General features: G+C 33.6%; 1 protein-coding gene across 1 annotated transcript; it reads left to right on the plus strand.

The window, feature by feature from the left end:
• The first annotated feature begins 7,359 nt into the window (after window positions 1–7,359).
• On the plus strand, window positions 7,360–8,760 carry LOC149572656 (purine permease 3-like). Its single transcript, XM_089813758.1, has one exon. It carries the CDS (start codon window positions 7,519–7,521, stop codon window positions 8,611–8,613), a length of 1,095 nt encoding a protein of 364 aa, XP_089669884.1. The 5' UTR covers window positions 7,360–7,518; the 3' UTR covers window positions 8,614–8,760.
• The last annotated feature ends 63,329 nt before the right edge of the window (window positions 8,761–72,089 follow it).

The raw sequence follows: 72,089 nt of genomic DNA on the forward strand, positions 1-72,089 counted from the left end.
GGGAAGCATATGGAGATCCATGTGGTCCTCCATCTCCAGTGGACTTTCTACATCTAGTCACTCTAGCTATGGTTTCTTCAACCTCAAATGAGATCACATCTCTAGCTCCTGTTGCTCCTACTAATCCTATTTCAGCCACAGATGCTTCAAAATTAGTGCAATAGGATACTTTATGTCTTCCTACTCTACCTTCATGTGAAGACTTCCTTTTAGACATTGCACAGTTGTTTGTGGAGTCTCACATTGAAGATGTGGGAGATATTCTTGATGACATTCATCTTCTTTTTGAGGTGGATACTTCATCCTTTTCCGTAGTGACAGATTCAAGTACTTCAGCACTACAGGGTACTCATGGTCTTCCAAGTGATGATTTCTTGCTAGACATTTCAGTTCTATTCTTGGAGTCACACATAGTAGATATGGAAGACTTTTATGATGATTTCTCGCTTCTCTTTGCTGAGGCATCTTCTACAGTTGTTGTGAGGGCCCACTCTGACCCTCAACTCCATGCTCTCCATGATCAATCCTTCTAGGTTGGCATGATTGTGGATTCTTATGTACAACATCTGCAAGAGGTCTCTTCATCAGTTGAGAAGGCTGTTGGTTTCCTGAGATAGGTTCTACCTCCTTCCTTGTTCGATCTACTCTTCTCTTTAGCAATTTTGGATGAAGCCATCATCAGTATCGACACAGGGACTTTTGAACAAGTTTCAAAGATACCAGTCATCATAGAGATTCCTTCTCCATCCAGGGGACACATCTCACAGGTACCCTTGACTTTGATTCTTCCAAAGGGGAGGAACATCATACAGAGGTCATGGATTAGCTTCTACATCAGAGCATTTCTCACTGATCGACATACGACTTTTAAGGGGGGGGGGGGGGGGGGGGGTCTACCTTGTCTCCTTCTTCTCTTTTTTGGGGGGGACTATTTCCTCATAGGAGGTTTTGTCCTTCTCCATTCTTTCTTATATATACATGGATGTATGTCATAATGGGGGGGTCTTGATTACTCCATCCATCCATCCATCCATATTTATCTCTCTTTTTGGGGGAGGGTTTTTCCCATGAGGTTTTCCTTCTTTCCCCGCTTTATGAGAGATTGCATCTTCATTATGTACATGGGTACCTAACATGGCCTAGTAGCTGAGACCCATTATGCATCCTATTTCGTAAGCTTAAGGGCATTCCCCTAAGTTGCACTTAAGGGGGGGTGTTGGTGTAAATAAGTATTCACTTATTAAACTTACTTAAGTTTACTTAGGTTAATGCATTATTTATTTATTTTGCATTATTTTATTTGTGAGACACTTAGGAGTTTGCACACCTTTTGAGTTGTCATGTTGACAACATAGGAGTACACAACTCTATTTAAGCACATGGTGTCTACAACACTATTTTGTGTGTCCCACTCTTGTAGGCTTATCCTCTCATCATCGCACTTACTTCCGTGCTTAATGGAGGATAACCCAAATCTGGTGGACATGTGCTTGGTTGTATGACACATCATGGTGCTAACTTCTATGCATTCTAGAAGCTCTCCTGAGGCCTTTATATATAGCCACTCCTAGTGTGTTGATCATCACATTCTGAACAGAGCAATGTATTCGGACATACTCTGATTAATTGATCATATCCATCTTTGGTCTATTGTGTGCTTGTGTTTGAGTTCTTAGTTCTTGGGTGAATTTTTCCCTTAGGCAAATTCTTACAGAGATTATTACTAGAATGAATCCTAAATGAACAACTAAATTGAGAAACCTAAACCTTGATGAAAATGAAAAGGTTTGGTCCTTGCACGCTTCTAAGAAAATTTGATAGTGAAAATGCCTTTGAAGTTGAACTACCATAAAACATGGATATTTTGCCTATATTCAACATTGCAAATATCTTTGAGTATTTTGAATGAGGTGATAAGATGAAAGGTAATTTAGATTAGCCTAAGAAGAAAACTCATAGCATTGAGAAGATCTTGAGTAGGCAAATAAGTAAACGCACCAAGGGAAAAGACTACATGGAATACCTATTTCAGGTGAAAGAAAAATAATTGAAGATAGTTCATGAATTACACAAGCTAAGTTGGATCTCTATGATATAGGTGAGAATATTAGTCATGCTTGATATAGACATCAGGTTTTTATCAACCCTAGCTGTCTGATGCAAGCGAATCTTGGGTCTTTGAGCAATCTTGAATCAACAAAAAATATTTCTTGTTTTGACCAGTTTTTTGTTCGTGAAGTAGTCATTGCTAAATTTTCTTTCATGTTATGCATAGTTTTTATCATGTCAAGGACATTTCATAGATCCTTTTCCTAAGGACACAAATTCTTATGTTCTATATTTCTCGAGATTTGTGTCATTCGTTGTGGTCATGTTTCCTTAATGTTTCCACCTTGTGAAATGTGTTGTTCAGATTGGTGCAATTTTGGTTGATTGCATGGCATCTTGTGCACTTAGGAGATGACTCCTAGCATAGGTGTAAACCTACCTTCAAGTGCACATCACTTCATATGATTGTGGGTGATCCCACAATAATGGGTTCCACTTTTTGACCAATTTTGACACTGAAATCAATATTTTTGAAACAAACCTCACGTTTGAGTGACTATATCTTTAAAACTATGAATAATTTCAAGATGACATAAAGTAGCGATTTGTAGTACCCTATTCCTACTTTGTAACCATATTTTTTAATTTAAAAAAATAAATATTTATGTCAATTTTTTCTTCTCCTCCGAAAAGTGGTACATGTTAAAATTTAATATTTTTAAAGAGTGACAGTCTATTTGACACACAACCTTTTTTCTAGAAAAGATAATGAGGTAATTCTTTTGGCATTGGATTTTTAACATAAATGTCTAGAGGATGCATTTGGTTTGATTCAATTTGGTTGAATATTGTATAGTTTATGAATTTTTGAAGTGACCAATTGTAATTTAGACATACGCTCATTTTGACACAGATAACTTGAACTCAATTTATCATAAATCTAAAAAAAAAATTAATAGAAAGTTATCTCAATAACCTATTTCCTAGATATTTTTCAAAAAAAAATTGACCTAATTTACTAATTTTCCTAAAGTCTTGAAGTCAGTTGATGTTCAATTGCTAGCAAACCTATAATGAGTTAAACTCATATTTGAAAGTCTTAATGACTATAATATGTATAATAATTATAGTTGTTGGAAAGCTTGCTCTAAGCAGCACAAATTGGCATTTTTTATTTTACAATAGGAGATCATTCAATCACAATTTTAGGGGTCAAAAGAGCCAATTTCATTTTTTTCTAGAAAACAACACTAAAAATTTGTAATTTGACATGTTTGCACGAACATTATGTTCACACGAACATATTAGACATGTTTGCACGAATATATGAGGAAAATAATCTGGTAGTTGGAAATTTAAGTTAGCATGTTCACATGAACATGTAAAATAATTCATGTTCGCATGAACATACAAAAAAACCAAATTTATTAAGATCTCAAATGGAAAAATGGAATTTTAATCGCAAAATTGCTGTTAAAAATATGTTTTGCAAACATGTTACTAAGGCATGTTCGTGTGAACATACCTTATTTAAACTCAATATGTTTGTGTGAACATATAATTATTTTATGTTCGCGTGAACATAGTCAGCGTGTTCATGCGAAAATATGTAAAATTTAATATGTGAATTTTTCATCATTTCGCGATTTCCTTCATCCCCCAAAAGTGGTACCTAGTATTGTGGGTTCACCCTTGTTTGTGTGGGTTTTGGTTTACTCTTCCAAGTATGGACCTATATTGTAAATAAGTGCTTGACTAGATTACTTGTGGCTTAGCTAGCTTTAAAAGAAGCTTAGTAGATGTAGGGAATGATCATTCTTAGAGGGAAGAAGATAAAAGATGTGACCTAAGACTCTGAGATTGCATATTTCTTATTTTGTATAAGGTTGAAACCCAAAAGGCCTCATAGTCAGACATGTTGTGGTTTCTCTATATGTGAAGTGAAATAATTATGCCTAAAAATATGATGCATTTGTCCTTGTGTGCTCTGTTGTTCTCTTTAATCAATGTAAATATTTTGTGTGTAACTTTGAGTAGGAAGTGTTGAATGTTTAAGTTGAGTTTATTCCACATGTTGTTATAGAGTTACATGTTTCTCCCTAGATCACATCCTCACCTCTAAAATCTACTTTCATGATTAATCCTAGATTAATTATCACATTCTTATGATTTGTACAATAATTAATAGTACCCTAATGTTTCTCACATGTGTGAGAAACCTTTACCAAGGTAGACAACCAACTTCCTTAAATGACCAACCCCATTCTTGACATGGTTGTCGCATCTTCCTTCTTTCAAATTTTCTCATACATGTGTGAGAAACTCATGCCCTTTCCATAGCCAACCACCCATGCTTATGTATCTCTTATGTGGCTCCCACACAAGATCCAACCCATTTATCCAAATGTTTTCTTACTCTCTATTAAGTTTTGAATCTTATCCATCCATTACCTCCATTGTCTATAAATAGGAGCCTTTTCTTATGCATTTCATCCACTCTTCATATGCAATGATTTCATATCAGCTTAGCTCTTAAATTTATAATATTTCTATGTCATCTTGGTAATTAAATTCTCATTTGCATACCTATTTTTTCCTTATCATCTTAGAGTTCATTTTAGTCCACCTTAGCATATCATCTCACATCAACTATCAATACTATCTTGTTAGTTTCATCTATTTTTACACTATTTTTTTAAATCTAATCTCCATTATAGTTTTCATATTAGCTCCATTTAAATCATCTAATCTTGCCTTGCATATGTTGGGGAACTTAATAAATAATTTTTACAAAGCATATCTACATTCTTCACCAAAGTGAAAATCAAATGGAATGAGGGTGCTTCTATTTAAGCTCATAAAAGGTGTGTGTTTAATCATTGTGTATATTTTGTTTTAAACTAGAAATAATTAAATAAATATTAGGTTGTGGTGACTGATTGAGGAAGTACTATACATACTCCATAACTTCTTGGTGGGGTTTGGGGCTAGGTTGAGCCCTAAGTGTGTTTTTGGGGGCGATAGCCCCCAATACAGCTATGGCCGATTTTTGGGCTGACATGTTGTAACTAATTTTAACCCTAAAGTGGAAAAAGTACTTGTATAAATGGATTAGGGTTAGGGATTTCATAAGATGTGATATGATAATTGCTACTTGTAGTGGTATTGAGTTGTAAGGGATTACATATTGTAATCAAGTTGTAATCACTAGGTAATAATAATATTGGACTCAATGTTTGGTGGACATAGCCCAGGGATTAGGTGAATGACGTGAAATCTTTGTGTCTTGCGTTTGCTTATTTGTGATTTAGTATTTTCTGATATTGGTTATATTGGCATGTAATTGATATTTCTGTCTATGATTAATCCTAACAATAAATACAAGTACCATTTAGACAATGTTAAAGTTGTAGAGACTAAAAGTGCAAATGAGAATAAAGAGGAGTATGTTGTGGAAAAATACTTCAAAAGGAGGAAAATAATAATTTTCCCTTTTTTCAAGATAAAATATAATAAGAATTGTGGTGGATATATATTTAGAGGTAAAACCTGTGAAGTTTAAGAAAGCAGAGGATTTGAAACAATGGATTTCAAGCAAGATAAGAATACAATTGCACAAATTTTGGACAATAAGATAGCTTTCACTTTACAAAAATAATGCTATATATATATATATATATATATATATATATATATATATATATATATATATATATATATATATATATATATATATATATATAGATAGTACAATGGAAATAATTAGATCTAGGAAAGATGCATGCATTTAAAAACATTAAGTTGCAAAAGACACATTTTTTTCAACCAAAGGAAAATGTTAGAAGATTTTTTTGTGTCTTTTTCAAGATTTGTTTTCAACTTGGACTAAGATTTTAAAAATTTAATTTAAATATTCTCAAAATAAATTAGCAAGTTTGAGATTTTAGTGTTTTTTTTAAAGATCTTGATGATTTATTTAGCTTGTCTCATAAGAGATTAGAAATTTTTATTGAGTTATTACTAATTTATTAGGACAATCTCAAGTTGCATGTTATTCATTTACAAGGTTGATAATTAGAAAATAGAAAGGTTGTATTAAGGTAGGCTTTTGAGGAAGTTGTAGAGGAGATTTATTTCTTCATTGTAACCAGGTGTGATGAAGAATAATGAAAGAAAAACAATAATCCCATTTCTTGAATTTTTTGTATTTGTTGTTTTTTTTAAAAAATCATTTTAAAAATGTTGATAGTAGTAGATTTGGTTGCATCAAGAGTACTTTCTATTAACAAAATGTATTAATTCTTATAATTATATGTCATTAAAGATCAAGAAAAGTATAATTTATAAAAATGGAGCCTTGATCTACTGATAATCACTTGAATGGTTCTTAGTGAGTCCATCAAGGAGTATGTCTTTCTTGGTACAAAGTCGTGTAATCATAAGGGACAAGGTCAGAATCATATCCCAAATGAATTTGGTGAAATGAATGTGCCTTAGCCAAGACTCTAGCTCATGTATTAAATAGCTAAAAATTCTTTATGGATAATTATGTATAATTAAAGATAAATTAAAAATATAATTTGTGAATGGGACTTTGATCAAGTGATGAATTTGAATGCTTCTAAATGAGCTCATCAAAGATCAAGCTTGGCAAAACCCTTAAATCCTAAGAGATGGACATGAAAACCCTTAATCAAGATTCATGCTTCATGTTGGACAACTAAAACTTCTTTAGAGATGAACATGAAGAAAATATCAAGACTCGTGCTGCTATATTAGATAGCTAACTTTTCTTAATGAATATTGAATGTCATTATATATCTAAAAAGTTATAATTTGTCTTGATCTATCTTTGATCTAGTGATAAAATTAAACAATAGAATCCTCTCAATCGAAAGTAGTGATCCCAAATCAAATAGCTCAAATTTTATTATAAATAAAAATAATAATGATAAAAAATATCAATAGTCATGGTGAACACATCTCATAGATAATGAATTATCCATGCAAAACATTAAAGTTATGCTTGACAAGACAATTTATTAAATTTAATAACCACCTTAAAATTAAAATAAAAACTGTTCTTTCATTTTAGTATAGTTGTTAACTTGAAAACAATGTCGTATCTGATACCCCATTTTGATACCTGCCCAGGCATTGCCACCGCAAATCGAGCTAAGATGCATAAACAACACTTGTTTACCGAAAGGTCAAACAAAAACGATAAAAACGACAAGCTATACTTGTCCCTTTCCGCTTGTCCCAATTGAATTCTACCTTACGGTCGCCGTGTATTTCTTTCCGAGCTCTACCCACGCATTTGACCAAGAATTCAATAGTTGTCGAAGCAAACATGAGTGATTGAGATGAGATTCTCCATTCTCCATAAATAAATATGGGAGGATGAGCTGAGATGAAATGCTGTGGGTAAACCAAAAGGCTTATCAGATCTAGAAAGAGAGTTGTTGAATGGAATCAAACAAGAAAAGCGGAAGGCAATGGCTCCTCCTGATACTAAACTGTGGAGCTCTTTGCGTTGGCACAGCAGCAGGTCCGTTGGTACTTCGTTTCTATTTCCTCCACGGGGGCAGCCGCATATGGTTCTCCGCCTGGCTAGAAACGGGAGGATGGCCTCTTCTCATTATACCCATTTGGCTCTCTTCCCGAAACAAACACTCCTCTGAAGGAACCCATGTAACTCCCATGCTTTGCCTTGCATCCGTTGGACTCGGTGTCCTTACTGGCCTGGACGACTTCTTTTATGCTTGGGGGGTTTCCTATCTCCCCGTCTCAACTTCTTCTCTCTTGATTGCCTCTCAGCTTGGCTTCAATGCCGTCTTTGCATACTTCCTTGTCAAGCAGAAGTTCACTGCCTATTCAATCAATGCTGTAGTCTTACTCACTCTTGGTTCAGGCATGCTGGCCCTTCACACCAATAGTGACCGCCCAGATGGGGTCAGCCAGGGTCAATACTGGCTAGGGTTTATTGTCACCATTGTTGCGGCAGCTCTCTATGGATTCATTCTTCCGTTGATTGAACTTTGCTACAAGAAGACCACGCGGAGGATAACGTATACTCTGGTTATGGAGATGCAGCTTATTATGTCCTTTACTGCCACTGCTTTCTGTACCGTGGGCATGGTTGTGAACAAGGATTTCCCTGCCATTGCGAGGGAGGCGCGGGCATCTGATGTGGGGGAGTTCAAGTATTACATGATGCTGGTGTGGAATGCGGTCTGCTGGCAGCTCTTCTTCATTGGTGTGTTTGGGGTGATCTTTATGAGTACCTCTCTCTTGAGTGGGGTCATTATTGCTGTTTTCATCCCCGTCACGGAGGTGCTTGCGGTGATCTTTTACAAGGAGAGCTTCAGTGGAGAGAAGGGCATGGCTCTTGGTTTGTCTATGTGGGGATTTGCTTCTTATTTGTATGGGGAATACAAGGAGTTCAAATCACAGACAAGGAATATGCCAGAGGAGCACCAACATGGCCCTGAGACTCGCCGGGGAGAAGAAGAAATGACTGGGCTTGTTGTTGAAGAAGCCAAGTCTAGCAAAACCCCATGATCCACAACTTCTTTGTCCTTCTAGACATATGTAAAGTGTTATATTTACAGACTGCTTTCTTGTTTTTGTTTTACAATGCATTTGTATACATGGGTTTTGTTAAAATTGGACAAAAAATGCTATGAACAATAGTAGATTTTCTATTAAGATTTCTCCATATTCACTTACGTGCTCAGAGGAGATTTCATGTGCACTCAATCAGATTTTAGTTATCGAGAGAGGGCATAAATAACCCTAATCAATTTATTTTTGTGGGTTCAGAGTCTTGTTTGCAGGGTAAGAGTTGTATTTGTATTGAAAATCTAATACACTTCATAATTAGTCTGAATCTACATGAACTGTGGAAAGTTCATGTAAATCGTGATTATCAATTAAGAATATTACTTTCTAACAATGTTAATCAAGAATATTACTTTCTAGGTGCAATCTGTTTTTCAAGAACCCGGCATATTCGCTTACATGCTCGAAGATATTCATCAAAGAACATATTTTGTGGACAGTGGTTAAGAGAGGGGATAGAATCAAAGATTAATCATGTTTGTAGGGTAAAAGTATTGTATTTGGATAGAAATCTTAACACAGTTCAATTCAGAACAGTCCTGTCCGATTCATCCAAGGCATCTTATCCAATTGTGAAAAGCATTTCTGTCAATCAAGAATATTACCTTTTTTAAAGCAATCTTCTTCAATTCACGTGCAAAAAGAAAGAGCCCAAGCTTGTATTGTTGATACACATGATAACACTGTGAATTACCAATTTAGTAGAATGATGCCCATGATAACAGTGTGATTGGGATTCAAATAACTATAAGGAGAAAACCCAAATGTTTTGATGAAAGTACTAATAATTTACTACAGTATAACAGATGATGAACGGGATATTTTTATTGTTGCAATATTATGAATCAAGAAGATTCTCTTCTTTTCATTCATCTTCCATGGGGACCGGTGGTGTGAGGTAGGTAAGGAAATTCAGGAAAAACTTTTCATCTTGGGTCAAGCAAACTATGGAGTCTTATTTAACAGTAATTGTCTCCATCGACAAAGTAGGTAATACTTCGCGCGTCACGCTCTCCCTGGAGACGTGTACCGTGACTGAGGTGGACTTTGGACTACAAGGGAACATAACAATTTTCAGCCTAATTATCTTAGTCATTACGTGCACAATTAGTTAACAATTATTTAAGATGACAATATCCACAATTGATAAAATCAACATTATGTGGATTTGACTCTCAACACATTTGAGTTCACTCATCGCAGTATTGATAGACTCTACCACAACTCTATTCTTTTTATTTTTTCATGTAACTATTTCTTCTTATTCGAGATCTATAAATTAAACCCTTCACTAACATTTTGATTAGTTTTTTTAGGTCGCAAATGCTCTAGATTAAACTATACTATTGGTTAGTATTGTTGTGCTTCTAACTTTTGGGTTATAAATTGAAGATGATTAATTTCGGTTAACCATCTTAAGATCTTGGGAAGTAAACAAATTTGTGCACCTTGACTATACTTGGGAGAAGACAAAATAAGTTGAAAATAATTGATCTTATCTAGTGCAACATCGATATTGATTCATTGTAATAGTTGAACAATTTAATTTCTTAAGGGTGATGAACATGATTTTTGTTTGTGTAAACATCTACCTATATTTATGCTCTCCTCTTATGTTATGAGTGAGCTTAAGGATCCAAAATGCCTTTAATCTCCCTTATCTATTATTTTTACCCAAGGAGTACTAGCTTACATGTGTTGTCCTCTTGCACTGTTTGCAAGATTAGGGAATAGAAATGCTAGTCACTTTATTTATTATTTTGATGAAAGGCTTTCTTAGGGATTGCATCATCACAAGGTTGACCTCAAATGCATTTTTTTAAAGCATATTGTTGCCCAATTTTTAGTTCCATTCCCTTTTGCTCTAAGTTCCAGTCAAGTCAATCTCATGTCCTGAGTCAGAGTCTAGGTTACCTCTACCATATATATATATATATATATATATATATATATATATATATATATATTGTGTGTGTGTGTGTGTGTGTGTGTGAGAGAGAGAGAGAGAGAGAGAGAGTAAAAAATTGTGGTGAGTATGATGGAATAAATATAGGGACATAAATCAATCCAAAATGATAAACATAGGGAAGTGTTGCACACAAAAGGAGAGGGTAGAAATCAGGAAGTTACTCATTGAATATTGAGATGTATTTTCTTGGATCTATGAAGATCTAAAAAAATTTCATGGATAGGAAATTCAAGCATGAAATTCCCCTTAAGCTTGGTGTAACACCATTCAGATAGAAACAAAGGAACTATAACCCTATAGTTGAAGGAGCAATATTTAAGGAGATTAATAAAATGCTAAAGGCTAGGATCATATATCCTATCCATCACTCTACTTGGGTAGCTAACATTGTGCTAGTGAGGAAGAAAAATGGAGAGATAAGGATTTGTGTGGATTTTAGAAATCTAAATCAAGCTTCTCTCAAAGATAATTTTGCACTTCCGAACATGGATCATCTCTTGAAAACTTATTCAAGGTCGAAGATGATGTCTATCTTAGATGGCTTCTTAGGGTATAACTAGATCCAAGTAGATGAGGGAGATCGGTTCAAGACAACATTCACCACACTGTGGGGTACTTTTGCATATAATAGGATGCCTTTTGGTTTGATTAATGCAAGTGCAAAATTTCAACGTGTAATGAATTTGTCTTTTGGTGATTTGAAGGATCTAAAATCATTGTTGTGTACCTAGATGATTTGATAGTCTTCTCCAAGAAAAGGGAAGATCACATCAAGGGTTTAGAAAGAGTATTACAAAGGTGTAGAGATCATGGTGTCTCATTGAATCCCAAGAAATCAATATTTTGTGTAATAGAAGGTAAACTAATTGGTCACATTATCTCTCAAGAAGGCATGAAGATTGATCTAGATAGAGTTAAAGTCATTCAAAAATTAAGGCTTCCATTGAGTGAAATTGGAGTAAAGTCTTTCTTTGGCTAGGTAAATTTCTAAAGAATATTCATGCCTAATTTCTCTGAGATAGTTAGATGTATAGTAGATGTGATGAAGGGTAATAAAGCTTTCAAATGAAGTGATATTGGAAAAAGAGCTTTTGAAGACTTCAAAGGTGTTATTGCCAAAGCCCCTGTTCTTGTTCATCCAACCTATACTAAGGAGTTCATCATATATTGTTATGCATCAAAGCATAGCATGCCAACCATATTGATGCAGGAAAGAAAATAAGAAATACAAGCCCCAATTACTTTCATGAGTATATCATTGAAGAATAAAGAAATGAGATACTCACAAATGGAGAAACATGCATATGTAGTGGTGAGAGCTCTCAAGAATTTTAGGTTTTATATTTTGTATTCTCATTCAATGATACATGTGCTAGATCCTATAGTGAAAAGCATTTTGACACAACAAGATGTTGGTTGCAATAATATAGGAGCTTGGATGGAAAAGGTCAAAGAGTATGACTATTGGAAATATTCAAGATATGATATGTTATTGAGAGGGGAGGGGTGAATTAGTAACATTAAAACTTTTAAACAATTCAACACTTTAACCATATATACTATTCTTATTCGTTCATCTAATCTAATTCATATATGAGAGAACAAACATTTATAACACATGTACACAGTGATTTGGTGACCCAGAAACTTTCCAAACAGAAAGAAAAATTGGGGTGGGGATGATACACACAAAACTTCATTACTGCAGTATGAAGTTGGCATGTTAAGGCTTACATTGACCACTTCTGGTGATCTGCCCTGTTAGGAGCAAAAAAGGACTGCTAGGTCCACCTTGTTAGAGAATTTACAAACATACACTAAAGTATGCACTCTGTTAGGAGATTTATAGAAAGATTGTTAAGTCTACCCTGTTAAAGGATTTACAAAACTGATTCACCTATTAGGATGAAATAGTGGAGCTACTTACAAACTTGATTTGCTGATTAGATCCTTGAAGTATAGATCACCTCTTGTGATAGATGAATCTTTACTACTTGTAGACCTTACTGAATATTTTTCTCTTCTGCTAATTCGCATTTACACTTCTCAAAACATTACGTGTCTCTCTTGATACTCTCTTCCATATACCATACATATTGCAAATGATATAATTCATTACATATATACCATTCCAATAATTACAATTGCAAGGTCAGCCATAACACAAGTGAACAAAACATTACTGAGTTGGCCCAATAGTAAATAACTCAAGTTCACTGAACTGACTCAATGACCTTCTGATACTCGACATCCACTGCATTACTTGGCATCATCATGCACTCGGTAGAAGTGAAGTCTTGGTCCATACTAATCACTCGACATAGTTCTGAACTCAGTAACCATAGGTGACTCGATAGATGTAGTGTCACTCAGTAAAAATTGGATGCTTCGTTTACCTTGATTTCACTCGGTAAACACCACACTTCCATTACTCAATAAACATTGCACTTCCATCACTCGGTAAACATCACACTTCCATCACTCAGTAAACATCACACTTCCATTACTCGATAAATGTTACACTTCCATCACTCAGTAAATATTACACTTCCATTACTCGGTAAATGTTACACTTCCATCACTCGATAAATGTTACACTTCCATCACTTGGTAAACATTACACTTCCATTACTCGACAAACATTGCACTTCCATCACAATTAGACTGCTCGGTAGATATTGAGATGCTCAGTGTAAACTATGAAGCTCGGATACTATTGGGCTGCACACCCACTTGGTAGCTTAATGAATGCTCGGTATGAACTACTTAAGTGATGAACCTACAAGGTAAGCACTGAATGCTCAGTATATGTTGTAGACTGAGTGATGCACTCACTGATCATTCAAAATAGAGTAAGTGTTGTCACTAATGGAAATAATAACTTAATGCCAACAATCTCCCCCTTTGGCATTAGTGACAAAACACTTATGAGCCAAAATATATGTACATAACCTAACTTTACTGAATTTTGGTTTTTCAAAATTGATCTTTGTAGAACTACTGCATATACATTTCTATATACCTTCTTAATGACTAATAATGTATATACAAAGATACTTATGTACACATGCTAACTCTAATGAGTGCTAACTCCCCCTATCACTTATAGTGATAACTCTCCTCATTTATTATGCTGAATCTCTGAATCTCTCCCCCTTTTTGACAATAATGCCGAAGGACTGCATATATAAAATTTATATGGCTACACCAAAGTGAGATAGAAATTCTTGATGTACCTTAAGGATGGTTGCAAAAGTACTATCCTAAGTCTACTACAAAATTTGACAGGTGGAGAGAACAATTTGAACTTCTACTGATAATTGGATCAAGTGATCAACCACTAAGAAGTTTTGATCTTGGACCAATGTTTTTCAATGAACAAGATGTTTTTGTATTGTGTCCATGATAGGAAGGATCATGTTCTAGATGTCTATGAGTGTAGACCAGATCCTAGCTTCCTCTCTCAATAGTTATGCCTGTGCATCTGCCAAATATATGATCTTGGTGCGATGGGAGGTTGTGGAGGAGGAGTCCACCTTCAACTTGGATGCACTTGATTGCATATCAATGTCAATCTTATTTAACTTATCCTTTATTTCTTTGGTAAAACCAAAAACACCACAAAGTTTAGCAAAAAGTGATGCTGCATTATTAAAAGAATTTTCAAAATTTCTAAAAAATGTTGACAATTCAACTTTCTTTATTGCTATCTTTTGAGCAACATGCTCTAGAACCTTATTATCAAATTTCTTTTCAGCTTTCTCAATAAGTTTCTCTTGTCCATAAGAATCCTCATTAAATTTTTGTACAACCTCTTCTAACTAAATCAAAATGTGTTGAGTAGAATCTACTTCAACACCTATAGCATCTGTAATTATATTCTTGGCATTTTCAATTATTCTATATTCTGTATCCCTTTCTAATCTTAACTTTTTTTGCATAGCTTTCATCTGTATTAGTTGACTGGCTAACCTCATCTCTTCAATGGTAGCATTGTCACAGTCAATCTTTCGAATCACTATTTCTGTGTCTAAGTCAATATCTTCTCCAATTTCCTTTCCAATGATCAGAAGTTTTAATGGATGCTTTTTTTTGACTTTTGTGATGGCTGGTTTGACTTTAGGAATAGACATAATAGTGGAGATAGAAGGGCTAGCAGTGAAAACTAGGATAAGACTTTAGGATTGATTGCTAATAGAAGTATTAACCGGATCAAAAATTGAAACACTTCCCAAAAATGGTATTATACTTGGTAAAGTACCCATAGTAGTATGTGAACTGGTTGGAATCGAGGTGGATGCAGATGATGCTAATGGAAACAAAATTGTAGAACTTACTGGAATTGATGGAGACAAAATTGTGGAACTTACTTTTACACTCACTGATGATGAAGGAGCGGAGGAGGTTGACTTGGTGGTTGAAGAAGTGACAGACAACTTAGTAGATGAAGTGCTTGGCACCTCTGTTTTAGATACCTAGAGCTGGGAGGAGGTTGGTGAAGATTGAGCAATTGATGTAACTATTGTGCTCACAATTTCACTTACAGAAGTTGTCTCCATAGTGGATGTAACAGTTTTTGGTGGAGAGTGAGGAAGGGATGCAATCACTTCTGTTGCAATTTTAACTGGATCCTCTTCATCTTTACCTTCCTCATTTTCTTCTTCCTCCTTGTCTTCTTCCTCTTTTTCTTTCATTAGTGCATGTTACTCTCCTAGAGTAACTGTGATGGATGGAGTGCTATCAAAATCATCACTGTCACTGCTGTCATTATCCTTGATTTCAACTGGATCTTCACTGGGCTTTTGCAGATGATAGATGTTCTTCCACATGTTTGTTGCATCATTTACAACATGCTCAATGTCCTTAATTAAAATCAAACATTTGTGAAATCTTATCATCATTTTACCTTCTTGTTTCTTCATAGTTGCCTTAATGTTTGGTCCAATGAGACTCAGTATAAGATTCCTCAAGGATTGCTCATATGTGTCTTTGGCCATTTGGGTGGCTGACTCCCATCTTGGTTGCAATCTCTCCAACAGCTCTTTGGATATTTGAGAGGCGAGCTGGTTCGGGGAGTGTTTCCATTTACCCATCTTATTGAGTACCAGTTCCTCAAATTTCATTTTCTTAGCATCAGTTCTTGTTCCAAATTTCAATGCCTTAAAATTTGTGATGCCAACTCCCTCTTCCAATTTTTTAAGCCTTTCCTCAAATGTGAGTGGAGGCCTGACTAGTATAGGTTCCTGCTTGCCTTTTTTGGTTCTTCTAGAGAATACTGCAGTAGGCTTCTTCTTAGATTTGATAATAATTTCCTTACCTTTCTTATTTGGTAGTTGCTCTTTAGATTCATGTTCTTCTTCTTCTTTACATCCTTCTTCTTCTTCATCAAATTCTTCATCCTCACCTTTTCCTTCTGTAAGCATAAGAGGGTCAATAACAGTTTTCAATTTAGCTATCTTCCTCTTGCCTTTGCTTATGGCCTAGGGTAGCTTGATTTCAAGCTCAATTCTGGCCTTTGCCTCATCATATGTTCCAAAAATTGGTTTCTTTGGGTCTACTGGCTCATTTACCAATGCTTCAATAATGTCCCTCACCTCATCAATATCAACCTCATAAGGAAGAGGTTTCACCCATGCAACTCAGGGTCTGACTGGTTGAATGTATACCTTATCACAATCAACCATAAAGCATACATCATCTTTGTAGTCTTGAACCAATTTTGGTGGAATTCGGAACCTATTATTCATTCTTTCCTTGAAATCCTCAAAATAATTATCCATGATGCTATCAAAAATTTCACCCATTTCTACTACAAACTCATTTATCTGATAAAGAATGGGAATATATTTTCTCTATACTATAGTTCCTTTTGATGGAAAGAATTTTTTAACATAGAAGAATAAATAAGTCAACAGAGAACCAAATTTACAGGGATTTTTCTTTGAAGTCCTTATACTATCCATGTTCTTGTTTAATTGTTTCAATAGTAATTTTGACAGGTCAAATTCAAGGTTCTTCTTTACAATTTTGAAGGCCAAATCCACAAGCTCACAGGGTACACTATTCAGTCAACTAGAGCTATAGATTTTGTGGGCAATGACATGACTGCCAAATCTTAGTTTGACATCAGATACAGTGCTAACCTTCAAACCTCTACCATCCCACTCGGCTATGGTTATCTTTTGCAACTCATCCCGTCCTAGGGTTTCGGTAACCTTCACTTTCTTGAGCATAGGGAGACCCATGATTTCAAGGAAAGAACAATTTTGATGTTGGGCGCTTTCCATTCTATACCCTTTACCAGCATCTCTAAACCTTGTTTTGCCTTGGTGGTGCTACTACTCACAGATGCCATAGATGCTCGGTAAAAGATAGAATTTTTTCAAACAAATATTTTGCTAGAAAATTGCTTGGAATCTCTCAGAATTGCTTGAATTTCACTTGAAAATTTCTTAGCTCTGAAATTGCGATGAAGAATGAAATCAAATTCTACCTTTTTGATGAAATTCTTTTCATTAATGCTTGGTATGAAGGTAGCTGAGATGACATAGTGCTTGACAAGCTGTCATTGACTTGCTCAATAGAAGCTTGCAACTCGGTGATCAAACAAAACTTTTGTTACTCTCGACCTAGCTCGGTAAGGTCTTCAACCAACTATCCTTGGTAGATGCAACTCGACAAAAGATATGCTTTCTTTGATCTTTGTGTATCTGGAATGTTGATTTGATCATTTTGCTTTCTTTTATTTTGGAACTTCTTGACATATTACTAGAAGATGCAGTTCCATATCCTTCTTTATGAATCTAATTTGAAATGGTGGAGTCACTCACTTCTTGAGTGACATTGCCATCATTTGAACTATCTTGCTCAATAGATTTTGGAATCCACTGTTGCCTCATTTGCTTTTAAATGTTTTCAGCTTTATCTTTATTTTCATCTTCAACTCTTCCTATATTCATGTAGTTTTTAGCTATATGATTGAGTTTTGTACATGTATAACATCTTACAGTTGTATCTCTTTTTCTCAAGTGATGCCTTGAGCAGTCTTTGCCAATGTGTCCATATTCTCCATAATAATGACATCTACACCAGGTATTGTAGTCCCATCCAAAGATTGCCTTAACAAGTTGTTCAGTTGGATTAAATGATTTGGATCTACATTGAAATGCCTTGTGACCCTGCTTCTTGCATTTGTGACAATTGCCTTCAAATTTTGGTTTCTCCTTGCATTAATTAGCTTTATGACCATGCTGCCTCCAATTGTAGCATTTACCATTGAATTTACCTTTTCCATTACTCCAAAATTTGTTTGATGTATGACCTAACTTACCGTAGTGATTGCAAGTAGGTCTTTGATTCCTTTGGGCACCTTCTTTGGAGGTTTCACCTTCTTCCTTATAACCAAGTCCAGCTTTACGTTTTTGTCTATGACGATTCTGCTCACTTTGTTGATTTAATTGAGTCATGTCTATTTGAGATTTCATCATTCTCTCATTAATTTTCTTTTCAGTGATCAAGTCATTTTCCAAACTTTCATTGATTTGTCTTTCAGATCTCAAGTCACTTTTTAATCTTTCATTGATTTGTCTTTCAATGATTAAATCTTTCCTCAGGCTTTCATTCTCAGATCTCAGATTCATAATTTCTTCAGTTACATTAGATAGTTGATCTACAAGATCTTCATGCTGAAGGGATTGATTATTTCTTGCCTCTAAGTCTTCATTTGCCTTGTCTCTTTGTTCCAAAACATGACATAGCCTGATTGATTGGATTTCTTATTCTTTTTTAAGCTTTCTTACTTCTTCTTGCTAAGAACCATTCTTTGCTAGGAGTTCCTTGAACTGCTTGATGGTAAAAGATCTTCTATCTTTTCTTCAACATACTGATGATCATTCATTTGTCTTGCAAGTTTCTTCCTTCTCTTTAGGGATTGAGAAAGACACTCCTTTGCTTCTTTGAGTTGAGCCATGGCCATTTCCAGATCTAACTTTTCATTTTCAATAGCTTTGTCAAGTCTGAATATCTCCATTGTTCTTGATCTTTGCTCAAGCTGTCAAACTTTATCCTAAGAACCACAAAGCTCTAATACCAATTGTTGGAAATATTCAAGATATGATATGTTACTAAGAGGGGAGGGGTGAATCAGTAATATCAAAACTTTTAAAACAATTCAACACTTTAACCATATATACTATTCTCAATTTATTCATCTAATCTAATGCATATATGAGAGAAAAAACATTTATAACACATGTACACATTGACTTGGTGACCTAGAAACCTTCCAAATAGAAAGTAAAACTGGGGTGGGGATGATACCCACAAAACTTCGTTACTACAGTATGAAGTTGGCCTATTAAGGCTTACATTGACCACTTCTGGCGATCTTCCCTGTTAGGAGCAAAAAAGGACTACTAGGTCCACCTTGTTAGAGGATTTACAAACATACACTGAAGTATGCACTCTGTTAGGAGATTTATACAAAGACTGTTAAGTCTATCCTATTAAAGGATTTACAAAACTGATTCACTTATTAGGATGAAATAGTGGATCTACTTACAAACTTGATTTGCTGATTAGATCCTTGAAGTATAGATCACCTCTTGTGACTGATGAATCTTTATTGTTCCTTGTAGACCTTGTTGAATATTCTACTCTTCTGCTGATTCACATTTACACTTCTCAAAAGATTACATGTCTCTCTTGATACTCTCTTCCATATACCATACATCTTGCAAATGATATAATACATTACATATATACCATTCCAATAATTACAATTGCAAGGTCGACCATAACACAAGTGAACAAAACATTACTGAGTCGGCCCAATAGTAAATAACTCGGGTTCACTGAACTAGCTTGGTGACCTTCTGATACTCAGCATGCACTACATTACTCGACATCGTCATGCACTTGGTAGAAGTGAAGGCTCGATCCATACTAATCACTTGACGTAGTTTTGAACTTGGTAACCACAGGTGACTCGGTAGATGTAGTGTCACTCGGTAAACACTAGATCCTTCGTTTACCTTGATTTCACTTGGTAAACACTACACTTCCATTACTCGGTAAATGTTGGACTTCCATCACTCGATAAACATTACACTTCCATCACTTGATAAAAATTACACTTCCATTACGCAGTAAATGTTACACTTCCATCACTCAGTAAACATTACACTTCCATTACTCGGTAAACGTTACACTTCCATCACTTGGTAAACATTACACTTCCATCACTCAGTAAAAATTACACTTCCATCACTCGATAAATGTTACACTTCCATCACTTGATAAATGTTGCACTTCCATCATAGCCAGACTGCTCGGTAGATACTGAGATGCTCGATGTAAACTGTGAAGCTTGGTAGATACTGCTGGGCTACACACCCACTCGATAGCTTCATGAATGCTCAGTGTGAACTACTTAAGTGTTGAACCTACAAGGTAACCACTGAATGCTCGATATATGTTGTAGACTGAGTGATGCACTCGATAATCATTCATAATAGAATATGTGTTGTCACTAATGGAAATAATAACTTAATGCCAACATATGACATAGAGATCAAGCCAACCAAACTTGTGAGAGGAAAGGCACTTTGTGAAGCCTCGGCAAAAGATCAAAAAGTTGAAGAGGAAGATACTCCAAGAGTACTTATGTTAAGGCTTCAAGATCCTTGGTTTTCAACTATTGCATACTTTCTGACCTATGGTGAGCATCGTAATGAATTGAGTGCTAAGAAAAGGAGAGATCTAAAAAAAAAGGCCTTAATGTATGTGATTCATGATGATTATTTGTATAAGAGATATTGATGGTACATTTCTAAGATGTGTTGATAAGGAGGAAAAAGAGAGGCTCTTAAGGTCTATTCATAATGAAGCATGTGGATGACACTTCTGTTCTACTATCACTACATTCAAAATCGTAAGGCTATGCTACTATTGGCCTGGTATGTTTAAGAATGCATATAAGTGGGTTGCTAATTGTGAGAAATGTAGGATGTTTACTAGTAAACTTCATCTAGATGGCTTGCCTCTTAGGCCAATGGTAATTGAAGCTCCTCTTCATCAATGGTGTTTGGATTCCTTGATTAATGTGTCATCGTATTTCTAGATGACATATTGATCTATTCAAAGACTGTTGAGGAGCATGAAGTCCATTTACATCAGGTGTTGTAGTAGGGACCATCAGTTTTATGGAAACTTGAGTAAATGTGGGTTCTTCTAGTCAGAGGTGAAGTATTTGGGACACATCATCACTAGTGGTGGAATTGCAATTTATCTGGAGAAGATTTGTGCTACCATGGAATGGTCGATACTCACTAATGTCTTAAAATTTTATAGTTTCACGGGATTGGTGATTTACTACCATCACTTTGTGAAGGATTTATCATGAGTAGCTCATATCATCACTTCTCTTTAGTGGAAAGAGAAGAAGTATGTTAGGTCAAACTAGTGTGAGGCATCATTTAATGCTCTAAAGGAGTGTTTGATCAGTGCACCAGTCCTTGGAGTGCCTTATCCTATAGGTGATTTCATGGTTTGCACAAATGCTTCATTGAAAGGCATGGGTGTAGTGTTGATGGAGGATGGTCATGTAATAACATATGAGTGTAGGAAACTCAAGGACCATTAGCTCAACTACCCCACTCATGATTTGGAACTCATAGCTGTAGTGCATGCCCTTCTCTATTGGAGACATTTTCTTTTGGGATACAAGTTTGAGTTGCATAGTGATCATAGGAGCTTGCAGTATATCTTTACTCAGCTAAACTTGAGTGTAGGACCGTGTCATTGGATGGAGCTCTTATGTAAGTATGAATTTGATGTTCATTACATTAAAGGGAAGGAGAATGTTTTCACAAATACCTTGAGTAGGAAGTGACATGAGGTATCAGTGATGTCATTGGGAGTGGATTTGTGAGGCCATATATTAGGGGCTTTGCCTAGTGACACTTGGTATTAGGAGGTGAGGGCAGAGAATGAGTCTGGACATACCCTTGATGGGATATTTTTAGGTTACTTTCTTGAGTCCAATGGGCCATTGCAACACTTGGGGTGTATATATGTACCCATGTTGGGTGATCTTCATACCTTGGTTTTGTCAAAAGTGCATCGTGCACCATATTTTGCACATCTTGGTGTTAAGAAGGTGCAAGTTGATCTCAAGCAATTGTACTTTTGGATAGGTTATGAGACATGATGTTGCTGATTTTGTTTCTAGATGTCTTGGGTGTCAAAGAGTGAAGGCAGAGCAACAACATTAGGTGGGTCTTTTGTAGCCACATACCATTTTGGAGTGGAACTGGGATACAATATGCATTGATTTTATCACAAGGTTTCCTATGTCATCATCGAAGCATGATTGTATCATGGTGATAGTGAATAATTTGTCAAAGCTAGAAGATTTTTTATCCATGAGAGCATCCTATATAGCTTCTTCTGTAGTGCATATTTTCTTGGAGGATATTGTTCATTTCCATGGGATCTCTTGTCGAATTATTTTGGATAGAGATCCAGTGTTTACTTCTACACTGTGGACATCTCTACAACATGCCTTGGATGTGCAACTTAATTTTAATTTGGCTTATCACCGAGAGACTAATGGTCAGACTGAGAGAGTGGATCAAATTTTTGAGGATATACTCCACATGTATGTTATGAATAGGTAGGTGAAGTGGGAGGACTATTTGTACCTTGGTGAGTTTGCATACAATAATAAGTATCATAGTTCTCTTGGCATGTTACCTTTTCATGCCTTGTACAAGAGACCATGTTGTACCCCTTTGAGTTGGGGTCATTTAGAGGACTAAGTTCTTTTGGATTCAGAGATGCTTTAGGACATGGAGCAATAGGTTATTTGCATTAGGGAGTATTTGGTTACTACTTAAGACAAGAAAAAGAAGTATGCAAATGCCCATAGGTTGGATCATCAATTTTCTTTTGGTGATAGGGTGTTTTTGTGAGTCCATTTGAGGAAGAGCCCCATCCATTATGTGAAAGGCTCTAAGTTGGTGTCATTTTTTTCAGACCATTTGAGATCCTTAAGAGGATTGGTCTTGATACTTATTCACTAGCATTTCCACCTAGCCTATTACACATCCATGATGTTTTTTATGTTTCTATTTTGAGGCAGTATATTTTGAATATGGCCCATGTTCTTGATTGGGATGCTTTGTAGGTAGCGGATGGGAAACTTACTTTGGAGCTCATTCGTATCCTATAGCACTAGAGGATGACCTTGTGAGGTCAAGACATTGAGCAGGTAAAGGTCCAAGGGGACACAAGTGATGAGACCTATGTGACATGGGAAGATGCTACATGACTAAGGGGATTTTACCCTTGCTAGCTTCTAGGAGTAAGCCTATACTAATGGTGGAGGATGTAGTGCCTCTCATGTTTGTAGTCTATACCTTATCTATTTGATTTGAGAGATACTTAATACTCTTATTATATGTAGTTTGAGATGACCTAAGGGTCAAATGTTATACTTTGATTTTAGTACCATAGATGCTCTACTACTATGCTATTTACTTTATCATATTGCATTTTGATGCTATTTTGAGATGATAGTAGGTCTATGATGATATCTAATTATCTGGTATTTGGACATATTTTTAGATTATGTTTTGTGATGGATTTTATGCTATGGTTATTTACTTCATTCTTGTCTATTTACGCTTTATGTGAACATGAGTGATGTAAATGGATTTTTAGGTATAATGGAATAAATGATTAAATTAGTTATTTAAAGAATTTATTTCTTTGGCTATGTTATTATATGAAATTGCACTTGATCATGTGTTTTAGTGTGCAGGAATTGTATCCCTAGTAGTGGCCTACAGAGTTAGTGATTCAACTATTCATATTTTATCAATGTCATCCTTGTATGGTTGACGTATCCTTATTTAATTGTTTAAATTAAACTTTTTCATGATTATTAAATCCAAACTTATTTGCATTATGTGATTTCACTAGTGAGAATGTCTATGCATTTAGAGGTTCACATTGTCGCAAAAATTTTTAAGGGATTTTTTGTGATTTTGGGTTGTAGGCTTTAAGTCTTATTGAATTTTATTTCTAGCAAATTTTCCTTGGGTGAATTCCCATTATGAGGAATAACTTGTTTTTGTTTAGGTTGATTTGGAGTCTAGCTATTTCAACTAGCTATTTTCTCTAATTGACTATTCACTCAAAAAGTGAATAAGTATTGAACAAGGAATTTGTTTTCTCACTTTTCAATTTTACAATCTAGAAATTGGAGAGCTTTTCTAAAGCCCTCTTCTTGAAGGATTTTTTTTTTTCTCATTCTAAGAGTTGTAATTGTTAGATCTTTATGAGGTCAGTCTTGTTAGATCTAGCTCATGGAGACCTTACTTTGTCGTCACTTTTGGCAGTATCAGGGAGCTATTTATTTTATTAGGTTGATTTTAATTTTTGCACCTTTTGCTATTAGGTAGGGATTTCTATTTTTCTAGTTTTTTCTTCATTTTAGCTTCTATTTCTAATGGCAATTTGTTAGGAGGCTAAGAACTAGTGCTCTCCTCTGTTTCTTTTTGTTGGTTATGCTCAATTAGTCAGTTATGAACATTTTCCCTATTTTTGGGATGGGGCTTTGGGATTTTGCACCATTGTGTTGGGCATTTTTGTATATGGTTTCTAAACCTAAATATTATTAGATTTTTAGGTTTTTGTACCCAAAGACCAAATGGGTTTTAATTTTGAAGTTTTCTAGGTTTTGGGGATTTTATCTCATTTGGTGTGCCACTCTATTTTCTTGGATTTATTGGCATGAGTTTCATCATAGACCTAGATGATCCATTTGGATGTCAGTCAGACCATTGTTTTACTTTTATGTTCCATTTTTTATCGAGTAAATTTCTTCATTGTGTTCTCATCCAATCCTTGTGTTATGATATTCGTGATGGTGGTGCACCACATGAGTATGTGCATGTATATTTGTCAGGTGACTTGCAAGGTTTGATTTTCCTTGGTACTTCTAAATGTTATGATCATTAGAGTTGGGTTGGGAGTTTGCATGCCTACAGACACTCATCGTATGATGAGCATGGGTAGGATAGGGTAGCATATGGAGGGGGATTATTTTCTACAATCCAAAATCTATTTCCTAAGGGTTGGCATGCATAAGTTTTAATCAAGTGATAACTAAAGAAAGTATTGAGTGGTAATGAAACTTAAGATAATAAAATGTATGTGTGAGAGCATTATGTTGAAGGAGTTGAATATGCATGATCTAATATTGGGCTTGTTGACACCAAGTGACTCTACATGATGTTAGCCACTCCTTAGTAGCCTATTGAGTGTTTGACTAGGACTTGTAGCTTATGCATTGTCTATGTTCTTGGTTTTAGTCATCATACTATCTAGCTTGAGAGCTAGGGACATTTTCTTTATGTGTGTTTGTCATTGGATAATTATCTCCATTAGCATGATAGGAGTGGACCTATGAGTTCCACGTGGTTGGGAGGTGTAGCTACCTATAACACTATTGGGAACCAATGTATAGAGATAGTCTACTATCCCAATGTGACCATTGCTAGATGTTTTCACTTAGTACTTCAGTTTTTGGAGTATACTTTCTTGTGATTTATTCTTTCATTGGAATGCTTGTATATTATTTTTAGACGATGTTAGTATTGACACATTTTTTTATTATGATTTTTAGCATATGTAGATGATGAGTTGATCTGTAGGATTAGTTTATGTTGTATTTCTAGCATGGTAGATTTCCTTATGCTTATGTTGTCACACATTTTAGTAGTGATGTCCTCATAAGTTAGCATCAATGATCTAGTTAGTAGTTTGGGATGTTACGTGTAGGAGGTGGCTAGGGACCACGATGGTCTTATGCTGCTACTATGGTTGGGAGGAACTATATACTTAGTTGATTGTTGAGTTTATTGCGATGGTGTTTCAGTTTATTATGATGTTTTTTTAGTACACTATGATATTTCCTTTTATACTTTCCCCTTCATTAATTGCTAGATGGTTAGATGTAGTTTCTATTTTTTAGTATTGTGTTCGAGTATTTATGCCTCAAATTGTGGATTGAGTACTCCCTAGTGTGTATGTTCTGAACTATGTTTTACTCTTTAGTTTATCCTTAGGAGTTCTTTCTTGTATTTTGGGGTGACCATGTGTTAGCATGAGGCAATACTATAAAGTGTCACATGCCCAATAGAGATCTATCATGTAATCCATGATTGTATTAGATATTTATTAGAGAAATGTTGTGCAATAATTTCTAGTATTGCACCCCCTTTGAAGAAGTGTCACATGATACTTGTAAAGTATCACACACCCTTTAGAAGAGTGTCACCCTCCTTCTTGAGAAAGGTTGTATGATACTAGAAAGTATCACATAGGGTTGTTTTAAAGTATCACCTAGTATTTGCAAAAACTTGTCCAGGCAGACAATGGGAACATTTTGGTTTGAGCCAAACTTTTTGGAAAGTGTTTTGGCTACCCTCTTAGGTGCTCTTCAATCATTTGGCATTGAATTTTGAATTTAGGATGTTTTGATTCAAATTTTCATCTTCCATCATTAGCCATTTTGGTCAGTAGTGCATTTGGAGTTCCATTGGTGTCAAGATGTTTGGCTAGTCTTCTATTGTGATCTTTTTGATCCTCATATGTGGTATGTCATGTGCATCCATACTTTTTTGAAACAAAAAAAAATCTTTGCTTATATTTATCCTTGTTTCCAAGGATCTCTAGGTGGGGCATTACATATGGTCAAAGGTAGTAAGAATGTGCATGGAAATTAGATCAATGATGCAGAATACATCCAAATCTCCATGTCACCCGAAGAAAAAGAAAGAACATTATTGGTTGATTGAAAAGTCAGATGCACCATCCAAAATTTGGGCCTGCATAAATGTGATCATTGATCTAGAATTAGATTAATAGTCCATCTTCATTTCAGAGAGTTTTCCTACAAGTACAAGTCCATCCATGAAAATCTCCCAAAAAGATGCCATATTTTGTCACATGTCAGAAGTGAAGGTTGGTCTGAGATGCTGCTTAAACAAAAGATGATAACACATTTTCACAAATGGACCCATGAAGGAAGTCATAAAGGGAAAAGTAAGGAGGATTGCTAGGGTTTAATTATGATTATTGATTCAAGATCGACAAATAGAATTCAAACTTTTTGTGACCGTTGAGATACAAATTACATGGATTTGGTGCCAAAAACATAATATGAAGGGAATAAATATTTTTCCAAGGTTTTTGAAGATTTCTGAAGATCAATGATCACCAGGTGTTCTCAAAAGTGCCACAAGATTGAGATCTTCACAAGGAAAGATACCAAAGGTTAATATCATGTTGCAAATTAGATCTTTTCACATTTTAACCATATTTTCTTTCCATTATATGATTTTTGAGTTACCAAGTGATGAATGGGTTTAACAACCTAGACTATAAATGCAATTTCTTTTGATAATGTTGAGGTCAAAAAACTTGATGGTGAATTGGTCTATTAGTTCCATCTGCCTACATTTTTTGTTAAGGTTTTCCACTTAATTTCAAAGTAGTTTCTACATGAAGGATTGAAAGACAATTTTGTTTGGCTCTATTATCTCCTTTTGAATTCCATTTCATCATGGTGTCAGTAGTATAAGTAATTCTATAATTTACTATCCCTATATGATTCTATTTCTTCTGTCCCTCTTATTGTTTTGCTTTGTTAGGGTTCACAATGATGATTGTAGAAGTAGATATAGATTGTAGTTAGAAGCTAGATAGAAGTGTTGCAAGATAATTCATGACAAGAATTCCATTGGGGGTTGTGAGTTATCCAAATCCATTTTTCTTGAGTTGTTTGTGTCCACAAGAAATTTGGTTAGACTTTACTTCTCTCATGTTAAGAGCTTATTTTTTCATAAAATTTTGATCTAAGAAAAGTATAGTCATTGCACATCATTTGAAGTCCTAAGAGAGATGTACCCTACAATTTAGAGGGTATTGATAGAACACATACACTAACCCATTTTTTGGTGAGATCTTTTTGTTTCTCCAAATATTAGGAGAGTCAGGTTATAAACCACAACAGGAGAACAAATTATTAACCAACACACACACACATAAGGATAAGTAAAAGGTTATGTCAAACTTCATTGAAAAAAAGACCAACAATAGTCTATCAATTTAACTAGATTCATTAGAAAGTGATAAATTTTATAAATTTTCAAATGATGTAAACTAATCAAATGTATGCTATTTATATTTGTTATGTTTCTTGTTTCTCACAATATGTGTCTGTGTGTGTACGCACATGCAAAAATGTGTTTGTGTGTGTGGGTGGGGGGGGGGGGGGGGGGTGGGTGGGTGTGTGTATTTTAATAATATACACAACATAGACACATACACATACACACATATAAATATCTATCTATCTATACATACATACATAAATACATAGAAGTCCAAGTATTTCTTCATGATAACATACCTAATATTAAATTGAATAATACTAGAACTCCATTTCCAATATAGTTCCTTTGAAGAATAATCTCATCAACTAACTCCATCTCTTCTTTACTTTGATCAAAATTGCATCCTCTAACCAAAATATAAATACAACTACTCCCTTATATATAAGGAAAGAATCTTTCCTCTATGATGTAGATCAATCAAAGCTTTTTGGGCTTCTAGACCAAAACTTGTCAAATGCATCCAATCTTGTGTTTTTTTCACGATGTCTGCTTAGACATCCAATGGTTCAAATGGAGAAAAGTGAAAACCCAATGTTTCCAATGAACCTCAAAGGTTCTAATAGGCTTTACTTGTTCAATCCAAATTAGAATGATTAGTTTTCAAAGTTTCAAGTTCCCAATTCATAGGAAAATTCAAATTGGTGTCTTGCTAGGCCTAACATCCTGTTAGGTCTCCAAGGACTAATTCCAATATTTTTCTTCAAAAAATTATAAATCACTCTTTAAAAAAACTGTACATTACAGTACCCATTTAGGAGTACTTAGATATACCCAAGATCCAACATAGTTTGTTTTGGTCCAACCTTGTTTCATTGCTAACTATCACTATTTTTAGGGTCAAATTAGCCCATTTTTACAAAGGAACCCCAAGATAGTGTTAACATATAAATTTTGAACTCTCTATAGAATAGTATTTTCACTCCAATTAAAGATTTATGAAACCAATTTGATTGTATTGGCTCTCCACATATAATATCCCAAAATCTATATTTAAAACTCTCATAAAACTAGGGCTTAGTCAATGAAAACTTACCAAACCTAATTTTAACCAAAAAAGGTGATTTTCTATTAAATGACATATTCTAATGGATTATAACATAAAAATATACCCTCCTTTAATAAGATAAAATGGGATAGTCTTATAAAGTATAAGTAATTTCATCATCATTCCATGAGAATCAAGTTGCCACATTCATGGAGTGATCATTAGATCATTATATGAGGACATAACTATTATTAGAAAATAAATCCCCTGAACTCCGTCACCAACAACTAAAGGAATATTATGTTAATGTTACTAGATTAGATCATTCACAGGGTTTGTAAAGTGTCTAATTCTTATATTTGAACAAGCTAAATACTAAACTAAAGTAATATGATTACTCTACCATGAAAATACAAAAAGGAAATTGTCAAAAGTATTGTTTATTTGATCTCAAGTCATACAAATGATGTCTCAACTATACCACTACTACTTCTTGGGGAAATTTTCCAATCTTTATAGGATGGAGTGCAACTGACACAACTAGTCTCAAATGGTTTTCAATGATTACAAATCCATTTAGACCCCTAAAAAAGTTTTCCATCCTTAATGGCACTAGTTATTGTAATTTAAAAATCTGAATTTTAAACTCTTATTTAATTAATTTCCTATGCACCCTAACCTATGAAAATTTTAGATTTTAAATGACCTTAGCTCTATTTATCACATTGATGGCTATATTAACCTAATTTGACCCCTTTGTGCCTGTTGGCCCTTATTGCAATAATTTAGTTCCTAAGGTCCTTATCAAGACTTTAGGACTTTTAACCATTACATTGGACTTATCATTACAAAAATCTATTATTGGCTTCAAAATGACTTAACTCACCTCCTTAGATGTGTTAAAGCCTTCCTTGGTACTATGTAGGGGAAATTTGAAGAAAGAAAATAAACCTAGATTTATCACATAACCTAACACCTCAAAGGGGAATAAAGGAAATCAATCCTTTCAATCTCAATTCCAAGGTAACTAGATCTATAAAGATTAGTTCCAACCAACTCATAAAGGAGAACTAAGACATGCCAAAACCTAACTATCATAGACTTGGAGAAAGAAATAAAAGACCATTAAATAGTTTTTTAGAAAGAACTATTGAAGTCAATATATTTAGAAAGGAAATATGATGAAATAATGAAAATAGTTAAAGGAATCACCTTGAAAATGAAGAGAAATAACAGATCTAATGATTTGATGAGTGCAAAACTCTAATCAATGAAAAATGCAAGCCCTAAACCTAAAACGACAAGATCTCCAAAACCTAGAAATAATTCATCTATCTAGTAGAGTCAACTTTATTTTGTAGGGTCAACTTTCAATAGTAGGGCCAACTTTATATGGCCATGATACATCATTTGTCAATAGTTCTTGATTGTGAAATAATTTCTTAATTTTTAAAGTTTGATGAAAAGGGTATCTGAATCTACAAACCATTATTCCTTCTAAGATCCATAACCTACAATAAAAATGGTTTTTTTGGTTGATGAAGGGTTTCCCTTGGTCAAACCCCAGCTTAGGAATTAACCATAAAATTCAAAGAATTAAAATGATGGAAATATAAAGTAAATGCATGAATTCATCTTACAATAGTAGGATCTTTCAAATAAAATATAATGAGCTCACTTTACCAACTAAATGAAATAAAGAGGAATGTGAATATGGAAGAAGGATGAATGCAAGTAGAAACCCTACTTTCATGGCAAGCTCAATTGTCATCAAAGAAGGATGTTAGATCTTGAAAGGTTGTAGCATGAACATGGAAAAGAGATTAAGTCCATAAATAAAATCCTTGAAGATCCTCAAAAGCAACTTAAATGCAATAGATATCCTCTCAAATGACTTGCAAAAGGATCTCCTTGAAAATACTTGAAGATAGATTGAATGATTAAACACTTGAGTACTTCGAGATTTGAAACCTTGAGTGTTAGTGTGTATGAGAAGATATTTTTTATATGTGATATGATGAAAAATGAGGCAAATGGATGGGCTTATGTGGAGGGCTTAGAATAAACATTCTCCCACAAAAAGACTATATTTTGAATTTAACACCTTAGATCAACATGGACCTAAGACACAAGAATTAGACCCAAAATAGGTCCCATGCAGGGATGTACTACATCCCTAATTGGAAGAACATAGATGCACTGATATATTATCAAAAGATATTTGATGCCCTTGGAAAATAGTTCTTGTATCCTAGATTTTTGAAAGGTCTTGAATCTATTATCATCTTACATATCCTATCTTGACTTAGACAATGATTTCTAAAGATAGATAGCTTTAGTCTTCTTGGTTGCTACATAACTAATCCCTTTCTCACCATGACAAAGTCACATTTTGATGCAAGAGCATCCTAGGTGTCAAAGGAATCTTGCATCAACTAAATATATTTAATTTAAGTTATTTGAATAAGGGTTGTCTTAATGGAGTCTTACTACCTATGGATGCTTTCTACTTAGTAAGTCAATCATGTATGAGCTCGAAATATCACAATTTCAGAGGTGGATGTTCATCTTGGATATATCACCCTAAAATTTGAGGCTCAATGTCATATTATGAGTATTCATAGATTTATTATGAACTATTGGTGTGCAATTTTAATATAAAAACTTCAGGCTCACCATTTAATTCCTAAATGTTCCTAGATGAGGTCCAAGAACTTGATAGATGGGTGCTTGTGTGGATCCAAGCATGTAGATCAAAAGCTTAGGATTTCAAAAAGTGGTTATAATAACCAATAAGAGAAATGGTTTGAAAGTTATGGCCTTCTAAAGTCGATTTGAACAAAACTTGAAAAATAAATGTCAAAAATGTATTTAGCCAACTCTATATGTATTGTTAGGGTCTTTCGACACTACATATTATGTTTGAGTGTCTAGAACGTTCCTTGATGGCATAAAATTAACCATTTAGAAAGTGTTTGTACATTGTTTAGGATAACTCTAGGTGATCATTTGTAGCTTTGTAATGAAAATGAGTATAATGAAGGCACCCATTTGGGTTAGCATATTGTAATCTTGTAATTTTGCATTTGTAGAGATAATAAAAAGCCCATATTTTTTCTTGTAAATTGTTGTTATTTCTTGTTTTGATTATGTTTTTTGTGGTATTAAGGGGAGTGCCCTCCATTAAGTGGTATAAGAGCTAGAGTTCCTAACTTTGTGGATATATCGTGGACTATGAGGTAGTAAGCACTAGGACTATGGTTTGGGCTAAGCATGTAAATAGGTCACCAATTGTGAGGCATATTGTAGTAGGGTTTCTATAAAATTGGAAAAATGTCTCCATGAAGAGAGCATGGTGGAAGAGTCATAGGTGGACACCTAAGGGTTTTAGATCCCTCCAGAGGCAAATGCAAGCATTGCAAGAATAAATATGCGAAGAAAATAATTTAGTTGTAGGAGATGATGAAAGTGAGGATGAAAGAATAGAAGAAGGAAACACTAATCAAGCCATACCATGCCATTTATTTCATGTAATGATCTCATTCTAGGAGTGGAGCATATTTCATGAGCTCCTTACCATATAACTACTCAAACATTGGGTGAACTTAGATTGCAGTTCCAGAGGAATTGTTGGCCAAGGGTTATATTCATCCAATTGTATCCCCATGGGATGCACCAAAAGTCATCTTTATGAGGAAGAAAGATGGATTATTGTGTTTATGCATTGACTATTGGTAATTAAATAAGGTGATAGTGAAGAACTCATATCCTTTTGTGATGATTGATGGCTTTTTTGATTAGATAAATGGAGTAGTAGTGTTCTCAAAGATTGATCTTAAGTCAAGATACCATCAACTTCAAATTTAGGAGGTTGACATTCCTTAGACATTTTTTCGTACACATTTTGGGAATTATGAGTTTATAGTTATACCCTTTGGGTTAACTAATGCACCATTGGTGTTTATGAGTTTGATGAATGGAGTATTTATCATTTACCTCGATCAGTGCATCCTTGTTTTCTTGGATGACATATTGATCTATTCAAAGAATATTGAGGAGCACAAGGTCCATTTATGCTAGGTGTTGCAGTGCTTATGAGATCATCAGTTGTATGGAAACCTAGGTAAATATGGATTGTTCTAGTTTGAGATGAAGTATTTGGGGCACATCATCACAAGTGATGGTCTTGTAGTGGATCCAAAGAAAATGTAGGCTATCATGGATTTTCCTACACCCATTAGTATTCTTGAGGTTCATAGTTTCAAGGGATTGACATGTTACTACCATCTATTCATGATGGATTTATCATGAGTAGATCATCCCATCATTTCTCTTTAATCTAAAGGGAAGAAGTATGTTTTGTTAGATTTGTGTAAGTTAACATTTGAGGCTCTTGAGGAGAGATTGACTAGTGAGCCCAACCATCTGAGGGTGCTTGCCCCATCGTCACCTTGCATTAGTGGCACCCCCTAACTAGTCCTTGTAGTGCCTAATTTTATAGGTTATTTTATATTTTGCATAGATGTGTCATTGGAGGGTGTGGGTGTACTGTTGATGCAAAATGGTCATGTGATTACATATGAGTCTAGAAAACTCAAATGCCATGAGCTTAACTACCCCACTCATGATTTGGAGCTTGTGGTAGTTGTGCATGCACTTGTGCATTGTAGACATTTCCTTTTGGGACATAGGTTTGAGTTACATAGTGATCATCATAGCTTGCAATATTATCTTTACTCAACCAAATCTAAATGTAGCTTTGCTAGATAGAGTTTTTGTGTGAATATAATTTTTATGTTCATTGCATCAAAGGGAAAGAGAATGTCATCATAGATGCCTTGACTAGGATATGGTATGGGAATAGATTTTTGAGACTATATCTTATAGGTCTTCCCTAGTGACATAGGGTATAAGGAGGTGAGAATGAATATTGAGTCTGGACATAACCTTGAGTGGAAGATTTTAGGCTTTTCACTAGAGACCGATGAATTGTTGTGACACTCGAGGTGCATTTATGTCCTATAGTCTAGTGTTATTTATACTATGGTATTTCGGAAACACATTGTGCACTGTATTCTATGCATCTTGGCCTCAAGAAGATGCATGATGACCTTAGAAAGTTTTACTTTGTGGAAAGTATGAGGTGTTACATTTTTTTTGTTTTCTTTTCTCTCGATATCTTGAGTTCAAGAGAGTGAAGGAAAATCATCAACATTTGACGAGTCTTTTGAAACCACATACCATTCCAAATTGGAAGTGGGATATTATATCTATTGATTTTGTCATAGGGTTACCTATGTCATCATGAAGACATGATTGTATCATGGTGATAGTGGACAAGTTGTCTAAGGTAGCACATTTTTGAAAAGTTGCATGGAATCCCTTGTTGGATTATTTCTAATAGAGATCTAGTGTTTACTTTAGTGCTTTGGATATCTCTCTAGTATTCTTTGGGCACATAACTCAATTTTTGTTTGACATATCACCTAGAGATCAATGGTCAGACAAAGAGAGTAAACCGGGTTTTAGAAGAGATGCTTCACATGTATGTGATGTTGGAGTATTTTAGAATAATTGAGGGCTGGGGGGGGGGGAGGGGGGTGATTCAATTTCCCAAGATCCAAATATATAGATAAAATTTGTTAGTACTCATCAAATACATGTGCATGCATTGAGTAGATCATCCAATATCACAAACCTTAGTATACTATTGTGCTAGGTCAAATGAACTTTGTATAAATGTAAACATGAAATACCACAAATTCAATCACACAAATTGATACAAGGATTTAATGTGGAAGCCCAATTTGAGAAAAACCACTAGTGACATGCTACAAATTTTTACTCTTCTAAAGTGAGACCTATGATGAGCCAACCTTGTTAAAGGTTACAATACACACTGTTAAATATGACCTTGATTAAAGGATTTTAATCACCCTATTAAAAGTGAGCCTTGTTAGAGGAATTTAGAAAATTCTATTAGAATGTCACTAGATTAAAGGATTTAATTATGACTATTAGGTTAACCTTAATCCAAAGGATTTATCTAAATTGATATAATTGATAAAAAGTAATAGTAGGACTTGATCTAATAATGAAAAAATTCAATTGCAGATTACTAATCTCTCATTCAACTCTCCATTATATTAGCATTCATTCCCTTCATCTCTAATTTATTGTTCATTGTTCAAGCCTTCACCTCCTTAATTCATCATGCTTAGTATGCTAACTGCAAGTTCATTCCTTTAGCCACCATATGAAGAAACACCTCCAGATTCCTTTTCCTCTTCACTCACATACATCACACTTTTCTTCTGGCCTTGTATCTCCTTATATAGAGAATTTTGATCTTTTGTCACTTAATCTCAATCATCCATCTTAGGGTTAGGTCAAATTCATCGATTCCTCCCTCTTTTCCATTATGTTCCCTCTAAACTTCTCTTATAATCCTCTTGAAATTCATCTTCAAATGGTTTATCTTGAATTCTGTGCCACTGATTAATCATACTTATCTTCAACATGCTTCACATAATTCAAGAAATCAACTTTGTCAACTTTGATTTGTCAAATCTTTGTCAAAATATTTATACTATCACTTGACAATAACATGTTCTTTTTGCAACAATAACTATCTTTTGATGCTTAGTCAACAAGAGGTGCTCAACATATTCTAAGTCTTTACTCAGTCATTACTATCATTCTCTAATGTTTGACACATATTAAGTTTTATTGGTGCTCGACACATGCTAAACTTCCTTTTCTTAGCACATATTAAATTTTCTCAGTCATAACTAACTTTTTTCTTGGACTGAACTAAATTGCTCGGCTTTTAGTATTTGCTCAGTTAGGTTTGGTAGGCGCTTTTTTTTTTGCTTAGTTTTCTTCTTGTCTTTGCTCAAGTATCCTTTCATTATAGCCTTAAGTAGATAAACAATACTCTATATCATCAAAATCTTACTTGGTCTTAGTTCTCCTTTTATAAACTATATAACTTAACCTTTCTCTAGGTACTCTTGTTATCCTTTCTCTACAAATCCTCTTCATCAATCAATCAAATGATAGCATTTTGATCAAAATTAGCAATTGCCTTATCAACAAGTAGCAGGATTGAAATCTGTGATAAAATAATGATTGTTCTCATGATATTTTTGAATAATCTTCCTCATTTATATGCTTCAAAAATCTCCCTCTTTGGTATTTTTTAGGACTCAAAATCACCTTCCCAATTTGAGTACCATTCCAAGCTTTTGAGCACTTTAAAACACATTGAATGCATATGTACTTGACTATCCTTTTGAGGACTAAGAGGTATTTAATATTTTCAAAACATTTTATTAAAAATATCCATGCATCCCATGAAGATAAATTTCCATTCTGAGTCATTTAGTGAAATTCCATTTTCAGCAATGTTCAAATTTGCATTTTTGCCTCAGTGTCAAACAATGAAACGAGGCCTAGTTTGCATTTGAATATCTCAAATCCAATAATGTTTCATGAATCACCAATTTTGGAGTGTTTAGTATGCATATCACACAACCTGTATTTTAGATTTCAAGTCATTTAGACATGTTTTGACTAGGTTTTGAATCCCCCAAAGTCAGTTGTTTATTGTTATCATGTTGATGTAAATTATTCAGAATTTTAGGAGACCCTATTTTTACTAGTTATAACTTTGATCTAGTTGAACAAAATGAGATCATTCTTTTTGAATTGAATTCTAGAGGTTAGAGACTTGTTATATTTCTGATTTCATCTTATGATGAGTCCATTTGATCAATTTTCAAATGTGATTCCATTTGCAAATTGTAAAGTTTTGTTGGTGTCATAAAGTGCAGATATATCAATACCCTTGTTTGGGATATCATAACTCAGAATCTATGATAGACAAGATCAAATGGATTGTACCATTGCATTCTACTTTGAAAATTCTTTAGGCATGCTAGTTTGTTTGTCTTGATGAATTCATCTGCACACTTTCCTAGGTCCATTTCATTTGAGAAAATTACTTTTTTTGCCAATATTCCCAGTATCTCACTTTGACCACTCTCCAAATTTTCCTAGTTATTCTTCATGATCCTAAATCATAGATTTATACTCTCCTCATGGCAGTGAACAATTTCTCCAGTTTTCATTCCCCCAAGTGTTAGTTGGACCTATTTTCATAGCCAAATCCAAATGTGCTTTATGGTTTTCTAACATGTTTTCCTACATGTAGTTCTGAGAAGGAAACTTTGATGGTTAATATCTTTTGGATTGAATGATCTTCATGACACAAGATTTAGTAGAGTTCAAGAATGTGGAACAACGACTTAATATATCAATTTTTAGAGCCCAATTAAGTGTTTTGGTCAGTTTTTAAAGCCAGTCAAACGATCTCTTGGCATGAAACTTGTAGTTTGTAGGAAAGGTTTATGGTCAGTTTTAAATTATGCAATAGGGATTGAATTTTGATCAAATCAATATCAGATGATTAATGGATCAATTTGATATTTTAGTTGTTTGAAAATTAATTTTTTTTAGCCAGACCAACTTTGGGGCCTGACTAATTACATTAAATTGATAAAATGCCTTGGAAATTTAATTGTTTTGTCTTAAATATACCTTGAAGATTTGAAATATAAAGAAAAGCTATTTCTTTCTCTTATCAAGGCATGCATATTATTGGTTGTTCAAATCAGATAAAAGAAAGGCTTTGCATAGACATATATTGAAAGAAGCAAAGTGGATTGCCCATTTTCCAGATGTCATGAGGTTATAAGAGGCATAGGTTAATTAAATGATGAGTATGGATTCTCTTGAAAATTAGCTCAATATATTTTATGTATGTGGAGACTTGAGGACTAAGTTTTAGGAAGGCATCATATTTATTCTCGCATGAGCTCAGTTCATAAGGGATACTTAAGATTATTTTCTCTTTCAAACTTGTGCACAAGAACCCATGGATACTTTCAAACTTGGAGGGTTAAAGGAAAGGTGAGTATTCTATTGTTTGTGAAAAAATATCTCTACCTACATGATATTTGAGGTTGCAATAATGAAAATGAGGCAAATGCAAATGCTTGTGAGATCTATAGAATTGAGGCATCTGATGACTATTTTTAGTTAGCACAGAGGATGGTGTATTGTTTATATATTAGAATGGGTTCTAATGTGTTCCCATAGCCTATGAAATGGAGGTAGAGTGTTACAAAATACTTATGGCTCAAAGTGGAAGTTTCAAGATAGATGATGTTAGGGAAGGAGCCGATATTTCTCTCATGTTCAAGGAGAATGTTTGAATTGGTTTTATGTGTTTCCTTTGAGCAAGAAATGTCGAGTGGTCAAGGAGTCAAATAGGTGATCAAAATGATAAGTGGAAATGATAAGGTTAAAAAAAAACTTTATTAGGTGAGTTCCAAAGTCAAAAAAGTCAAGACAAGGAAACCTATTTTCTGGGGGAATAAAGATCAAGCTTGTGTAAGTCTTGCATTCAGGAGTTGCAATAGATTAAATGAGAAAACATTTGTGAGAATGCACAAAGGATTAGGTTGACATCTCTTTGGATATGGGAAATACTATGATCCACCAAGTAGTTCCTTCTATAGCTTTGAATCCTTCTTAGGCTTCCCAATGTCATTGTAGGCATTGTAACCATAGATGAGATAAGGTATTATTGGGAATGTATACTTCTAGTTATACATAAAAACACCCTTCATCCAGTGTCTTATCATGATTATTAAGTAGAGGAGAAAATCCTTTTGTCAAAACAATAGAACATGGAGGAGATGTTGTCAGTATTAAAAATCTCAATTTCCTACTTTATTGAAACATTATATGATTGAACAACAATAGATCTAGAGTTTATCTTCAGGCATCATGGAGACATCTTAGCTTGATTTTCCCCTATAGGCTTTGAATTTTTATAAGGCATATTTCAAATATGAACCAAGATTGCAATATCCCACATTGATTAGATAAGGGAGTATTAGAAATAGGGATTACTAGGGGGGTTAGTGAATCAGTACTCTACAAACTTTAGTTGCCAATTGGATATTATTCCTTACTTTAAACCATATATAACAAAGTAAAAAATTAATGCTAAATAGTAACAATGACCATGCACAAAGGTAACTCATAACACCATATTTTGTTAACTAGGGAAACCATGGCCAAGGAAAAACCATAGTGAGGATGATACCCTCTAGATAATATACTAATATATAATTTCCTTGTTAGAAGAAGGTCCTTGTTAGGAGTCAATGAGAAAATTTAGTATAAGGAGTCCCTATTAGGAGAGTTTGAATCCTTGTTAGAAGATTTCAACCTTGTTAGTGGTTGTAGTATAGTAAATGCAAGATGAGCCCACTGCCCAAACATGCACTTCTAATTACAAGAAGAGCTCACTACCCAAACAAGTAATCAAACTAACTTCTTCCTCGATTGATCTCTAATCTTCATCTTGATCTTGGATCACAAAATAGATTATACAAAACTTGACATATATTGCTTTCACAAAAGTTTGCATACAATTGCTCAACATAACGCTTCCTCAAGATAGCATGATTCTACACTTGAATCTACATGATGTTCTTTGCATAAATACCATGCCTTTACAAAAATTGTTGCTAGGTTGGCTAAGACCAAAATACACTTTTCCATCTTAGAGTGAACATCTAGGATGTTGACCCTAATTGGACAAGTAATAATTTTGTAAACAAAATAATCCTTTCTTTCAATTCCACTATCTTGTTTCATCAAAACATGAATATCTCTATTCAATATAGTCAGTACTAACTTCTAAGATTATACATGTCATCACCAATATGTATACTATCTCCATCAAACTTCAATAGTCATAACATGACATAAAAAATAAGTTATAAATCAAAAAATACACTACTGCATATTGAATTCCATACTTAGATAGTTTTCTGATTACCAAAAGCTAAGCATCTTTATTTCCATGGTTTCTTGTAAACATGTACATCATATGTTTCCATAAATGACAACAATTAGGTGTCTTCATTAGCCAATTGTCAATAATCTCTCCCTCTGTCATTAATTTGTTTATTTTTACTTACATATGCTCCCACTTAAAATATACTTTACTTAACTGTGCTTCTCCCCCTTTGACATAAATGACAAAGGTCAAAATGTCAAGGACTATCCAAAAATTGTCAAAAGTATTGTCCTTCCTTAAGTTGATAGGACTTCATGCAATCATCAAAAATTTCCTTAAGATTATCCATATCCTTAGTCCATTTCTCCTTGGTGGATTTACCTGAGGTGAGAATTGTACATAAAGCATATGATACAATCTCAACTGCATTAAGATCTAAATACAAAAAGTTAGAATAAGTGTCCTTGGCCTTCACACATTCCTCCAATTGTTTCTCAACAAAAGATACTTTCAAAGAAATGGACTCTCTAAAATTTGATATCCTCTTCAAAATTTGTTCCTTCCAAAGTTCCAATTTTCTAATATCATTGTGAATACTATCCACTTATCCTTCAAAATCATCAACATTACAAGATGAATATTTGATTTGGCTAGATAGAGCCTCTAGCTCACTCATCTTCCCTTCTATCTGATTGTTCAAGTACACTTAATGTACAATATCTTCTTGTCCTATTGACACTTCCAAAATTCCTTGATACAAGTATCAAGACTTATCAAATCATTCTTAATATTCTAGAAAATAGTGCTAAACAAGTTAGCATCATGTGAGATATGTGCCTTTTTTTTTGTAACATTCAACAAGTTAGTAAATTCTTCATCAAATGATTTCAGCACTGCTTGTGCCCTCTGTTTAGGACCTAATTATATGTGTTGTACTACTAGGGTACTATGTAGTCTATCAGTAACCTCCATCAAGGTTTTCTGGAGGCTTTTTAGTGTTCTATTCTTCTGAATAAGCTTTGATAAGGATGAGATCAAGTTCATTTGATCATCATCATTAGTTGCTAGGCTAAAAAGTGAAAGAAAATTAGATGAACTAGAAGGTTTAGTGTAATCTTCACTTTGCTTCTTGGTTGCCTCTTTTATTCTTCTCTCTTCTTCTTCTACCAATCTCTTCTTGTCATCCTCTATTTTCTTCCTCATTTCTTCTTCTACTATTCTTTTATTTTTCTCCTATTCCTTTCTTTTCTTCTCATCCTCAAGCAATTTCTACTTGGCCTCTTCTACTTTCTTCTTTTCTTCTTTAGGTAACCTCTTTTCTTCTTCAATTTGTCTTAGTTTATGTTCAATATCCTTGGTATTAGGTTCACTAAGTTTGAAACATTCAAATGGATTAGTATCATCAATGTTAATGGTAACATTGGTTTGATCTATGTTGGTGTAAATAGGTATTTACTATTTACACTTTACTTAAGTTTACTTAGGTTAGTGCATTATTTTATTATTTGACATTATTTTGTTATTTCTCTTTATGAGACACTTAGGAGTTTTTGCATCCTCTATAGTTGTCATGTGGACAACATAGAAGTATGCAACTCTCATTATGCACATGGTGTCTACACCACAAGAGTTTGCATCATTCATTGAGTTGTCATGTAGATAGCACAATTTTTTGCACTCCTAATTTTGCACATGTTGTCTACAACACTGATGTGCATGTTTCACATTTGTAGGCTTATCCTCACATCATCGCACTTACTTTTGTGCATAATGGAGGATAACCCATATCTGGTGGACATATGCCTAGTTTTTGGACTTATCATGATGCTAATTCTGAGGTATTCTAGATGCATCTCAAAGGCCTTTATATTGAGGCACTCCTAGTGTATTTGTACATAGAATTGAATACTATACAGTTATTCTGATCATATTCTGGTCTAATTTGTGCTTGTGTTTTGAGTTCCTTGGTCTTGGGTAAATTCTTCCCTAAGGCATATTCTTACATGGTATCAAAGCTGAGGAGATACTCATAACATAACCATTGGAGACCTCGTTGCTTCATCTCTTTAAGGGACCTAATTTAGATCTAGAGCATCAATGCAATTGGGAGCGTCTAGAGCCGAAGCGAACCTCACCATTGCATCTGAAATGATGATTTGGTGAAGATTGACTATAAATTTGCCTATTTTAGGCTATAGTCAACTGGTAGACAAATTTTTTTTTGCAAATCAGCACCTAAAGGCCTGATTTGCAAATTTGGTATGGTCATATTTTGATTTGATTAATTCATTTTTTGGATCAATTAATTCTACAATTTATTTCTCTGTATTTTTCGAAAATATTTTTTTTGGAATTATTTTCTACCCAATTGGGCATGTAGAGAATTTTTTTAAAGTGTACAGGTATCGGGCTGTCAGCTCCCAGCCTTGCACGCAATATATTTTGCAAGGAATATTTTAATTTTTGGGGGCAGCTTAATTCTTTTTGGCATCGCATTTCACAAATTTCAGACATGGCCGACCAAACCCTACAACCATCTCTCATTACAACTCCAGCGGCCAATTCATTTTGATGGTTATTGCGCTTTGTTTTTAAAAAAGTTCCTTCCCCACAACATAGTCAATGTGGGACTAATATTAACTCAGTGACAAACATAAAAAGTAGAACTGGCACGAAAAAATATTTCACGCAGGCGAGCAATCTCCGGCTATAGTTCCTTTACCAGTCGATGACACAACACTCGATGGCATACTCTGAATTCGGTAGAGGAACTGAGTTTATTTTATATTCATAGCACTTTGTTTTAAAACAAGCTATGTTACCCCCACACAACCCATGTGGGACTAAACCCATGAAGTCCCGGCACCAAAAGCAAATTTTGGCTGCTGCTGCATTGAGAACCCGACGGACCCTTCTGCACACTATGACACGCGTCACCAACATAAACTGACACATCAACCACTAATAGAGACCCCTATGCTGCATGCCATGTTAGCATCAAAGGTACAAACATGTCATCATTGAGCTAGCAGAATATGTAGATTTTTTTGTACTTTCTATACAGACCATGTCATCATTTGTACCGACTGACATCATCAAAAGTCTGAACAGATGCTGATGTTAACACTCTTGCACCTGAAATTGACAACTATTTGATCATCATACTAGGCCATTTTTGAATTGCTTCAACGGCCAGTTGGATGTTAAATTTAACATAGTATTTTCCTCTATAGACCCCTCTTCATTTGTAGTTTTGATTTTGGAGCTCAAATTTGAATGGCCATAACTTGGTCATACATACTCCAAATTAGGTGCATTTTTTTTTTTTTTTGGGTAAAATATCCTACATTTTTTAGTGATATAGTTTGTTTCTAGTTTTGGTGCTCGTATTGGTCATAAGTCACAGTTTTTCATGACTATACCTATCTAATATTGAGATTTGCAAATTCAAAGGCATCGTACAGGCTCATCTGGACTCCTTTTTAGGTTCTATTTTTTTTGAAAGTGTATATATTTTTGTCTAGCTTTCAGATCTGTAGTCAAATTGTAGTCTTATTTGGACAAAAGTATCACTTTCAGAGATAGGTATTGTTTTGCATTGTAATGCTACATAATTGATGTAATTTTGAGCTACATTGTAATAGTCCAGATTTGTACTCTATATAGAGGTTGTAATCAAAAAAATTAGAAAGTCCACTTTGTCCTTTTTGGCTAGTGGCCCATTGTAAATGCACTATATATAAAGTGCCAAAATCAAATTTTTTGATTGAGTGAAAAGGGGGGGTGTGTACTATGTACTGTGTCTCCTTTATCTTGTGTTCTTGCATTATGGGTTCTTTTTCAAATTTAACTCCACAAAATTATTCTACTTGGAAAGAAAACATTAAAGAGCAATTAGTAGAAAACTTTTATGGTTTTATGTCACTTGTGCAGCCAAGAAACCTCCTGCTGATGCTGATGAAGCTCGTAAAGAAGATTAGGAATCCAAACAAGAGATGGCCTTAGGAGCCTTTTTGAAAAATATATCTGATCCTATCAAATTTCACATTAGGAAGCTTACAGATCCAATAGATGTTTAGAACAAACTAGAAGCTTTGTATGGGATAGTAGATGAAGACATGGTTTACACAATAGAGGATAAACTTCTCAAGTTGGATCCTAGAAATTTTGACACAATTAAAGACTATCTTACCCAAGTAGAAATGTATAGGACACAGTTGAATAATTGTGGTGAACCCATTAAAGATGGAAAGATGATCAAACATATCATGACTCGTCTTCCATCTAAATATGCTCCTTTTGTTTCTAGCTTTAATACACACAAATTAATAATGGGTAGTACCTATGTTAAGCCTTCATTCGAGAAATTCTCAAAAATGTTGATCCTTGAACATGACAATCTAGTGGGTATGGGAATTCTCAAGTCTTCCAAAACCAAAGCCTTAGTAGCAAATGAAGGTAATTCAAGTGGTAAAAACTCAAACAAGAAGCAGAAGCAATGGAAGGCCAAACCATAAGATGACACAAAACAGACCTCCTCAAAACAACAATCTTCCACAAGTCAATCTTCTTCCACTCAACATTATTCTTCACAACAAGGAAAGTCTTCTTCAAAGAACAATCAAAAGGGGAACAATTCCATCAAGAAGGAGAAGAAAACATGTTCCTATTGTAAGAGGAATGGACATGAAGAACATGAGTGCAAAGATAAGCAGATTGATGAATTGGTAAACATTATGAGGAAACACAAAATTGAAGTTTCAAATACATACAAAGACAAGGGTTCTTCAACCACTTGAAAGGACAAGGGCCAAGCTTTAGTTGCAAGTACAAACAATTCGGAGGAATGGGTTCTAGATTCTGGAGCATCTCATCACATGGGTGCTTCAAGGAAGAATTTTTCCTCTTTAAAAACATCAAATGTACCTTACATCTATGTGGGCAATGATACTCAAATCAAAGTAGAAGGTAAAGGGAATGTTGAGATAGAGAATGGCATCTTCAAGGATGTACTTCATTTTCCTAGCCTTAGCACCAACCTTCTCTCCATCTATCAAATCACTCACTATGGATGTGGCAACAAAGTAGAGTTCCTCCTCGACACAGTAGTGGTAAAGAATCTCAAAGATGATTCAATGGTGGTGATTGGAAAGGAAAACCATGAGACATGACTTTATTCTTTCTCACATTTTGTGCCTAAGTCCACGTCTCTTGCCTTGTTGACTCATTCAAACACTCAAATCAAACTATGACATGAAAGATTTGGACACCTTAATTATCACTACCTTCAGCAATTAAGCAGCAAGGAAATGGTCATTGGTCTACCTCAAGTCTAGTTTTCAGAGGGAGTATTTCTAGGTTGTGAAGTAGGTAAACATCCTGAAGAGCAATATGACAAGGAGAAGTCCTGGAAGGAAACTAGTATTCTAGAATTGGTACATAGTGATGTAGCTGACCCCTTTCCAATACCTTCTTTTGGTAAGGCCTGCTATGTTCTCACATTTATTGATGACTTTTCAAGGTACACTTGGGTCTTTTTCCTTGGTCATAAGAGTGAAGTCTTTAACAACTTTATCACATTCAAAGCTCAAGTTGAGAAGAAATCTGGGAAAGCCATCAAGATACTAAGGATAGATAATGGTAGAGAATATGTCAACTCCAAACTTATAGAATATTGCTCACATGAGGGGATAGATCTTCAACATTTAATTGCATACATGCCATAGTAGAATAGTGTAGCTGAAAGAAAGAATAGAACCCTTAAGGAAATGACTACTTGCATGCTTCAACACAAGTCTCTTGATCAAGTGTTTTGGGCTGAAGCCATGTGCTATGCCAACTACATTCAAAATAGAAGTTCGCATAAGGCCTTAGATGGAATAATGCCTTTTGAGGCATGGTGTGGAAGGAAACCAAGTGTTAAGCACTTCAAAAATTTTGGTTCTCTAGCATGGGCAAGGATACCTCCACAAAAGTGTAAGGCATTAGAACCACAAAGCAAACCATGCATATTTGTTGGATATCTTGATCATCTCAAGGCATATAAATTAACGGATCCAAAGACTCAAAAAATATTTTATGAGAGGAGTGTTCATTTTGAAGAAACATGTCCAAGTTTGGCTTCTTCAACTCCTCCTTCTTCCTCCTATTTGGATAGTGATCATAGTGATGAAAGTGACTCGGAAGATGAAATTCCTCTAACCTCGACTCGTAGGACACCACCTTTGTAGCGTCAACAAACAGTTGAGGACATCCCTTCATCTTCTTCCACTAAACCTCATTGGGCACAACAAACTCTTGATGTAGCAGGTTCATTGGTGGGAAATCCTTTAGACACTTGGAGTACAAGGTCACAACACAAGTCATTTCCACATGCATACATAGCCATTGCTTAAGATCCATCATCTTTTAGGGAAGCATCAGGAATTCTAGAATGGGATACAACTATGGAGGAAGAATACAATTCATTGATGAAAAATAACACATGGGACTTAGTTCCCCTTCCTAAGGGAAGAAAAGTTGTTCGATGCAAGTGGATCTATCGAACCAAATTTGCAGTAGATGGAAGTATTGATAAACATAAGGCTAGACTAGTTGCCAAAGGTTTCTCACAAGTTCCAGGTATTGACTATACAGAGACTTTTGCACCAGTTGCCAAAATGAACTCCATTCACCTGACACTAGCAATTGTTGCAGCTCAAGGATGGGTTGTACACCAAATGGATGTTAAAAGTGCATTTTTGAATGGTGGCTTTCATGAGGAAATTTATATGGAGCAGCCACAGCGGTTCATATAGGATTCTACTATGCTATGCAGATTAAAGAAATCTATTTATGGTTTAAAGCAAGCTCCTTGGGCTTGGTATGCTAAAATGGATTCATTTCTCCTCTTAGTAGGTTTCACAAGATGTTATTCTGACTCAAATGTTTACATTCTTCAAAAGGATGACTCTCACTTGATCTTAGTGCTTTTTGTCGATTACTTGATCATTATAGGGAGCACGGTATCCATCATAGCTAGTGTCAAGACCTCTCTTTAGGATAGATTTTCCATGACAGACTTGGGTTTTCTACATTACTTCCTTGGCATTGAGATCATACAGTCTTCAGTAGGGATTTCACTTGCACAGCCCAAGTATGCTCTTGACTTTCTTTCACGGTTTCACATGAGTGACTGCAAACCTACTCCTACTCCCTTCCTATAAGGTGTCAAGCTAGAGGCTAAGTACACAAATCCACTTGTTGATGAAACATTATACAAATAGTTAGTTGGGAGCCTTATCTACTTGACACACACATGCCCTGATATTGCCTTTGCAGTTGGTATGGTTTCATGCTTTATGCAAGAACCTCATGAGCTTCATTGGAAGGCTACCAAGCACATTTTGCACTATATCAAGGGTACACATAAACATGGGATTCATTATGCAGTAGGTACAAGGCTTCAGTTGATTAGATACACAGAGTTAGACTATGCAGTAGACTTAGATTCTTAGAAGTCTACTTCAGGGTACACATTTCACCTTGGTTCCGGCCCTATTTGTTGGCAAAGTAAGAAGTAGAACAATGTTTCTCTTTCTTCCATAGAGGCTGAGTATTGAGGGGCTATCAAAGCAGCTACAGCGGCTCTTTGGTTATAGCACATCTTGGAGGAGTTTGGATTCGATCTACCTAAGCTGACAGTTATTCATTGTGACAACCAAAGTGCCATTGAAATCTCTAAGCATCCAGATCAACATGAGCGAAAAAAGAACATTGAGGTTCACATGCACTATATTAGAGAGCTTATACATGAGTAGATCATTGCACTTCAGTACTATCCTATAGCAGAACAGGTCACTGATATTTTCACCAAACCCTTCACCGAGGTCAAGTATTCTCATTTACGAGATCTCTTGGGGATGTGGGATTTTTTTCTCTTATGAGGTCTACTTCTCTCTGTTTTTTTCTCTATTGTACTTATCTCTCTTTTTGGAGGAGGGTTTTTCCCATGAGGTTTTCCCTCTTTCTCAACTTTATGAGAGATTACATTGCATCATTTTAGCATTGCTTTTGTACATGGGTACCTAACATGGCCTAGTAGTCGAGACCCATTATGCATTAGTGAGCTTAAGTGCATTCCCCTAAGTTGCACTTAAGGGGGGGTGTTGGTGTAAATAGGTATTTACTATTTACACTTTACTTAAGTTTACTTAGGTTAGTGCATTAGTTTATTATGTCTTTTTATGAGACACTTAGGAGTTTGTGCATCTTCTACAATTGTCATGTAGACAAAATAGAAGTACACAACTCTAATTATGCACATGGTGTCTACACCACAGGAGTTTGCGTAATTCACTGAGTTGTAATGTAGATAGCACAATTTTTCGCACTCCTAATTTTGCACATGTTGTCTACAACACTGATGTGTGTGTTTCACCTTTGTAGGCTTATCCTCACATCATAACACTTACTTTTGTGCATAATGGAGGATAACCCATATCTGGTGGACATGTGCCTAGTTGTTGGACTTATCATGATGCTAATTTTGAGGCATTTTAGATGCATCTCAGAGGCCTTTATATTGAGGCACTCCTAGTGTATTTGTATATAGAATTGAATACTATATAGTTATTTTGATCATACTCTGGTCTAATTTGTGCTTGTGTTTTGAGTTCCTTGGTCTTGGGTAAATTCTACTCTAAGGAAAATTCTTACAATTTGCATAGTGTCATCACTTACTAAAACTTTTGAGATTCTAAGTGCTAGTGGAGATGCTACCTTAGACTCTATCAACATATGAATTTTTGCTGCTACAGTCTCACTTCTTAATTTATCTTTCTCACCCATCATAAACAAAAATGGTGTTACATTATTTCTTAAGTAAGGTGCAAGATTATTCAATAATCTCTTAATCTCTTCTTCATCATTAGTCTTCCAAATAGTGCTTAGCATAGACTTCCAAAGTTCTAGATCTTCTTCTCTTGCTAGAGCCTTCTTCTAAAAAAGTCTATAATAGACTTTCTGATTTACTAAGTCCTCAATATCCTTTAATTTCAATTTTTTTGCTATAATGTATCTCACAGTAGAGATATCAATCTAATCTTTTTCAAATTTTTTATACAAGTCATATATTTGTTCATTTGATCAAAGTTACCTTCAATAGCAATATTAGAGTTAATCTTTCCTATCTTTGGGTTCTAGGGTTGCCAAGCTTTTCATACTAATTTCTTTGACATTGTTAACTTCTCTATTTTCTTATCTTATTGTTTTTCTTCCTCTTCATTTCTAGACTCAACAATGTCTTTTGTCTTTTTCTGGGTTGAGTGACTTGTTTCTTGACCCTTTTAGTCTTTGTGGTCACTTCTTCCACTAATTTCTTATATTTTCTCTTTGGTTCACTAGGCTACATATCTGACACTATTGCATACAAAATGCTTTGTTTCAAAGATGCCTCTGCAAAAGATATTAACAAGGGTTGTATATTCATTATACCATGCTTCATAGTTTTCCTGACTACCTCAAAATCACTTTCAGTCATACTAGCCTTTGATAAAGCTTTCTTCATAGTAGATTCTATCTTCTTGTGAGAAGCCTTCTCCAAGGATGTCTAATGAGCTGACTAGACATTCTCATCATAGGTTCCAAGTCTGTATTCTACTTTATCCTTCTCTAATTTCAATAATAAATTAATGTAACCAACTACTATATCATCATTCAATTCATAACCAAAGGGATCAAGAAATATTTCCCAAGGTTCTACTACTTGAATATAAGTATAACCTATATCAACCATAATGCAAATGTCATTTCTAAATCTATCTACAATTGCAAGTGTAATTTTGAATCTCTATCTCATTTCATTCTGAAATGTCTTCATTATCAAGTTTCCACTATCCAATATCTTATTTGTAGGATACCTTCTGCATACTTCTATGATCTTCTCCATTGTACATCTATCATTTCTCATTATCCCAGTGACTGATAAATAAGGAATTCTTTTAAGTACATAGAAAAATATGTGACTGATCAATGACTAAAATCTAAACACACCATTCTTAGTCCTCTTGATCTCCTCTAGGTTCTCTAGGAGTTTCATTATTAGAGTTTTACTAAGATTTACTTGTTCCTTCTCCACACTTATATTATATGCTACATATATGAATTTTTCTAATTATTCATCAATTTTTGAGCTTGCACATATAGAATACACAATGATTCTACTTAGGAATCTTACATCATCTTGCTTAATGGTGTTGATCACCATGGCCTTTCCATTATACACTACTTTAGTGTAACTTGTAGCTTTCTTCTTGACCATTTTCTTGCCTATAAGTACACTGAATTGTTTACTAAGACCAATTACATCATGAATTAGGTCAGCATAAATATCAATTACATTATCTTGCATCCATAGTTTCCCACCATGTATTCTACTCAATATGACCTATGTCCATTCATCTATGTCCACTTCATGGTAGAAATGATATTTGAACAAGTTTTGTTCCTTTAAATGTTCAAATTTGGACTTCATAGTCATGTCGTGATTAAAAACTAGTTCTATATCCTTGTTCATGTATTCACCCCCAATAGACTCAAATTTTCTGTTAAGATAATTTCTACATCTTCAAGATATACTACATTTTTTAAAGTGATGGATAATGCTAAGTTAGGGTTTCCTTCACTAGGTTTTATGGAAACAACCTTGAACTTAGGTTTATGCTCATTCTCAACATTGTACACTACTAACATATCCATGATTCTATCAAATAAGAACTTTTACCAAATAAATTGGTGGAAAAATGATCAAATACCTCTTTCCAAAAATAGGGTTTGCTTTGAAATTTCTTTGACAAGTTACTTCTGCTTTGGATGTATTCATAATGAAGTGAAACTAAATTTTGTACTCCATTTTTTCCATCAAATTCGACTTTCATTAATTGCATACTTTGCAAACATAAAAAAGCTATCAATTACAATCTATAATTAAATAAATGTGCAAGATCATCTATCTGATCTTCAGATGCTACCTGAGGTTTTCCATAGCTATTTTCTGTCATGCCAAAGCTCTACTAAACTCTACTTCACAAAATTCTCTACAAAAACATACTTCTCATCTTCTACTATAGAATTAACCCTTTCTATAATACCAGTAACACCAAATTCCTTCATAACTTGTTTGGATAAGCTCTAAATTACAAGTGAGCTTAGGCACCACTTAAATTTAACTAGAAACACCTTTTCCCAACTTCACTACCTCTAATTCAATATTTGAATGAGGTTCTCAAATTTTGGTGTTGTAAACAAGCTTAATCAACTTAATTGAGTCAAACTCAATAACCCACTTAAATCTTCCTCTCTCATCATCTATCTTTTCATTTGAGATGTTTGATTCTTTTACAAATACCTTATTGAGTTCATCTCAAATTTCACTGACTATGTTTCTTTATTCCTCATTGTCTTTGTTAGTTTCAAAGTTCCTCTCATGGTTCCTTTTGTCATTTCCAACATTCTTTCCATCATTTCTTCTATTTCTGAAGTTTCTTCCATTGTTCCTTCTATCTCCAAAGTTTCTATCCATTCTACAATATTTTTTTGTTTGTCTGAAGTTGTTACATAATTGACATAGTGGTGCTTTGCTTCTAGGATTCTACTGATCATCAAATGCATGACAATTTTGAGCAATGTGTCCAAAGTTATTACACTTATAACACATGATCTATCTTTTATCTTCATAAGGTCTTCCTTCTCTTGATGTCATTTCATTAGATCTTCTTCTATCTAGAGGGTTAGTATTTATAGACATTGTACTATTCCTTCTATCATTATCATACTTAGGTTTCCTACAATCAATATCTTTATGACCCATACCATGGCAATTATGATAATAAAAATCCTTAACATGATTAAATGACTTATTAGTACAATCTCTTTTGATATGACCTATTTCATTACATGGAAAACACTTACCTCTAAATTCATACCTAGTTTCCTTAGGAGATTCCACTTGCTTTGGTTCATCCAAAATTTCAACTTCCTTGTCTTGTCCAACTTCTTTAGATTTACTAGTAGATTGATTGGATTCAATCTTATCATCAGATTTTCTTCTTCTTTTTGATTTGTTTTAATCTCAAGTTTCTTTATAGACATGTTAAATAAATAACCAAGACTAGTCTTATCATAAGTAGGTCTTTGTATTGACATTGAATCATCAAGATTTTCTCCACTATAATAATGTTTCTCAAGTTGTTGCTTGCACTGAGTTAATTCACCTTTCACAATAGTATTATACTTAAGAAGTTCTTCATGATATTCTTTTAGTGTTTCAAACTTAGATGTCTTCCTTGCCATACTTTCTCTTGGATCTACATTTTCAATTTTCAAATCAAACTCAACTTTCCTAGGATCATTCCTCAAAGTCAACTTTAGATTCATAATCTTCAATTCATGCTTCAAGATCTTATACTCTATCTTTAGCTTTGAATAATCATCATCATTAGTTCCAGATTTAGTAGATTCAAGTTTGGATTTGAGATGTTAAATCTTTTCCTTCAATTGTCCAATTTATACTTTAGAGTCTTCATATATGTCTTTCAGCTTATCTATTTCTTCAGTAAGGAGATCAATTTGTTCAAGAGCTTCTTCATGATTTTCCATCAACTATTCCATAGGGATCTTACTTAAGCTATTAAGCCTTTTTAAAGTAACTATGCTTTGATACCAATTGTTAGAAATAGGGATTACTAAGGGGTGGTGAGGGGGGTGAGTTAGCAATCTACAAACTTTAGTCACCAACTGGTTATTATTCCTCACTTTAAACCATTCATAACAAAGTAATAATGTAATTTTGAATAGTAGCAATAACCATGCACAAAGATAACTCATAATAGCATATTTTGTTAACTAGGGGAACCCTGGCCAATGAAAAGCCCTGTTGGGGATGATACCCACTAGATAATATACTGATATATAAGTTCTTTGTTAGAGAATGGACCCTGTTAGGAGTCAATGAGAAAATTTAGTATAAGGAGTCATTGTTAGGAGACTTTGAATCCCTATTTGGAGATTCTAACCCTGTTAGGAGTTGTAGTATAGTAAATCCAATATGATCCCACCACCCAAACATGCACTTCTAATTACATGAAGAGCTCACTACCCAAATTAGTAATTATACTTCCAAAATATAGTTACTATAACTTCTTCCTTTATTTATCTCTGACCTACAAATTGATGTCATATAAAAAATAGCTTATAAAAAATATCACATGTATTTCTTTCACAAAATTTTGCATACAATTGCTCAACATAACACTTCCTCAAGATAGCATGATTCCAGACTTGAATCTCTAAGATGTCCTTTGCATAAATACCATGCCTTTACACAAATTTTTGCTAGGTTGTTTAAGACCAAAATACACATTTCCAACTTAGAGTGAACATCTAGGATGTCTGTCCTAATTGGAAGAGTAATAATTTTGTAAACAAAATAATCATTTCCTTCAATTCCACAGTCATGTTTCATCAAAACATCAATATCTCTATTCTATACAATCCATATTGACTTTTGAGGTTATACATTTCATCACCAACATGGGTACTATCTCCAGCAACCTTTGTTCATCATAACATGATGTCAAAAACAAGTTATAAACAAATCAATACACTGGTGCATATCAAATTCCATACTTAGACAATTTTATGATTAACAAAGCTAAGTATCTTTATTTATGACATTTTTTGTGAACATGTACATCATGTGTTTCTATAAATGACAATAATTATGTATCTCCATCAGCCAATTTTCAATGATTTTGTTTTCTACATACACAAATGCACACATAAAGAGATGACTTATAGACATGGCTCTTTTGGAAAGAAAATAAGTGCATGTGGGACCCACTTCACTAGTTGGAGGAAAGGTAAGAAATTTTGAACAATGTGTGCAATGATGTGGTAGTGACATGATGTCAAGTTTGACCAACCATAAATTGACACATGAAAACCTGCTAATGTTTTTTTACAATGACAAAACAAGTTATAAACAAATCAATACACTGGTGCATATCAAATTCCATACTTAGACAATTTTATGATTAACAAAGCTAAGTATCTTTATTTATGACATTTTTTGTGAACATGTACATCATGTGTTTCTATAAATGACAATAATTATGTATCTCCATCAGCCAATTTTCAATGATTTTGTTTTCTACATACACAAATGCACACATAAAGAGATGACTTATAGACATGGCTCTTTTGGAAAGCAAATAAGTGCATGTGGGACCCACTTCACTAGTTGGAGGAAAGGTAAGAAATTTTGAACAATGTGTGCAATGATGTGGTAGTGACATGATGTCAAGTTTGACCAACCATAAATTGACACATGAAAACCTGCTAATGTTTTTTTACAATGACACATGACAGTAGTCTTTAGAGCCTCACACATTTCCTAAGGTAGTGACATGACAAGTTTGGAAACGTGTCATAATGTTGCTATTTTTCTAGTGACATGGTGGTTCTAAGATGTCATAGTGACATAGTAATAGGCTGCCACGTGCCAGAGCCTATGAGGTGACAATGGTGATATGACATGTGTTACAAGGAAAATCACTAGGTGATGATGTGGATGAAGGTGCCACATGTCACAATGTTGCTATGTCACAATGATGTTGTGACCATGTTGATGAGAATAGTGACATAATAACACATGGCACCTAGGTGGTAGATCTATTTAGAGGATGTTGAAAAGGTGGTACAAACTAGTAATAGATTGACTCATGGTAGAGGGGTAGTAAGGTAGGATGATGTGTTAGATGATGGTGTAAAAGGCCAACCAATTAGAGAGTGACACGTGTCACAACTTGGTCAAACCTAGTTTGAATCAGATTGAAAATGGAGGGAAAATCAAAATTTAGAAAATAATATTTATTATTATTATTCTTTGATTCTGAATATTGATGGTTTTTAATCAAAAGGTTTTATTATATGATTTTGACCTTAGTACAATTTTAAATTTTTTCATTGAAATGAGATGCAAACCTAAGACCCTTACTAGGAGCTTGATTTTCAATCTAAAATTATGGGCATCTCCGTTATGTAGATATATGACTATTATATATTGTTGGAGCCAAGAGAGAGTGAAATTTCCATTTTTGGAGTTTTTTTTTCATAGGAATCCATTGGTTCAAGTTACTCAAGCTTTTGTATGAAGTATTCATTTTTCAATTTTGTTCAGGTATAGTAGTTTGGATTTGATGTATGATGAAATGATGAATTGGGTGAATGCTAGAGGTAGTAAAAATGTAATTAGGAATGATTTTTGTCACCTCCAAATTAGTCTAATGAATGTATTATCAATATTTTAGATCTATTTCAGATATTTTGGCAAAATGAGGGTTTTCATCATTAAGGAAGAGATATTTCCAAACTTGTTACAAACAATGATGAGAATCATATCAAATTTCAGTTGTAGAAAGATGAGAGATGCATTGTAACAAAAGGGAATGAAGATTCAAATGGACACATGTCACTTTTAGATCAGATCTAGGATTACATTCCTTTCCTATATCTCTCTCTTTATCATCCATTGTAAGGGTTATAGTTCTAGAGAAAATTTCACATTATTGTGATACCATTTTCTTTAGCATTTCTCTTGTAATGAACAACAAGTAATAAGAATATAGATAGTTCTAATCTATTAGACATTTCTATTATTCAATTTCATGCATCTTATTGTATTTGTTTCAAGGAAATAAATAAAAGTGTAGAAACGAGTTAATCTTCTATATGAATTTTGTCTCCTATTCATGTTGTTTGTAATCTTTTATGATATATATATATAAGGTGCATATTGTCCAGTTGCAATTTGTTTTAGATTGTATATGTTGATATTGTTTTCTTTTTATTCAAAAAGTCATGTAAATGCTTATTTTATCATAATAGAGTTGCAGATATCATGAAAGGATAGATCAAGTATGAGATTCACAAAGATGACATCTGAGTCAGAAGGTGAAAGATCAACATGTCTTGATGTATGGGATATGTCAATGCCTTTTAGTGATGTGTGTTAGGGGTTTGTGGGATTTCCCAATAGATAAAGCACTGATCAACTATAGGATCAAAGTATTATGTTGTTCATATCATGGTTTTACTAAAATCAAAATTATAATCATCTTTTTCTCTTTCTGTTTAAGAGCTTAAAGGATGCCTTCACTTAGCTTATCAATTCCTTAAGTCATGTTATTAGCTATTTCATGTCTTTGATCTTTGCATAAGTACAAAAGATATAAGGGTTTAATCTACTTTGTTTTGATTTAGTCTATGCTTTGAATATTGGTACCATATGAAGAATCTATAGGTTCATCTGACAAGGTTTTGCAAACCTTGAAGTAGAAGAAGGGTCTAGCCTTATAGCTCGCCCAGTGTCTAAAAGGATATGTTGTAGGTGTGAAGTAGTTGCCCCTGGATGCATTCTATTCTTATCAAGGTAATTTAAAATTGTAACATTTCAAAACACTAGCAGTATTGATGGAAAACCAATACCAAAAAGAAACTAAATACTTTTTATTGAAATATCTCCCTCTATCAATATGTGACCTTCCTCTACATAGGTTACTATTTTCTTCACAATCTCTCTTCTTCTTCTTCAAATAAACTCTATCTTCAAGATATTTAGTGTAAAATCTTCCTCTTTTTTGATAAAACTCTCCCTCTTTGACAATAATGCCAAAGACTTGTCATCTATTCATGTAGATATCTTCCATTCGGGATTCCTTGATAAGGTTCTCCCTTTGTCACCTTTCTTTTGATTATAAATCTTTTCTTCAAGTTTCTTCCCTACTTTAGGCAATTCCTAAAGTAAGATCCACTACATCAAGTTTTAAATTATTTCATTCAACTTGGTTGATGTAGGGTAGTACTATTACTTCTTTAAGTAGCTTAAGATAGGGGTATCGCCCCTAGCTTATATCTATGATATTCATGTGCATCCTTAGGTAGAACCTTTGTGAATATATCAGCTATTTGATCCTTTGTATTAATATATTCCATTCTCACTTCTTTGCCCTCAATCAATTATCTCAAATAATGATATTTGATTGCAATGTGCCTTGTCTTTGTGTACATCATATGATACTTAGATATGTTTATAGTACTTTTAATGTCAGACTAGATTACCACAATTTTTGTGATTTCTTCCTCAATTCATTTGAGTAATTGCTTGATCCATAACACATTTTTATAATTCAGTATAGTAGCCTAATATTTAGCTTTAATAGTAGATTGTGAAATACAATTCTATTTCTTGCTAGTCTAGGAAACCAATCTTTTTCTTAAGAAAAATTCTCCACAGCTTGTACTTTTCCTATCATCAATGTTTCTAGCCCAATCAATATCTATATAGGCTCTCAATTCAAACTTATAATTCTTCTTGTAGTATAGACCATAGTAAATTCCCTCTTCTTGCGCACAATCTTTGTAGACTAGCCTTCCATTATTCCTTGTTATTTCACCATTCTCATCTAGTTTATTTTTGTATACCCACTTTGTTCCAATAACATTCTTGTCCCTTGGTCTTGGTACTAGTATCTAGGTTTTGTTCTTCTCAATCTGATCAATTTTTTCTTTCATGGCTTGAATCCAATATTTATTCTCTAATGCATCCTTCACTAATTTAGGTTCATGTATGCTTAAACAACATGTTTCATTCCTTAATATTTTCCTTGTCATTGGTCCATCCTCTTTTTCTCCAATGATTTTTTTAGCATGATGATGTCTTTCGACATGTTTTGATAATCTTGGCTTTGTTCTTCTCTCTTCAACAATAGGTCATTCATGAAGTTGAATCTTAGGTTCACTGTGTACTTCTCTATCATGTAACTTGACATTCCTTTCCTATGAATTGATCTTAGCATCAGAATGTACCTTAGCTTCTAATTATAACTCAGCTCCTGAATGTAACTCAACATCCTTTGTATGTGACTCAATAGTCACTAATTCTTGTTGATTAGCATCTTTGTTCATAGTGTCATCAACATTAGTAGGCATACCTTCATAGTAGTATATAATGGTTTTGTAATTCTCAGGTTCCTTCTTTTGTTCATCTTCATCTATTTCTTTCTTGACATGTACTCAGTTCAAGGTATAGACAATTTTACTGACAACTTCTCTCCAACATTTCAAAGCAACATTCTTTACCATCATCATTGTTCTAGTAAAATCCATTATAGATCTATTCCTCCCTTTAGCTATCCCATTTTGTGGAGGGGTCCTTAATACAAAAATTTGTCTTTTGATTCCTCTATCATTGTAGAAGCTATGAAATTCATTTGATGTAAACTCTCCACCTCTGTCAGATCTAAGATATTTTGATTTTTTTTCATTCTCCTTTTCAACTTTTTCCAAACACTTCTTAAATATTTGAAAAGCATTAGTTTTATGTCTCAAAAAATCACTGCCATCATTCTAGAGTAATCATCAACAAATAGATTAAAATACTTGTCAGCTTTGTAGCTTTGCAAATTAATTGGTCCACATAGATCAATATGAATTGATTCTAAAATTTATTTTGAAGTATGAGTCTTACTCTTATTATCAGATTTCTTCAATTTTGGCAAACCTCTAACTCTTTTCATCTTACTCATATGAACCAAATTATCAAATTTTACATGACATAATATTTTGTGCCATACCCACACATCATCCGATTGTATAACAAGATAGACTGATTTAGTCATGTCAAGATAAAATAGATTAACTTTTGTCTTATCACCACTTCCAATGGGTTCTCCATCAACATCATAGATCTGAGCCTTCTTTTGTTCAAATTCAACTTTGCATCTTAAACTATTTAATTACGACACACTCAACAAATTACAGTTAAGTCCTTCCACATATTGTCACACATGATCTTGTTTGTCAAGAATATTGATCCTTTACCTTTCACTAGACAAGGTATATTATTACCAAATCTAACACTATTTCCATTCTAATTCTCAAGGGTAATGCACTTACTTTTGTCACCAGTCATGTGATGAGAAAATCTAGTGTGAATGATCGATCTGTCACTTTTGGTTACATAAGATACTAATGCACTTGCCTCATCTTCATATGAATCATCTTTCATAGCAACATAGACAACTTCATCATCATGATCATCTAATTCATCATTAGACTCTTATTCAAAAATGTAACAAGCTTTCTTTCCCTTATCTTTATAGCCTTTGTTACCCTCATATTTTCTACTTCTAGATTTGTCTTCATTTTTGCTGTTTTTCTTCTCAAAACATCTTACTGCAATATGACCAACTTCACTACAATCAAAACATATGATGGGTAACTCACCATTGTATTTTCCTTTTCCTCTATGAAATCTCCTAGCTAATAGTAGTTCTAGTTCTTCTCGATCTTTATCATCTATTTCAGTTTCACTAGCAACGGGCTTGACCTTTTTTCTTTCCTTTAAGCTCTTTGAGTGTTAGTTTAGCTTTGAAAATGTAATCAATATTCTTAGAATTTTAAATTATCAAAATTTGATCTTCAAAATTAATGATTTTACAAATTAGTGTTGAGAATAGATTGATACAACTATGATAAATGTGTTTCAATCATTGTTTTGTCACTAATGAAAAACTTGTTATTTGCTGGTAGCACAACTACTTATTTGATTTAAGTACTATCATTTATTTTATTGATGAGGAGGATTTTATCAAATGATGTAACAATAGCACCTAGTGGAAAGGTTCAGTTATGATATGAAAAGGAGTGCACAAATTAACTAAGACAATGATATCATAGTGCATTGATAATCTACTTAAGGTTGAAAAGGTTGATTACTTTAAGAAAGTTTAAAAGAATAAGTTAAAAAAAGTCTTTTTGTCAAGCTTGACTGAATGTATAGTAGGTGTCAAGAAAAGTTAGTTCAAGCCTAGCAAAAAATTAGTTCAAGTTGAGTAAAAATCTATTTTAGTTGATGTTGAGCATCAATAAACTTTAGTTCATGCTGACTGATTTTACAAAGGATGTCGAGCAACACAATTTGTCCCAAGCATTAGAAGCAAGTTAATGCGGAGTGTTAGCATTATTAGAAAGATCATGAATTTGATGGATCTTTTCCTAAAGTTTGTCTTCTTGGATGTGTGAACTACGTCAAAGATAATATTGATGAGCTAGTGGCACAAAATTCATGGTAAACCATTTTGAGGTGAATTCAAAGAGAATTAAAGGATAAGTTTTTAGAAATGAAATGAAATGAGGTGTAGATTCATTGAATCCTACCTAATATGTTCTAATCCTAAATTGCATGATGAAGAATGAATGGAAAAATATCTTAACTCTCTATTTATAGGGATGGCTAGTTAGAAGCAAGGGTTGTCATGTGCAAGAACCTAATGAAGACAAGGAGTCTAGGGTATTGCTTCATTTACTGACCTAAGTGAAGAGTCTACATTGGAAAGTTAAGAAAAAGGCTTAAGGATATGGATTCTTGAAGGGTGAACAAGATATTAGAGTTAAATTGTGTGAAAGCAAAGTAGAATGGAGGACTAAAATAGAGATATGTCGTCTGTAAATGGAGTTGTAAGTTGTTATTAGACAGAGCCTTACTATTACTCTCTAATAATTGTATCATTAAAGGGTAAATCCTTTGGATTAAGGTTGAACCAATAGTCATTTGTAAATCCTTTAACTGGGTGACATTCCAAGTGAATGGTCTAAAGTCCTCTAAAAAGGATCACTCCTAATAGGGTGATTAAAATCCTTCAGCCAGGTCGCATTTAATAATATGCATTGTAACCTTTAATAGGGTTGGCCTTTCATAGGGTATTACTTTAGAAGAGTGAGAAAGAGTAGAATGTTGCTAGTGGTTTTTCTCAAATTGGGTTTCCACATAAATCATTTTGTCACATGTGTTATTGAATCTATTATGTTTCATGATTACATTTCTACAAATTGATTTGATAGTAACCTACAAGTTTTAAGTGATTGCATAATCTTATGGATGCACGCACGATGATAAATGTTTTATGGATCCACTAAGCTATGAAAAGTTTTATTTTCACATCTAGACCTTGGATAACTTATTCACTCCATATGCCCCCCAAGTTATTGTAAAGAACTCCAATAATTGGTATGAGAACCATCTACTTAAGAGGACTAGTTTGAAGATACTGGAAACAAAAAGATCAAGATGTCAAAAAGAGAAGTGCCCAAGCTTAATAGAGACAACTTTATTGCATGGAAATGTTTGATGAAGCTATACCTGGAAGGACTTGGAGATCATGCACAATCTACCATTACTATTGAGCATGTTGATGAAGTGGTGTAGTTGCAATGAAGGATGAATCTGATGAAGATGAGGCAACTATACTTGTGTCTTGTGTTTACAAGAATGATAGATGGATCATTAACAATGGGTATTCACATCATATGACTAGAGATAAAAGTAAGTTCATTACCTTAAATTTTTATGATTGAAATAGTGTAAGATTTGGTAATGATGCACCATGATTGATAAAAGGAAAAGGTTCTATCAAACTCACAGAAAAGATTTTATGTGACAATGCTTACTATGTTGAAGGACTTAACTATAATCTGTTGAGTGTGTCACAACTAAATAATTCAGGATATAAGGTTGTGTTTGAAAAAAAGATTACTAAGATATATGATAATGATGAAAAATTTAGTGGAAAGGGTAATCAAACTAGGAGTAATCTATTCTACCTTGATATAGAGGATGCTAGTTATTTAGTTGTAGAATTTGATGATGTGTGGCTATGGAAAAAGAGGATATGTTATGTTAATTTTGATAACTTGGTTAGTATCAATAACATGAGAAAAGTTAGAGGTTTGCCTAAGTTTAAGAAGCCTAATAATATAATGTGCAAACACTATCAGTTAGGCATAACAAAAAAGTCAAGTTTTAAGAGTAAAACTTATACCTCCAAAGGAATACTAGAGATTTTTCATACTTACTTGTGTGAACCAATTGAAGTGAAAATCTACAAAGGAGATAAGTACATTATGTTTCTTTTTGATGATTATTCTAAAATGATGATAGTTATGTTTATGAAAAAACAATTCAATTCTTTCCAAATGTTTAAGTGGTACTTAGCAAGTGTTGAAAAAGAAATAGGTAAAAGTGTGAAATGTTTGAGATCTAATAGAGGAGGAGAATTTACATCAAATGAGTTTGAGATGTTCTGTAATGATAGAGGCATCAAAAGATAGATATCTACTCCTAGAAAACCTCCACAAAATGGAATTTCTCAAAGGATAAAATGGTCTATAATGGACTATGCTAGGAAACTTATGATGGAGAAGAATTTTTCTTTGAAATACTAGAGAGAAGGTGTAAGTACAACTATCTATACTTTGAACTATGTACAAGTAAAGAAAGGTACTCATTCAACACCTTTTGAACAATGGTATGGATACTCATCAAATGTAAAATATTTTAAGGTATTTGGAAGAAAATGGTATATTCTCAAGGATTTCAAGAATGGTAAACTAGATACAAAAAGTGAAAAAGGTATATTCTTAAGTTATTCCACAAGAAGTAAAGCTTATAAGTGTTTAAATACTAAAACTAACAAAGTTGTGAAAAGGGAAAATGTGAAATTTGATGAATATACAAAAGTATATGAGGCTCAAACTATGAAGGAACTAAAAGAATACAAAAAATTTGTATACTTTTATGAAGGTATTCCTATTTAAGAAGATGCTACAAATCAAACTACAAACCAACAACAAGTTTCAATAACTGTCGAGTCACATACTATGAATATTGAGTTACATTCAGGAACGAAGCTACATTCAAGTACCAAGTTATAGAATAAAGATGAGGCAATTTTTTATTCTGAGATTAGTGTACATGAAAGAAATGTTGAAATACCTGATAGAGATGTACATAGTGATTCAAAAGTTGAAAGAACAAATGAAGAAACTAAAGCTGAACCAAGATTATCTAAATATGCCAAGAGACATCATCTTGCTGCACAAATCATTGTAGATAAAGATGCTAGATCAATGATAAGGAAAAAGTTGGGAAATAATACATGTTTTTTGAGCATTAAAGAACCAAAAACAATGAAAGATGCCTTAGAAGATGTGGATTGGAGTAAAGCTATGGAAGAAGAGATTGAAAAAACTGAGAAAAAAAAGACATGGACTCTAGTTCCTAGACTAGAAGACAAAAAAGTGATTAGTACTAAGTGGATAAATAGAAACAAGCTAGTTGAAAATGGTGAAGTTACAAAGAACAAGGCAAGATTATTCTATAAAGGATATGCATAAGAAGAAGGAATTGACAATGGAGAAATTTTTTCCCTTATTGCTAGATTGGAAGGAGTAAGAACTCTACTTGCTTATTTTGCATACAAAGGTTTCAAAGTTTATCAAATGGATGTTAAATCTAGATTTCTAATGGTATATTAGAGGAAGAAGTTTTCATAGAACAACCAAAAGGATTTTTTGATGTTAACAATAAAAACATAATATGTAGATTACACAAAGCTTTATATGGTTTGAAGAAAGTACCAAGAAAATGGTATGGGAGACTTCATAATTATCTTGTGAAGATTGGATTTGAGAGAACCGATGATAACAACAATCTATACTTGAAGACAAAGAAAGGAAAATTTATTTTGTTATTTAAAATTTTTGTTTGATGATATCATATTTGGAGGTCAATGATGGGCTCCTAAATTAGACATCTTTCTAGCCACTTTTTATCCTCTTTCTAAGACATTTGATTACACTTAGACATACATTTATGGTTTTAAGAATATGAACTTATGGTTTCTATGTATATGATTATATATGGGTGTGAACATAAGATAGAATGTGGATACCTCTAAAGACATAGTATTTGCTTAATTTCATGGATAAGAATGGTGAATATAATAGTTATACATGTTAATGGATGTTTTCTCTCCTAAGCTATGTTTTGGGTAGTTACCTCCTATAGCGATAGGTTTGCAAGAGTGATAATTAAGACTAACACCTTTTCCTAAGATTGATGATGCACATGTGTGTGTGTGTGTGTGTGTGTGTGTGTGTGTGTGTGTGTGTGTGTGTGTGTGTGTGTGTGTGTGTGTGTGTGTGCCCGCATTAGTTATCTTGTAGGAGTTGATCATGGGTATTCAAGGGCCATCATACTAGTGTGAGAGTCATCAAAGCCAACCATGATTGTAGAATCTTTGCAAGCAAGTCAATTATTTCTATTACATGTACTACATAAATTTAATGTGTGTTATATTTTGGGATATTTCATAGTTAATAATGTTTCTGTTATGAAACTTTATTAGTTGTAGTCGATCCTCATTATAAAGTGATCATAGGTTTAGGAGTTAGTGGTAGTTTCCTTTTAAAAAGTTGAATATTGTGACTCTTTTGAGTAGTCAAAATAATTGGTTTTTAATAGAGAACTCTTGCATATTGTTTCAATAGTGTAATTACTTTTATGGATGAATAGAATGTTTAGTTCAAGTTTGCAAGTTTCATCTTGATTGTACTTTCCATTCACTCATTCAAGGGGACCCACCTAATGAGTGAATTGATTTGTTAGTGTAGATTTCATTTCATATTCATTTATATGTTTTAGAACTCTACTATTTTTGCAGCTATTGATACTAGAATTAGTAGCATGTTCCTATAACAGAGTTAGTTGGAGTAGTTCCTAACTGTAATTTCCTACTTTGATTAGAATACATTTTATTACCAATTTTATTTTAGTTTTCATAAAGCATAAGCATTTGAATTCCTTAAATAGGCTTAGAAGAGGAGGTTTGAAGCATATAATTTGTAAATACCATTCCAAGTTTATGTCCTTGGTCAATAGTTAAATGAGTCTAAATAGTGCATTAGGAATCATTTGGGGTGTCCAATCTTGGATTAAGAAGTCCATTTCTTTGGGTTTTTGATACCATTTTTTGGATAAGAATTTTTGGCACCATTGTCAGGGATGGTGTTAATTCAACCTAATCCTTGTCGTTGCAGTCTTAGTTGTAATTTAGTACTTCAGTAAGCACTTTTATGCATAGAAGAAGAGATCACCTCGAGAGATTTCTTCCTCATAACTATCAAGGAGAATCATTTGATTTATTTAATCCTCAAATTGAAGAACCACAATGTGAGGATGAAGAAGAAGAACCCCTTGAAAGTCTATTTGCTAATGTTTAGGAATGCATATCCTTTTCATCATCTGAAGAATCATTGAATTTGAACAACCTAATTGTTGAACCTAAATATAGAGATAATCTACTTGCTCTTGTTGTATATCAGCCATCACCAAAAGGTCATCCTCCTAGAATGGTTGCTCAAGCTCCCTTTCCTTTTCCTATCCCTCAATAACAAGGCAACCAAAATCTAAAAAATATACCTACTGTTGCACTTCCCAAGTTTTATGGCTTCCTAACAGAAGACCTTGAGGCCTTTCTCTTTGAATTAGATATTCTTTACCAGAGTTATGACTATACCATTGATGCCCACAAGCTAAAATTGTTCCCATCAACTCTAAAAGAAGCTCCTTTGAGATGGTTCATGGGGTTGGGTGCTAATGCTATAGCAGATTGGGATTTTATGCATACATTGTTTCTTAAAAAGTACAAAGAGTACTGTAGAGGTTATGATTTGAAAGGTGATGACATTTTTAAAATGTTTTAGAAGGAGGACAAAACATTGGAGGATTATGTGTCCAAATTTATTTTTAACTCAGTGTAATACTCAACACTAGCTAAATGAGGCATCTCAGAAGCACCTTTTCTTAAAAGGTGTGAATGATGGAAGTATTGAGGCTCTAGACCTAATGGTAGGAGGTGATATCAAGAAAAATAGCTAACTTTGATTAATTATAATTTGGATTGGAATATATGAAATGTATTGTATCATATCCAAAAGAAGATATATATTTGTGAGGTATAATAAGAGTAGAAGTCAAAATTGAGAAGGCTACAAGTATTGTAAGGAGCAGAAAAGATTTATCTATCACAACAAGGTGATCATTACACTTCAAAGGAATCTCAACCAGAAAATTAGAGTTGTAGATCAGAGATTGGTCACTGGTTCATCCTAAAAGGTGGAATAGTTAAATCCTTTCACAAGGTAGACTCAATAGTCATTTGAAAATCTCTTTACCAAGTGCATACTTCATTGTATGCAAATCCTTTAACAAGGTGGACCTAGCAGCCCTTATTTCTCTTAATAGGGAAGATCATCATAAGTGGTCAATTGTAATTCTTAACTGACCAGCTTTATGCTATGGTACTAAAGCTTGTGGGTATCATCCCCATCCTAGTTTTACTTTCTATTTAGAAGGTTTCTAGGTCAACATATCTTGTGTCAAAGTGTTATGAATGTTTTAATCATTTTAGTTTTTCATGCATGCAATTAGATTAGAAGATATATGAAGGATTAATTGGTGAAATAAGAATAAGTGTTATTGGTTCCTGATTCACCCCTCCCCTCTTAGTAACCTAGCATATCCTATATTTCCAACACAAAGTTCTTTCAATTTAATGGAGCTAGGATAGGTTGTATGTTTTTTTGTTATTGCTTTTAATTCAAGGAATTAAGTAAATGCTTCCATGAACTGATAGGGTTTCTAATTATATGATAGGGATAAAATAAGAATAGAATTTAGGGTTAACAATTGATAAGTTTAATTGAAAGATAATTAAAATAGCTCAAGGATTACTAGATTAACTCTATGTAACAATGGATAAGGCACTGATCATTAATTTAGATTCAAATTGATATTGTCATTTGGTTGCATAATACACATTTTAAAATCAAAATCAATTGTTTAAATTATGTAACAAAGAGCTATATTTCTAGTCATTCACTTATTTGTAATAGTTTTCCTATGATTTATAGTTGGCTAATGTAAACCAAGGAGTTAATTACACATCCAAGAAGATTGTTGACCATTTTTATGATATAAGGGATAAATATTAAGGTAAAGAATATTGATGAGTAAGTATTGAATGAGGAATCAAAGAATAAGCAATATAATCCATAGGTACACCCACCTTGGTCTTGCAAACCCTAAAGAGTAGAGAGCCCTTTTGTATTTTGTTAAAGTTGGTCCAAATCTGTGTGAGTTCATGCTAAATTTGGGACAAAGTTGACCCCTAGGCATCCATCTTCATTTTGTAATTGAGTATTGGTTGTTGGAATCTATAGTTTTAAAGCACCAAAAATTCATCTAAGAGAAAAAACAAACTTATAAATGTTTCAACAAAGTTATTAACAAGATGATTGAAAGTGCAAATGTAATATTTTACGAGTTTGCAGAGAGGAATGATGTGGAAGGAAAGAAGGAACCTAAACATTACAACAAGTTTTTTTTTCAGTAAAGATTCACTTGATACTCTACCTATGTTAAAATAAAGAAATATTGATACTCAAGTTAGATAATGCTTTATGTGAGCATCAAACAATTCAACCCAAGAAGGAAGTTGAACCTCTATCAAGTGAAGGAAAATTTGAAAATAAAAGAATGGAACCTATATTAGCCAAATATGTGCAAAAGGCCCATTAACACAAAAAAAAAATTGGAGATATAATTTCTAGAGTATAAATAAGAAGTACATTAGGAAGTAATACTTGTTTAATTGCTGATTTTGAACCAAGAACAACAAGTTTTGCATTGAATAATGAATATTAAGTTAATGCTATGAATGAGCATATTGATTAGATTAAGAAGAAAAATACATGGAAAATACTACAAAGCCTATAAATAAAAATGTGATTAGTCAAACCAAATAGATTTTTAGAAACAAGCTAAATCATAATTGGGAAGTGGTTAGGAACAAGGCAATATTAATTTGGAAAGGATATGCACAAGAAGAAAGAATAGACTATGGTAAGTTGTTTTCACCTATGGAAATAGTGGAAGGAGTAAGCACATTATTGCCCTATGCTACATACAAGAAGTTCAAGGTATATCAAATGGATGTAAAATCAGCATTTATGAATGGAATACTTGAGAAGGAAGTATATACTCAACATACTGAAGAATTCATTGAACCTAAAAAGAAGAATATGGTTTGAAAGTTGAACAAAGAATTGTATGGATTGAAATAATCTCCATGATCATGGTATGAAATATCACACTCTTATTTGATTAAGATTGGATTTGCTAGAACAAGTGAAAAAAAACTTAATCTATATTTTAAAAATGAATATGAAGAGATGGTTTTGATTGCTGAAATATTTGTTGATGACACAATATTTGGAGGATATGACATTTTGAGTAAGACATTTGATGAACAAATAAATATTGAATTTGAAATTTCAATTTTTTGTGAGATACAAAAAATTCATTGGATTCTAAGTCAATCAAGAAAGGAAAGGTATAGATGTGACTCAATCTAGGTATGTTAAAGAAACCTTGAAGAAATTTATGATGGATGAGTCTATGGAAGTCAGTACACCTATGGTGACTACGACACAAAATTATCAAAACAAGACACTACTGGTGAGGTAAATGAAACACTATATACATCTATGATTGGAAAGTTATAGTATGTTAAACATAGTAGATTGGATATTGCACTTGTTGTTGGAATTGTTGCAAGGCCTTCATCTAATCCAAAGGAAACTCACAAGACTTCTATGAAAAGGAAATTCAAATATCTCAAAGGAAAATAAGATTATGGCCTATGGTAAAAACAAGAGGATGAAATAAGCCTTAAAGTCTACACAGATGTTGATTGGGCTGGTAATGTTGATGATAGAAAGAAAAAGAAAGTGGTGGAGCTTTATTTCTAGGACAAAGATTGATTACCTAGATAATAAATAAATAAAGTTATATTTCACAATCTACTACTAAAGTTGAGTATGTTGCTGCTGCAATAAATTATTCAAATATTGAATAGATTATGCAAACATTGGAAGGAATGTTAGAAGAGGACTGAGCCTATTACTATTTATTATGATAATACTACAACCATAAATATGCTAATGCGTGTAAAAAGAAAGGACATATAAATTAGATATCATTATTTGAGTGGGAAAGTACAAAAGAAACAAGTGAGGCTTGAATATGTGAAGTGTAAAGAAAAAATTGCTAATATATTTATCAAGCCACTACCTAAGGATGCTTTTTAGTATCTAAGAGGTAAATTGGGGGTCCTTCCACTATCCAAAATTCACTATGTAAAGAGGCATGTTGCATCAATTCATAGATGAATTGCAATATCTTTATGGAGTTTATGCATATAGTCCACACTTTAGGAACATTTCTCAAGTTGTGAAAGTGATTGTGATGAAACTAATCTACACAATACATGTAAGGTACACAGATAACTACAATGTTTTATAAGTTTCATATTGAAATTTATAATGAACTTTGGCATTGTTTTTAACATGGGAGAGAATGAGTAAGGGGGAGAATTTACTAAAAAGAGATAAATCACTAAAAAGAAGAATACACTAAAAAGGGGAGAAGAATATAAACAAAGAGAAGTATGTAAAAGAATAAATGGAGATCATATCCTAAGGAGGAGATATCTTGAAGAATGTTTTTGTTGTTGTTTCTCAAGATACAAATTGAGTTACAAAGATTCTCCAATTGAAGGAAAAGAGCTAAAAATTTGCATTGTTGACAATGCATACATTTGATTATCTTATGTAATGTTATGTGATTCCATGAATGTGAAAGCAGGATATTGTTATCCATAGATGATAATGTAATTGGAAATATGATGAATGTTTTCCAAAGAGTCATATCATTTATTATAGTTTCATTGATGTCAAAGTATTGGTTATCTAGAAATTATAAGAACCCAGTGGAGTGCGATATCATTGGATTGATGAAGATGATTTGAAGAAAGTATGATGTTCAATGGGTAATTGAATGAGTTGGATGGTGATCATGTAGTATTAGTTTGATTGTTTTAAAGTCATATAATATTGTAAAGTATTGGAGAACACAAGCTTAACTAAGCGATAAGGTTAATGAATGGAGACTATATTCACCAAGTGACTACACTGTTTCCCAAGCAATTGAAAAAGTAAAAAGGAAATTTAGTATTTTCTAAGAAAGTCTAAGTATCAATTGAGTTATATATTACTTGAGTAAATGTTATGTTTATCAAGTAATAGGTGGATGAACAAGTCTGGAGAATTGGAATCTAAGGTGAATTCTTTATGAAAATTTGTAAAGTTCAACATGGTCTAATGAATGAGTCAAAGTTTATTACAAGATCAATGACTAGGAAAATTCAATAAGGTTTTTGATGATGGAGTTTGAAGAAGGATAAGGGTGAGCACACAGTTTTATAAAAGTTATATTTTCTAAGCGTCATGATTTTTTGTATGGAGTTTGAATCTATAAATTTGGTTTGAACCTAAGATCAATTATTGTGATTAAGCAAGAATAGATGGAAGAATTTGGAAGCTTGAAGAACACTATTTAAGGAGGACCTCAAGATAATTTTATGTTGTTGGTTTGATGATTATTTTGTTGATTATTTTTTTATGTTTCCAATTAGATGTTGATCAAGTTGCTGTGAATGTGAAGTTGAAAGAAAGAGAAAGAGAAGCATTGAGCTAAGTGTTATGAGAAGAGGAAGGAGAAAGAGAAGGTGTAAATCAAATATTCCAAAGTATAGAATTAAAGGAAATCTTGTTATAAACTTGGCTAATGTAATCATCTAATGTTTTCATTTATGGATACATGATTTTAGTATGAATAGAGTAGATCATGAAGAGAAAGTAAAGACAATTATCTTTTGGAAACTATCTAAGTGTCAGATAGTTATCTAGTAGAGAAGGAAAAAATTGTTATGTACAAATGATAGAGTAATATTTGGTATGTGCACAGTTAAGGATCAGTAGTAAAAAGTGTCACAGTGACACGGCTAAGCGCACATGATAGTATAGATAGTATGAGAACAATTATGATCAATTTACCAAATAGACATTGTACAAGAAAGAATAGAGCATGATAGGGAAATGAGGATAATAGTTTAAATAATTATTTAATTAATTAGGGATGAAATCATAGATTTTAACCCTATGTTAGCATGAATTGGTTTTGTGTTTTTCTAGGCATGTGAAAGCTTGAAGGTCGATTAGGAAAGTTTTATAAAATATAGTGATATAAAGGAAATATTGTATTATGTGAAGTAGAGAGGAATTTATATATGATATGCAAAGTATCTTGTGAACTATATGATGTGAATTATGATGTATGATTAAAGATATGTGAAGAGTAGTGATGGTAAGATTAGATATTGAACATATTAGCAATAAGAGGTTTTTGTAGCTATCTCTTTTTGTATAAAGGAACTACATTGTATAATTGCATGTTTGGATAGTGAGCTCATTGTATACCAACTCCTAATAGGGTTGAGGCTTTTAATAGGGCCTAGTTCTCTAACAAGGAATAAGACACTATATGTACTTAATGGAATCCTAACCATTAATCCCAGATTGGCTTTGACATATGAGTGATAATATACTTAAGTCATTTACTTAGTTCATGTCAAACAAGTAATATATGCTGAGCATAAGTTGTTAGATAGTATATGTCAAGCAAGAGATATATAGTTAGTGCCAAGAACTAGTACATACTGAGTTACTCAAATGTCAAGTAGCTAGTAAGTGTCAAGTTACTCAGATGTTGAGTCATTTAGAGGAAAAGTTACAACATTGAAGTTGCAGTTGATGTTGAGCATATGGGACTTCAAGCATGTTGAATAATATAGTTCTAACATAATTGTTTGTAATGGAACAAAATACTATGTAAACCATTTTGGAGCCGAGTTGAGGATTATTTTTTGATCCTGGATGGTAAAAAAAAATCTTTATTGAGGATCCCTATGCATAACATGAAGCCAATTAAAAAAGGAAAGGATTAAGAAAAAATGTGGGTGAATCACAATACTCGATTCATAACTAAACCTATGTCACCTAGGTCTTCTTAAGGAGGAAAAACCCTAAATATTTTATGAATATAGAATGAGAAAAGAGAGAATTTTACATGTGAAAATAGAGAATTCATGGTGACTAAGGTATTGTGAACTAAGATACATTGTAGAATTAGTTAGAGGAGAACAAAGGAAAGGAATTAGAGGACATAAGAGATACATATGATCAAAAGGATCAAGGATACATGCAAAGAGGTGATCTATTATGCATTAGCAGAGTTCTAACCACAAGATCATTGTTGATACACTCTAGTAGGTGAATCAGTTAAATCTCTTAACAAAGTAGTCTTAATAGGCTCTTGAAAATCCTTTAGTAGGTGCTTACTTCATTGTAAGTTAAAGTCCTATTACCATGCAGACTTCTAATAGGGTTTTGAAATCCTTTAATAGCATAATATCTAATAATATTGTGAGCTTTTAACAG

Source organism: Cupressus sempervirens, chromosome 2 (assembly GCF_028749045.1).
Source record: "Cupressus sempervirens isolate cs-2001-9-10 chromosome 2, ASM2874904v1, whole genome shotgun sequence".
NCBI lineage: Eukaryota > Viridiplantae > Streptophyta > Pinopsida > Cupressales > Cupressaceae > Cupressus > Cupressus sempervirens.

Bases quoted from the DNA above. Each gene is read 5' to 3' on its own strand.
- LOC149572656 (XM_089813758.1), top strand. From the start codon at position 7,519: ATGGAATCAAACAAGAAAAGCGGAAGGCAATGGCTCCTCCTGATACTA.